Here is a 72,089-nt window from a genome sequence, read left to right as displayed (position 1 = left end):
AGGTTTTCACTGTCTATTTGAGAAAAGCATATGGGAAAGTATTTCAAATATCCTTTGCATTTAGATAAATTATATTTAGTGGGACCATTTAAAGAGCATTTAAGTTATCTGTATTTTATGGATAAAGGGAAAGACTTTATATTAAATATGGCATTTGTATTAACCACTATGAGTAACAGTCACCAAGCTCTTCTGCTACAGAATGTTTTGAAGATAATTTTTCTATGTCTAGTATGTCTGGGAATGTTAACGAAAATTGAAGAAATGATTAAAAAAGAATGGAGCACCAATTAAGGATGATTTATCAGCATGTTTCAGCTCTAAACCCTATCCTAATTCAAGTGTTGCCATGTTTCTTAATCTTACTACAAGCCTTTCCAAGAGGTTTCCAGGAAATTTATGAGTGGGTTTTGAGCCCATGAAAAATACTGAGTTAAAACCATGGATTTAAAATCATTGTAATAGTGTGTGTGTGTGTGTGTGTATGTCTATGTGTGTACATCAGTACCAAATATTCCCATACTATGGAAAATTAAGTAAATTATAACTGATAAGATATAACCCACAGTACTTCCTTTTCATCACCCATGCAGGCCTGACTACAGAGTCTTTCTTGACTCACAAGTAAAGGATTTTGCATATATTGTTTATTATTTCAATCTAAGTCTGAAAACCACAACAAAGTAAAATTGATAACAATTATAAATATTAGATAATTGACATCTTAGCACAGCAGAGCTATTAGGGTTCACTAGATAACAGGCATGAAAGCACTTTGGAACATTCAAGACACTGTACAAATGTGAGGAATTAGTATTGAGTAAAAAAAAAAAACTCAAAGATAATTTCTCCACAGCTCAATTTATACATCTTATTTTCAAACTGTAAATTTATAACAAAGTAGAAACTTCCCTACTAAATACACATAATAGAAGAACTAATAACTAAATGTGGCTCTAGGAGCTATATATTTTGTGTATATTTTAAGAAGCATCATTTTAGTGTCGACTGAAAAAATGCACAATGTGAGAGTTGTGAGTTAAGTTTTATTTGGGGCAAAATGAGGTTTATAGCCCGGGAGACAGCATTTCAGATAGCTCTGAGAAACTGCTCCAAAGAGGCAGGAGGGAAGGTCAGTATATATGTGATTTTGGTGAAGGGGAATACAGGCAATCAAGCACATATTTTTGCAGAAGGTTGCTGCTAGTCTCGTGAAGGTTACAAGGAGCAGTTGTCACCGTGAAGGATTTTAGTGCTTTTCTAGATATGAGGAGATACAAGAATTGGGCCCATAAAATTGTTTCCTGAAAACATCTAACTATCTGAAGTTCTGTTCTGCCAGTTTTTCCCAGAGCACAGAGTGCCGCATTCCTGGTCTCCACCCTGAACTCCTTTCAGGGTGTGTTGAAGGTCAGCGGTCATAGCAGCTTGTGATTTAATCCTCGTAGCGGCAGATGGCAAGCGCCAATTTTTAGCTGGCATTAGTTTTTAGGACTCTTGATCATACCTCCATCCCTTAATAAAGGTATTATTTCTCTATAGGAAATAAGATAGAATTTTTTTATTTTTTTTGCGGTACGCGGGCCTCTCACCGCTGTGGCCTCTCCCGCTGCGGAGCACAGGCCCCGGATGCGCAGGCCCAGCGGCCATGGCCCACGGGCCCAGCCGCTCCACGGCACGTGGGATTCTCCCAGACCGGGGCACGAACCCGCATCCCCTGCATCGGCAGGCAGACTCTCAACCACTGCACCACCAGGGAAGCCAAAGATAGAATTTTATATGTGAATATTTAGGTCAATTGTTGAGTTTTAAAGACCTTGTACCATTAAGAAATTATTGTTAACTTTATTTAGGTAGGATAATCACATTGAGATTATATTTTTAAAACAGTTCTTATCTGTTGGAATTACATAATAAAATATCTATAGATGAAATAATATGGTGTCTGGAATTTGCCTCAAAATATCTGGGAAGGGAGATGAGAGTGGAGGGCATAGATAAAATGAGATTGGCCATATGTTGATAAAAGTTGAATCTCTGCTGATGGGCACATGGAGTCTGTTAACTAGTGAAAGAGTTTTTATATGTTTGAAGCTTTCCATAATAACAGTTTAAGAAAACCCACCTTATACCAATATTTCAAACACTGTAGAACGTTTCTAAGGGCTTAATAAAAGGATATGGGAAGGATTCATTGCCAAAATATCCACTTTTACTGACCTTACTGACCGACTTTAGTCCATTCTAGTCCCTATTCTCACATTGCTGCCAGAATTATATTTCTAAAAATTAAATTTATGCATGGAATCTCCTTGCTCAGAAGACCCTTGAGACCCCGTTGCCTCAAGGATACAGTTAGTCATTCTTTCTTTTGTAACTCCACCACACTTTGGTCTTCATTCTCTTATACAAACTTCCTATGTGGTATGATCTTTTTCTGCTCTCATGTTTTTATCTCCTGCAAGACTCTAAGATCCAGAGGGACAGAGAATGTATCTTTTTATCTTTCTATCTTCAGGACTTGGCACATTGTCTGGCATATGATAGATGCTCAAGAAATTTTTGGTTAATGAAATGGATGTGAAATACAAACAGATTATATCAAAGTAAATGTTTAGAACAATGGAACTTGGATAGGTAAGTAATAATGACTAGATAGTACTTAGTTGTTTGTTGTGTTTTTGTCTCTAACCCTTCTAAATAATGCATGAAAGTTATTTATAATCACAATTAAGGGTGAAACAATACTATATAAAAGATATTTATCTTTTACTTGAAAAAAGCACAGGGTAATAAAATGTGTATAATTTATTTGCTACTTTTATATATATATACATCTAAAAAATACTATTAGGAATAGACTATCCTCAACAGATAGTAATACTATCTGGTAATTCTCTCAGTACAAGATTGTATTGCTTTAGTGTACAACCATAATCAAAAAATCATAATCAACTTGGGTGCTTTCCCACAAGCAAAAAAAAAAAGAAGTAGATAAACTGGATTTCATTAAAATTAAAAACTTTTGTTCATTAAAGGATACAATCAAGAGAGTAAAAAGACCACTCACAGCATGGGAGAAACAATTTGCAAATCATATTTTGGACAAGGGTCTAACACGTAGAAAATATAAATAGGGCTTCCCTGGTGGTGCAGTGGTTGAGAGTCCGCCTGCTGATGCAGCGGACACAGGTTTGTGTCCTGGTCCGGGAAGATCTCACATGCCACGGAGTGGCTAGGCCCGTGAACCATGGCCACTGAGCCTGCACGTCTGGAGCCTGTGCTCCGCAACGGGAGAGGCCTGCGTACTGCAAAAAAAAAAAATTTTTTTAAATAAAATAAAATATAAATAACTTCTACAACTCAACAACAAAAAGGCAAACAACACAATTTAAAAAATGAGCATAGGACCTGAATAGACTTTTCTCCAAAGAAGATATACGAATGGCCAGCAAATACATGAAAAGATGTTCAACATCATTAGTCATTAGGGAAATGCAAGTCAAAACTACAAGGAAATATCACCTCACACCCTGTAGCATGGCTATAAGAAAAACAACAACAATGATAACGAGGGCTGATGAGGATGTGGAGCAATTAGAACATGCATATGTTGCCAATAGGAATGTAAAATGTAAAATGGTGCGACCACTGCGTGCAATAATTTGGCGGTTCATTAATAAGTTAACACAGAGTTACCACATGACCCAGTAATTCCATTTCTAGGGGTATACCAAAAGAATTGTAAAAAGTGTTCAAACAAAAACTGTACACAAATGTTCATAGAGACACTGCTCACAATAAAGGAGGAAACACCCAAATGTCTATTAACTAATGACTGGATAAAAAAAAATGTGGTATATCATACAAAGGAGCATTATTCAGCCATGAAAAGGAATGAAGCACTGATACATTCTACAACATGGGTGAAACTTGAAAGCATGCTAAGTGAAAGAAGCCAGACACAAAAGCTCACATATTGTATGATTCCATTTATAGGAAATATCTAGAACAGTCAAATCCATAAAAACAGAAAGCAGATCAGTGGTTGTTGTCAGAAACTGGGGGAATGTGCTTAGTGGGTGTGGGGTTTCCTTTTGGGGTGATAAAAATGTTTTAGAAATAGATAGTGATGCTGGCTGCGTGACATAGTGAATGTACTAAATGTTACTGAATTTACACATTTAAATGGTAACAATGGTAAAGTTTATGTTATGTGTACTTTACCAAAATAAAAAATGATGTTTTCCAAGTCCGCTTCCAGATATTATATTTTGGGGCACCCAGTATGGGGCCTAGGTGTATGTAGTTTTCATACATACCCAGGCAATCTGGTGCAGGTGGCCTTGGGAACATACTTTCAGAAACACTGATATACTGTTTCTCCAGTTATTTAATTATCTCCATGATAAAAAGCCTCATACTACATAATTTAGCATGGAAAATGCCTGAGACATCACACACTACTCTTCCAAAGTTCTTACTTCTTAAGATGGAAAACAGTTAACAACTTTAAATGATATTTCTCCAGGGCCTGGTTACATCAGCATGTGGACAGTCTCCACACTCAAAATGTCCCATGACATCTGGAATCACAGTCCTGTTACATGATCAAGGCTCATCTCTCCTATGCCCCTGATATCCTTTTCCTCTCTCTCATGTTTCAATATTTCTTTCTACTGTTTCCTTCCTCACAGCCTAAAACCATGCAGAGGCTTCTGCATCTTAATCAGGGGCGTTCCTTGATCTCTGCTCAAATCCATACAGAGCCAAGATCCTTGAAAAACCACTGGGAGTCTTCTCTCTCCACTTCCCTCTGTCTTCCACCTCCCAAACCGTATCCTGATTTAATCCTCAGAGCAACCCTAGGAGACTTGTACTATCTTTATTCCATTCTACTATGAAGAAAATGAGTCCTAGAATGATTAAGTAACTATTCAAGTTCATATAACCAGCAAATGTTAAAGAAAAAAAAATCAAATGCAGTCTCTAGATCCCAAGCTCTTAAACAGATGAGGGTTATAATAAGCTCTACCAGCATATAAGCTCCATGAGAACAGGAGCTTTGTGCCCTAAAAACAAACAAACAAACAAACAAAAAAACAATGAATACTATTCTTTCCCTTGAATCTATAACAGTACCTTAATCGGTGTTCAGTGAATACTTATGGACTCAAAACAGCATATAAATGATAGGTAAAGCTTTGAGAGTGGAGGATATTTAAGGAAGAAAATCCAAGTTCAATAGGTCTTGATCCATTTAGAGATGTAACACTTTGCAAATGGTTAAACTCAAGTAAAGTTATCCTGATTTGGAAGTCTGCCACCATTTTTGTCCCAGGGAATTTTGTTGGGTAGCAACTGGAAACTTGCCCATGAACATTCAAAAACCTCTGGTCTGAGACACTTGCATCTACATTAGCAACAGAGATGGGAAAAGTTCAGAAGAAAGGATTCTAAATTGTGACTTAGCTCTTTTTATTAAAGACGTAATCTGAAATAGGAAGGAAGATAAGAGAGGGTAGCTTCTACATGCTATTTATCTTAACATATCAGTCTAAGAAAGTATATAAACACATTTGAATGTTGTGCTTTTACAAACTACCTCTTTCATTCTTGTTTCAAAGTAAATGCCTAGTATTTTAAAATTTCCTTTGATAAGGCTTTTAAAAACCACAGCTAGTAAGATGTATTTTTCACTTTTGAATTAATTAGTTTCCTTTAAATATTATTTTATTGACAGTAAAACAATGATTTGATTTATTTACCTATGGAATTTATCCATAATTAATTAATTACCTATTCTAAACAACTAAAATTAAATATTCTAAATATTTGCACCCTGTGGTATAGGAGACAGAATGGAGGTATGAGCATCAGGATGAAATAAAAAACATAGGAAAGGAGCTTAGTTCATTGGACTGTAAAATCTATCTAATTTGCAAAACTGATTTGGCTTGCATTGTCTTATTTAAGATGGTCTAATTTTCACTGAGCCAGGCATTGTGCCAGATGACATAGATAAAAACACAAAGCAGAGTGTTCCCTACCATGATGGTCTTGCAGCTTCATGAGGTAATGTTTCACTATAGCTAAAAGATCTCAAAACCCCTAGAACAAAACCCAATTTCAGATGTGTAAGGATCATCCAAAATACAGCCTAAAATGCAAAATCTCTACTTCCCAACCTTCTTTCACTACATGCAAATATTTTCCTCCCATGTCACCTGACAACTGGAACATGGATTTCAAGAATAGGACAGGAAGGGTATCCCACACTGACAGAGCTGCAAGCCCTCCTCATCTTTGCTTCATTTTTCAGACACTTAGCTACTCTTCTCTCTATTCTCTATTACCCTTAACCTTAATACTTCCACTTAAAGCACCACAGTTGAACCCAGACTTTGAAGAGAATTCCAACTAAGGAACAAAACCATGTTCTAACTATTGTCAGCGATATCTTGAAACACTCAGAGTGGGCAGTGATTGGAAGGCTCCAGAGCACTGTCTCAGGACGCCAGCACACAAAGTGTGTTTTCTGTTGCAGTGTTCCAAGGAAATATTTTTCTTGCTAGTCACTGGAACAGCTGGTTGGGGATTTCCCTATTTTGTTAGACTGAATTAACCTGGCAAGGAAAATAGATGAATCTTTTAAACCCTTTTCCCCTCCTTCCCCCCACAAGTCAGCTGTACCTCAGAAAAGGTAAAAAGTAAATAAGAAGTCAGACTGTGGTTATTCATCTACAAATGACTCAGATGGCTGGGTCTCCCTTTCTGAGTTTCCCACCACCATGTAAGGAGGTTAAACAGGAAAAAAAAAAAAATCCATGTTCCCAGCTACATACTCAAATGCTTCTGCTCTCCAAAGACAATGAAATTCCATTCCAGAACTTAACTCCCCAAAAGGAGGCCAGATTGGTTATACAGATGGTATGTGCCCTACCTTCAATTTGTTCCTCCACCCCTGCTTCACCCTGCTCGAAGTTCTTAACGATGGCCATATTTCTCCAATGCTAACTACTCATTCATTTTTTTCATTCAACAAGTAGTTTAGTTGTTAATATCCACTATATGCCAGGCATAGTGATGAGAATTATAATATTGAGAAAAATCAGACAGGGGCTTATAGTCTGTTGGAGAAGAATGACATTGGTTAATGTGTAACACAAATGAGAACATAAGCTCTGTTGGTCAAGGAAAAATACAGTGTTATGACAACTTACGTAAAAGGACCAGATATGGACTGAGATGGCTGTAGCTTAAGGAGACAGAGCTGAAGGATAAGTCAACCATGTGGAAGCATGCAGGAGAAGGGTGAGATCTAGGCAGAGGAAACAGCATGTGCTAAGGCCCTGTGACATGAGGGAGACTGGCATGTTAGAGAAACTGAAAGAAGATCAGAGAGGGTAGAATTCAGAGGATAAGGGGGAGAGTAATGCAAAATGGAGCTAGATCTACCAAAACAGAGGCCTATTAGAACTAATAGGTGAGTTCAGCCAGGTTTCAGGATATAAGATCAATGCATAAAATTCAATTGAATTTCTAGCAATGAACAATCTGAAAATGAAATTAAGAAAATTTCATTTACAATAACATCAGAAAGAATAAGATACTTAAGATTAAATTTAACAAAAGAAGTGTAAGACTTGTACATTGAAAACTAGGAAACATTGTTGAAAAATTAAAGAAAACCCAAGTAAATGGAAAGGCATCCCACGTTCATGAATTGAAAGATTTAATATCAAGATGGAAATATTCTCCAAACTGATCCACAGATTCAACACAATCCCTACCAATATCCTAGATGATTTGTTTGCAGAAATTGACAAGCTGATCCTAAGATTCATATGGAAAATCAAGGAACTCAGAATAACCAAAATAATGGAAAAGGAAAACAAGTTGAGAGACACATACTTTCGAATTTCAAAACTTACTACAAAGCTACAGTAATCAAGACAGTGTGGTACTGATATGAAGACAGACATATAGATCAATGAAACAGAGTTGGGAATCCAGAAATAAATCCTTTTACCTTTATGGTTAATTGATTTTTGACAAGGGTACCAAGACAATTAATATGAAAGGATAGTCTTTTCAATAAATTGTGCCATAGCAACTGGATATCCATATGAAAAAGAATGAAGTTGGACCTCTACCTCACACCATATACAAAAATTAACTCAAAACATATCATCAACCTAAACAAAGAGCTAAAACTGTAAAACTATGAGAAGAAAACATGGGAGTAAACCTTTTTAACCTTAGATTAGGCAATGGTTTCTCAGATATGACACCAAATTCACAAGTGACAAAAGAAAAAACAGATAAATTGGACTTCATCAAAATTACAAACTTTTGTGTTCCAAAGTACAAAGGAAAGTAAAAAGGCAACTCACAGAATGGGAGAAAATATTCTCAAATCATGTATCAGATGAGGGACTTATATCTAAATATGCTCTTAGAACTCAACAATAAAAAATAGCAACAATCTAATTTAAAAATAGGCACAGTCTACACTAAAAAAAAAAAAAGAAGAAAAAGAATCTAGACACAGATTTTACACCCTTAACAAAAATTAACTCAAAATGGATCATAGGGCTTCTCTGGTGGCGCAGAGGTTGAGAATCTGCCTGCTAATGCAGGGGACTCAGGTTCGAGCCCTGGTCTGGGAAGATCCCACATGCCATGGAGCAACTAGGCCCGTGAGCCACAACTACTGAGCCTGCGCGTCTGGAGCCTGTGCTCCACAACAAGAGAGGCCGCAATAGTGAGAGGCCTGCGCACCGCGATGAAGAGTGGCCTCCGCTTGCCACAACTAGAGAAAGCCCTCGCACAGAAACGAAGACCCAACACAGCAAAAATAAATAAATTAATTAATAAACTCCTACCCCCAACATCTTAAAAAATATATATATATAAGGATCATAGACCTAAATGTAAATGCAAAGGTATAAAACTCCTGGAAAATAACATAGGAGAAATTCCTAGGTACAGCAATGACTTTTTAGACATAACAACAAAGGTATACTCCATGAAAGAAATAATTGATAAGCTGAACTTCATTAAAATTAAAAACTTCTGCTTTGCAAAAGGCAGTGTCTAGAAAATGAGAAGACAAACCACAGATTGGGAGAAAATATTTGCAAATGATGTACTTGATAAAGGTCTGTTCTCTAAAATATATGAAGAACTCTTAAAACTCACACTCACACAATACATATTCTTTATATTCTTAAAAAAATATTTGATTAAATATGGGAAACCTTAAAAAAGAAAGGCTGTTTAGAATAAAATGAGGGTGTATTCAAGAACAGGAGTGCTAAGTCTACAACTTTGGCTTTCATCTTTTTTTTTTCCCTTTTTAAAATTGAGATACATGCAGGTAAATGCATGGATCTTAAGCATACAGTTCAATGACAGATTCACACATCTGTATAACCCAGATTACACAGGTATTATTTTTCTTCCTGAGGTGATGAAAATGTTCTAAAATTGACTGTGGTAATGGTCACACCTATCTGAAAATATACTAAAAAACCACTCTACAGGATGAATTTTATGTATATAAATTATATCTCAATTTTTTAAGTGGGGTTAGAAAGGTGGGGAGATACCAGACCTTTTCAGGTCGTGTAAGTGCAGAGGTACTGAGTTTCCCTGCCTCAACCAAAAGATGACTGAGCAGGCTCAAAATGTCCTTGCAGCAACCTGAGCCTTGAAAGAGAGAACTGTCCAGAATATCTAAATGGTGCAGTTCACATATGGTGGGGAAAGTCTGGGTTTCCATTGCCTGTGGATGGACCATCCACTGCTCTTCTCTTCCCAGAAGTAGGATCTTCACTTCCTTGTGAGGCTCACCCTGGGTCAGTGGGATTGCATCCGGCAGCACGGCTGCTCCCAGGGCCGGGTTCTCCACCGGAGAGTACCTGGCACACGCTTCTTGTCTTATCTGGGCTCTTGTTCCTCTGCCCGGCTCATCGATTTTTTGTAAAACAAGCAGGAAACTATAACCTTTTGGGTCACACACGTGACCCTGCTACTCAGCTGAAGGGCAGATCTTTGTCCAGCTGCTCCCTGCCCGGCTTCCTGTGGTGGCAGATATTGATTTTTCTCATGACAAAGCAAGTATTCACCCGTTCTGGAAGGCTGAGAACTTTTAATCCCCTGTTTCCGGGGAAATACTGTGATACTGACAACCCCTTTAAGTAAAATGTTATAGAAGGAAAAACTAAATAAAGTGACTGCTGTCTGGGCAGAGGAGAGAGAGAGAGAGAAAGATGGTGATCTTTACATAGATCTGACAGGTATCCAAAATAGAAAAAGTAGAAAGAAGGTTTTAAAAAGCAAGCATCTCAGATGGTCCTCCAGGGAAGGAATTCCCTGTAGCCAGGCTCTAGGTACTTTTCCAATAAAAATCCAACCACCACAAGAAACAACTCATTGTCCAATCATCTGGCACTGTTGTGACCGACCTTGAAGTACTGGTGACTAAATCACACACTGCCGTGGGTAGAATCTTCCCTTTCTTTAGCAGCGATATTGAATGTGTAATGGCTGCTTATGTGGAGGAAGTTGGTTTAAGCAAGTGGCTCGGGGAAAAAAGAAAGTTAGTAGCCTTCGGAATGAACGGATCTGCAGCCGTTTGAACTGTGTGAACAAGTCTGTGCAGGCAGACAGGAATGGGGTGAGGTCTCTGTGTGCCCTCACCATCCACTGACTTGCCTCTTTGGTTGTGCAAGGAGCTGGCAGATTTGCCTCACCTCAGCACAGCAGCAGTCAACCCAAGGCTGCAAATTTAGCTCTCTCCCCGCCCTCCCGGGAGCGGCAATCTGCTGGTCCTCATAATGTTCTCCTCCTATTGGTCTCGCTGCAACTGACAGAGATAAAGGGATCAGCACTGAAGAAAGACATCTGCAATGAACACTGAAAAGGAAGGGAGTTGACCAGTGTACAGTGACACAAGGTGTGGCCTCAGCCAGGACCCAGAGACGCTCTCTGCACGTGGTGTAGAGGAGATGAATGGCATCCTAGCAAAGAGCAGGAAACCTGGGCCCGAGGACCTTGCAATGTCCTCATTTTGAGACCATGACATTTTACTGATAGAGTTCAAGAGTATGCTCTTTTTTTTTTAAAGATGGCTTAGCAGGTATGACAAACTGGGTACAAATACCTGAAGATGATTACTTCAAAGTTTCCAATTTGGTGAATGGGTTGAAGATCATCAGCATTTGGTGACACTGAGTAGCAGGTCAGGCAGCACGCAGACAGAGGCAGGCATGAGCTCCCTGCATTTGGCTCCCATAAAATACCAGTGTCTTACTCAGACTCTGAGCTAATAGCCTCAGGAAAAATAATTTATGCCATTCAGGACAACTCATACAGATGAAATGTGGAACCTGTTTTAGCCAGCTTTTTTTTCTTTTTAAGGCAACTTTTCTGTAAATCAAACTACCTTGAGAAATAAATCCTGTAAACACTGTTAAGTAATTGCCAAAGGCTCTTAAGCAGAGCAGTTCCCCATACCACCAACCTGCCCTTTCCCAGAACAACTTCACACTCTTCTTGAAGCACAACGAAAACCTAAGTGGGTCTTGCCTTTGGTCATGTGGCATTGTGATTCCTCTGAATGGCACTCTCTTCATCACTGGGTTACACCGAGGAAAAATCAAGAGAGCTGCAAAAGGTGTGCAACCCAACCATTGGCAAACATGGAAGAGGCAACACAGTCAGTGTTTGTAGGACGTACCACTTTCTAAGCTGTTCTAGGGGAACATTCTTCAGTGACTTCAAAGGGCTAAATGTTTACAACATTTATTACTGGCCTACTGGCTCTACTAAGAGCTGGCCAGTGTGACAAAAGATTTACAAAACGAGGTTGAGTGGCCTTTAGGATAACCTAAGGCTGAGCTCTGTCTTCTTATTGCTGTCACTGTTAGAAAGTTAACAGTGGTTTTCAGTACTGAAACCAATGGATGACAGGTTCTATACAAATATGGCATAATGATGTTGATCCTTCTATCTGAAAGACTCAGAAGTAAAAAGTTCCTAGAGACAAGTAATTTGCTTAAAGATTAAAGTTTAACATTGAAGAAAGCAACACAATCTAGAACTTTAGTGGTGGTGTCTGTCATTTGTTTCTAAAATCAGCCAACAAATATTTACTGAATACATACTAAGTTTCTGGAATGATTTATAGAAGCATATGAAGCAGTTAGTCTCTGCTATTAGGGGCTTAAAGTCATGTTGGAGGATTTCACATAAACAAACACAATCCAACAATCCACACAATCCAACAATCCAAAATATCATGTAATCTCCAAATGAATGGCACTGTAGGAAATAATAATACAGGAAGTAATACAGGAGTTGCAAGAGGGAAGATCGCAAAGACCTTCATGGAGAGTTCCATGTAAGAGAAAGAAAGAATGGACATTGTACCTGCTAAAGGGGCAGGATTCATCTGAGCAGAGATGAAGGGAGAAGTTATTCCAGGCAGGAGTGGAGTGATGGCCAGGCATAAAAGGCAGGAAAGTAAAAAGTGGGTCCAGGCAACAGTGAGCCAGCGGACTAGCCATGGCAAAGGGGTTGAGGATGCAAATGGTGGCTCTTATGCCTGGAAAAGTAGGTTGGGTCAGACTGAGGACATCAAGGGGTACATAATATACATATATCTTATTGCTGGTGATGTTAACCTTGATCCCTTTGTTAGGGTGGTGTCTTCCTGGTCTCTACATTGTAAAGTTACAAAAATTAATAGGTATTTTGTGGTAGATACAACACAATTTTAAGTTTAATCTGTATTATTAATATTTTCCCATTATTAACTCTACCTAATCAACAAAACAAGAAGTCAAATCCTGATTTGTAGCATTTGCCAGTTTCTGTGGTGTAAATACCCCCACCATGGCTGGTAATGAGCTTCCAATGTGACACCACTGAAAGGGGAGCTGGGAAGGGACACACAGTGCACATCATTAATGTAGTACGCCCATCATCCAGATGCAATAGATGTACATAAGCTCCACAGCATAGATAATAGGGACACGTAGCACAATAAGTAGGGAGTGATGAGTATGTATGACCTTTGTTTAGAAGAAAAAATTTTTGTGAGTTTATAGAATTTAATTTTTAGTAGTGGCTGTGTTTAACAACTGCCTCATAAAATTCCTGAAAGTGTCACAGTTGGCTTTCATGACCTAGTAGGAGCGACTCCAGACACCACTGCAGGCACTGTTACCTGTACCTAGGTGGCCCTCCCAGGGCATCTTGTCGCAAAGTTGAAAGTGAGCAGCAAAATCTCTCTTAGATCCTTGTGGTCTGGCATTTGTTCCAACCACAGGAAATGTGTGCTTTAGCTAGAAAGAAGAGTAAAAATGGTTGTGTTGGTTCTTCATTCTAAGATATGGCTGCCAGGTACCTTTGCCAGATGAGGTGTTTAAGATGTATGTCTCTCAGTGTAGAAGGATCTGTGGTGAGATGTTGGGACTAGGAAACAAAACCCCAGTTTTATACCTACTTCTTGCTTGGGGAGAAATTTCAGTTCTTTTTTTTTAACTGTTTTTTTACTGTGGTAAAATATACATAATACAATATTTATCATTTTAACCATTTGTAAGTGTACAATTCTGTGACATTGAATACATCTGCAATGTTTTCAAGTCCCATCTATGTTGTAGCATATAAAAAAAGTTATTTATTACTTTTTATAACTGAATATGATTCCACCACATTTTGTTTATCCAGTCAACTGTTGATGGACACTTGGGTTTTTCCCCACCTTTTGGCTGTTGTGAATATGTGAATAGATAGTGCTTCTATGGATGCTGGTGTACAGAAATCTATTCAAGTTCATGCTCTCAATTCTTTTGGATAATATACCTAAGAGTAGAATTGCTGGATCTTATGGTAATTCTGTTTAACTTTTTGAGGAACAGTGAGAAATTTCAGCTCTTTATCCTCATCCATAAGGGTGAGATGATTGCTAGTAGGTATATAATAAATACACAGACATGAGCAATGTTGATAAAATGCCTGGCCTAGTATCTGGACAAAGTAGTAGGTACCCTTTTATATTTGTCTATCAATCGATCGAGCGATATAGATATAGATATATAACACAGACATATGTATGTATATGTGCATTTGTATTTTTTAAGTTAGCAGACACTTCTGGAATGCTTACTAAATGGCAGTACTTTACATGCATTAATACATATTAATTCATTTAATTGTCATAACAATCCTGAATGGTAGGTAGGTGTTACTGTTATTATTGTTGTTACTATTATCCTTGTTTTTTGTTTTTGTTTTTGTTTTTTTTTGCGATACGCGGGCCTCTCACTGCTGTGACCTCTCCCATTGAGGAGCACAGGCTCCAGACCTGCAGGCTCAGCGGCCATGGCTCACGGGCCCAGCCACTCCGCGGCATGTGGGATCTTCCCGGACTGGGGCATGAACCCGTGTCCCCTGCATCGGCAGGCGGACTCTCAACCACTGCGCCACCAGGGAAGCCCCCTTGTTGTTTTATAGACGTGTAGACTAAAACATAGGGAAGTTATGTAACTTGCCCAAGGCCAAAAAGCTATTAGGAAGTATAGTAGCCAGGATTACCCCCAAGTTGTCTACCACCATAATTAATACGTGTTTTCAGACACTATAGAGTGTTACTTTTCTTCCTCATTTAGAGAAGAGGCACGAAAAAGAAACGCAAAACACCATGTTTCTACGTCTATGGCTCTACTGCCAGCACATCCCACAAAGCAGACTATTGAAAGACTGGCTTGTGATGGTTACAGTGACTTTCTGAACAGGAGGTGTGGGGACTATGGAACGAGAGAGCCCTTACGATGAAGCTGACAGAGGAGGAAGCAGCACCCTTTGCTGGGAAAGCTCTGTTGAGCCCTTCCTGGCAACTGGGGACTGGTGGCCGTGGAGGGTTGACTCAATGAAGCTTCCTGGGTGCTCCTCCACTGACCGACCAGTTTTGCTGGCAGGTCTCTCTGCCCTGACATGATTCAATTCCATTCTACTATGATATAAAGGAACCATAGGATATCAGATCAGATGACTTCCTTTATGTTTTCAAAATGAGGAACAGCAGATATCAGAACTGGTGGTTTTCAAACTTTCTGAGGGGGAGCAAGAAGACTTTTTTTTGTTCTTTTGGTGGTGCTGTGCCTTTGGGGACTTTTTCAGTGGCTCCTGAAAAATCTCCTAAAATGCAGGGGTTTCATGGGACAGATGGAAAATTACAGTTCCATTTTAAATGCCTCATCATATAGCTGAGGACCTGAAAAACAGAAAGATAGAGTGATTTTCCCAAAACCACACAGCAAGTACAACCAGGCTGCATATCTGCCAGTTCCTAGCACTCCTAGTGCTTTGTGCTTCACATCCTGGTGTTATCGACTTTGGTGCTCACTGACCGGAGGGGAGAGACAACATGGTGTCTGTGAGCCAGGGAGTCCCTCACATCTCTCAGCTGGTGACCCACTGGCCAAAGTGGGAATTCGCCCGCCAGTCCCAGGGCACAAGCAGGAGGAACTGGCAATTCCTGGTCAGCAATTGCCAGCCTTGATGAAAGCTCCCTGCTCTGTTTGCAGAACAGATGCTGAGACAGAGGGATCATATCTTATTGTAATGGAAGCTGTTTTAATGTATGCCTCGCCCATCTGTCTTCCATCAAGGTACAACAGCCTTCCCTCTTCATCTGGCTGGAAGGTACAGTTATTTTTACTCTCAGGCGCATAAAACATATAGAGCCACTTGAATGGGCCTCTTTGGAATGCACAGAGAGTAGCTGCTCAGCACAAAGCAATTCAAATATTCTGTAAAGTTTTCATAATTCATGAAACCTGTTATTTGTGGAGGTTTTTCTTGAGACCCCATCAATAATCCCAGATTGCTTCTATGAGGAGCAGAGAAAGAAGACAGTGCTACTTTCCTTATGGGTCTGCCTATCTGATCTATTTGTCTCATCCAACCAAATATGTACACAGGGCTCTCTCTTGATTGCTAACTCACCTAGCGGTAACCTGTTTCTTGCCCTGGATTCTGGGTGTTTTGGAACAAGCTGTTTAACTATCCTGGGTCTCGGTTTATCAACTCATGTAAAGGACAAGTCTGGGTGTTGTCATGAGGACGACGTTCAGTTAATGTTTATAAACCATGGTGATGTTCTCAGATGAAAGATGTTCAGTGAACATAAAAATACTCAGCTATGGTGATTAATGCATGGTCTTTGCCAATGAGATTATTTAAATGATGGAACAGTGGCTACTATTTTAATCTGTAGACTCTCACTAAAGTTTCAAAGCACTTTCCCAACAATAAATCATGGCAAGTGTTATTTAATCCTCACTTTAGAGACCAAGAAGTTGAAGCACCATAATGCATGTGCTTTCCTCATGGGCAGGGGTTAAATTTAACCGTGAAAAATTATCAGTGTTGCTTCTCTTCCAGGACACTGTGCACCAGACTCGGGAGTTTTGTAAAATATCCTGAGCTGATGCATTCTCCCTGGAGGAGGATGGAAGAGCCCACAGGAAATCCACTTAGCAAGCATGTATTGAGTCCTGGAGAGAGAAAGATGAGGGACTTAATGTACATTCTCAAAGCCCTTACGATACAGAGAGAGGTGGAGGAGTAAGCACGTATGATCAGACATTTAGAGCCACACGTGCAAACGGAGAAGAGAGGGTCCCATGGACAGTAAAGGGAGTGTAGGAACAATATTGAAAGTGATGTTTTGTTTGTTTGCAAATGTGCTTTGTTCATGAGTCTTCATTTAGGTTCCCTCAGAAGCAGATGCTGGGGCAAGGATTTGAGGTTTATCCGCGGTTTATTTGGAAGGAAGGTGAAGAAAGCATCACTGGATGACGGGAAAGCGAGACAGGTACGGGAAGGCAGCTATCATTGCTGGCAACCAGGATGGCTTCTGGGGAAACACACACCTCAGAGCCATCCCCAGAAGGGGCAAGGTTGCTGGAGTGTTTATACCCCAACTCCTATCAGCTACTGAAGGGGGACTGCTCCTGGGGGTCAGGAATTCTTGCCTGGAGTGTGTAGCAAAGTGGGCTGCAGACACAAGAGAAAGTCTCTGAATAAAGAAGCGGTGGCTATTGGGAGTCCTGTGCACTTAGGGATAAGGGTGAGGGGTACCAGCGGGGCATAGTGACTGCTCCACCTTTTAAAGAAAACCACCACTGGAATGCAAAGTACTGTATTCTCTAGCACATGGCCTTGACTTTCTGGTTTAGAGATAATCATTTAACTGTCCATTTCAGTTGGTAGAGCACAGTTGCTAGATCAGGGACAGCCCTGGGGGAGGACTGGTTAAGAAGGAAAAACCGAGTTATGACTTACTGCTTATACTTGGACAAAACACCCAGCTCTCTCCTCCTGTCCTTCACATCTCAGAATAGGCATCTCCTCCTCAGCCTTCTTCCTGACCCTCCTGGGTCCCCCGGGCAGAGCTCACTCCTTTCATGGTGGTTATAACATCTACTTGCACTTTTGTATTTACTCATCCTTCTCCTTCAAAAGACTCAAGTTCCTGAAGGCAGAGTCTGAGCCTAACAGAGAATCTTTCGAGTGATGCATGTGACCTTTTAAAGGAACAAAAATAATAAATCTTTTCTATTTTACAACTTTCCCTTTAGAACAAGGGTATGGGAGAGTGTGCCCTGCTCCAGAAGAAATGTAAGATGAAACGAAACTCATAGGTCAGTCATCGTGATACAATGAGCACAAAAGGAGACAAAGGAAGGGAGATCTACCGGAATGATATGTACTAGGGGTTAAAAATCAAGCAGTGATTTTTAAAAAAAAATATTTATTTATTTATTTTTATTTTTGGCTGAGTGGGGTCTTCATTTCTGTGCGAGGGCTTTCTCTAGTTGCGGCAAGCAGGGGCCACTCTTCATCGCAGTGCACGGGCCTCTCACTATTCTGGCCTCTCTTGTTGCGGAGCACAGGCTCCAGACGCACAGGCTCAGTAGTTGTGGCTCACGGGCCTAGTTGCTCCGTGGCATGTGGGATCTTCCCAGACTAGGGATTGAACCCATGTTCCCTGCATTGGCAGGCAGATTCTCAACCACTGCGCCACCAGGGAAGCCCAAGCAGTGATTTTTTAATACTGAGCTGCATGAGCTCTTTGTGTATTTTGGAGATTAATCCCTTGTTGGTTGCTTCATTTGCAAATATTTTCTCCCATTCTGAGGGTTGTCTTTTCATCTTGTTTATGGTTTCCTTTGCTGTGCAAAAGCTTTTAAGTTTCATTAGGACCCATTTGTTTATTTTTGTGTTTATTTTCATTACTCTAGGAGGTGGGTCAAAAAAGATCTTGCTGCAATTTATGTCAAAGAGTGTTATGCCTATGTTTTCCTCTAAGAGCTTTATAGTGTCTGGCCTTACATTTAGGTCTTTAATCCATTTTGAGTATATTTTTGTGGATAGTGTTAGGGAGTGTTCTAATTTCATTCTTTTACATGTAGCTGTCCAGTTTTCCCTGCACCACTTATTGAAGAGGCTGTCTTTTCCCCACTGTATGTTCTTGCTTCCTTTGTCATAGATTAGGTGACCATAGGTGCATGGGTTTATCTCTCGGCTTTCTATCCTGGTCCATTGATCTATATTTCTGTTTTTGTGCCAGTACCATACTGTCTTGATTACTGTAGCTTTGTAGTATAGTCTGAAGTCAGGGAGCCTGATTCCTCCAGGTCCGTTTTTCTTTCTCAAGATTGCTTTGGCTATTCAGGGTCTTTTCTGTTTCCATACAAATTGTAAAAATTTTTTGTTTTAATTCTGTGAAAAATGCCATTGGTAATTTGATAGGGATTGCGCTGAAAAAACAAACAACCTAATGAAAAAATGGGTGGAAGACCTAAATAGACATTTCTCCAAAGAAGACATACAGATAGCCAAAAAACACATGAAAAGATTCTCAACATCACTGATTATTAGAGAAATGCAAGTCAAAACTACAGTGAGGTATCACCTCACACTGGTCATAATGGCCATCATCAAAAAATCTATAAAAAGTAAATGCTGGAGAGGATGTGGAAAAAAGTGAACCCTCCTACACTGTTGGTGGGAATGTAAATTGGTACAGCCACTACAGAGAACAGTATGAAGGTTCCTCAGAAAACTAAAGGTAGAACTACCATATGACCTACCAATCCCACTCCTGGGTATATACCAGGAGAAAACCATAATTCAAAAAGATACATGTACCCCAATGTTCAATGAAGCACTATTACAATAGCCAGGACATGGAAGCAACCTAAGTGTCCATCGACAGAGGAACAGATAAAGAAGATGTGGTACATATATACAGCAGAAACTAACACAACATTGTAAAGCAACTATACTCCATAAAAATTTTTTTTTAAAATAAAATAAAATAGGGCTTCCCTGGTGGCGCAGTGGTGGAGAGTCCGCCTGCCGATGCAGGGGACACGGGTTCGTGCCCCTGTCCGGGAAGATCCCGCATGCCGCGGAGCGGCTGGGCCCGTGAGCCACGGCCGCTGAGCCTGCGCATCCGGAGCCTGTGCTCCGCAACGGGAGAGGCCACAACAGTGAGAGGCCCGCGTACCGCAAAAAAATAAATAAATAAAATAAAATAAAAATCAAGCAGTGAAAAGTGTAACATCATGTGAAGAAAGACAGGTTCTTAAAATCAAGCCTAAGGCTCATTTCCTCTTCCATTTGTATTTTTAAAAATCTGTATTTATCTGTCATCTATCTAGCTATGTATTTATTGATCTATCCATCCTAGATTGTGTGTTCTTTAATAGAGGGATATAAAAGAAGAAAAAGTAAAAATCTTCCTGTACCGTAACCCCTGCTATAATTAAAAATAAAAGTAATCCATATAGAAGACCATCAAATCCAATGATAGAGAACAATATAGGGTGTAGAGGACCTCTCCAGGACCACAGCAGACCTTCTCCCCCAAGAAACACTTATCAAAGTTCTGTATAATTCCTTCCAGAAAATAAGCATGATATAATGATAAAATGATAATAGGTAACATTTATTGGGTGACTACTATGTGTCTGGAACTATTCTAAGACCTTGCTATATATTAAATTTTAAGTCTATAACATAGTTATATTTTCATCCACAATTTATATAAGAAAAAACTGAGGCACAGAGAAGTAAACTCACTTACCCAAAGTGACATGCTTAGTCAGAGGCGGAGGCAAGATTTGAACTCAAGAAGTCTGAATTCAGAATCCAGGCTCTTAACCACTACACTGTGTTGGCAAACCACATGTGCTAATTTGTATATTTTAGTACATAAAATGCTAATTTGTGTGCATGAGTGTGTATACGAAAACGGGCAACTCTAAAACGGCAAGAAGCATGCATGGTCTAAGCAGCTGAGCTCCTTCCCCAACTCCGCATCTTTCTGGAGGCTTTACCCCTGACCTTGCCAGCACAAAATAATCTGCAAAGCACATTTACATCATCTTTGTAATAACCATCTGCTTCCCACCATATGCATTTTATTGTGCACAATTCCGTCAACAGCATTGTCACGTAACACACTTCCAGACTACGAACATTGAATACAGGCAACTTTAGTAAGTCTGCTTTTACACTTAGGTGGAGCCTAAATTGCAGGTGTGCATGTGTTCAGCAGTTCACTTCGTGACCAGGACTTGAGGATCTAAATGCAGGAGTCATCAGGTGCTAGGGGAGTTCCAAGGCAAACAATTTGGGAAGGACCTTGAAGTTGTCACCATCCTATTTTACATCACAAAGGCCAGATGGCCAATGAAAATAAGCTGGCTGGGCAGCCACACAATAAACATTTAGTGAAGACCAACCATATCAAGAGCATTGTGTTAGGCGCCAAAGACATCAAGTATGTGGGTTCTATATTGAGAGCTGACTGCCTAGTTCACAAGCCATGGCCATAGCCAGTGGTTTTCCAGGTCTGAGTGCCCCAGGTTCTGTGCAGGTGCTTTCCAGGGCCATGGAATGCTGAAGGGATGGCTCATCTGGTCCTCCATTCTTACCCTACCCCACCAGAGGTTCCTCTCCTGCCCGTTTCGTGTGCTGGGCATCAGCATAACATGTTATATTTACAAAAGCTTTCAGTACTCAAAATAACCTGAAAGTCATTTCCCTAAGGTGTTATGTTCGCTTAAAGTAAAAAAAAAATTTTTTTAATTCACTTTTGGTCAATTCTGCTTTTATATTCAGGTAGTCATATAGCTTGAATGAACATATCATTTTATATATAAATGCTTATTTTATTTTTTTCTGATTATGTATTTATATACCCCTACTGTTCAAAATGTTTAAAATACAGAGAGGTTTCAAAACTGTAGTCCTAATTCCCTGAGAAAATTCCTTGTTTACATTGTGTTGTATTTCTGTGTGTTTTTTATCCTATGCAGATCACATCTTTAGCTTACATTTTTATAAAATGAGAAGCATACAAGAATTTGCATGCCATCTTTGCACAGGTGTCATGCTAATGTCCCCTTATTGTTCCAATCTGAGTACACGTGCTGCTGAAATAGTGTACATTAATTTTATATTATGTATTGCATTTTCAATTTCTATTATATTTTAACTTTGCCCACAGCAGGATTTATTTTTGGTCTGAGTCCTCCAGGCCAAATCTAATTTGTTCTAGTTGCTGGGGAAATTTCTGGCATAGGAAGTATTTTCAGTCCAGAGGGACATGCAACACTCTCTTTCCAAATCCCTAAAGGGGTACACTTGTACAAATTTGTCAAATCCATGATTTTATGATGATGCTAAGATGCAGATACTTGTGACTGAATTTTAAATTCACGCTCCATTTCCTAGAGCCCTTTCTAAAAAAGTAGAAGGGAAAAACAGGCATTCTCATTATGGTGCTACTACTCCTGAAACATGGTACTGAAGGATTTTATAACAGCAATATGATGGACAGACACCTAAACAACAAAGCTAACTGAAACATGTAAAGCCTGTCTGCAAAGGCTAAGTTTAAATTGCCCATCATTTGTTATATTACTCTTGTCCCTGTTTTCTAGATTTATGTCTTCACATAGAAATAGCCACACATAAAATATGCAACTAAAATGATACTGTTTGCATGTCATTCATAAACTAAAATTTTCTAGGTTAAGACCAGATTATTTTCTGGCATTTAGAAATAAGACATTTTATATAAGAACCCATTTTTGATTTGATGAATGGTCTTGGATAAATCAGTATGAGGTATATTTAAGCCACTTTCAAAATTCTGCTAAAGAACAAATCTAAGAAACAACTAAACTAAGAATGTCATCTTTTCACTTTATATTTCCACAGATGAGTCATTTAAATGACCTTTAATCCTGGTACATTTAAAATGATTACTACAATCAAAGGTATTCATTCTATACACCACATTTTCAACTGCATATTAAGTGAGTTCTCAACACTGCTCAGAAAAAGGTCTACATAAATAAGTAAGTTTAAACCAGCTGTGACCAAAAATATGATTTGTTCAGAGATAAACATTTATGGTACACAAGCATCACTTCCACTCTTTACAAATTTGTCTTGGTGAGTTAAAGAAAAGTAGGGAAACAGAATTTTAAGGATGAAATAAGACCTGATCATTTCAGAATATGTATTAAGCTCCCCACATGCCATTTCTAATGCCAAGATTCCAGTGAGAAAGGTGGGTAGGCTGCGGGTCTCTATCTTGTACTGGCTCGTGTCTGAGCAGAATCTCAGTGTCTTCTATAGAATAGATGTGAGACTTGAACCCAAGATGTACTCCAGGGAAAAGGAATAGATGGGGCCAAGACTGAAATCTGTGTCTACAAAGTACACAGAGCAATTCCCTGAAATTGGCGACCCTGGGAGACTAATCTGTCATATCACAGCATCTCTTTATTGGAAATTTATTATTTCAAAACACTTGGCCCCTGCAAGTCCCTTTTATTTCTTCTTCTTCTTCTTCTTTTGGTTGAGGTTAAGACCTACTTCTTAGCTAGGGTTTTTGCACTTAAGTTTCTTAACCTGCCCACCTCTATCAACAAACCAATGCTTCTCTGCCATGAATTTAAATAAAAATGATGCCAGTCCCTGTTTTTAAGGCTATACATTCTCTACTGGAAGACAGAAGATATAAATATGTAAATGTTTCCTAAAGATTCAAGTACCTTGTGTTTCATATTCCCTGAGACACATCACAGTATGATTGTTGGAAGAATATGATGGTAATATTTCTTTCACATTATGTACTCCAATCTTATTTTAGCTCTTTACATTCTACCTTACCAAAAATACTTACTACTGGACCTTCAAGATGATGGAGGAGTAAGACGTGAAGATCACCTTCCTCCCCACTATACATCAAAAATACATCTACATGTGGAACAACTTCTACAGAACCTCTACTGAACACTGGCAGAAGACCTCAGAACAAGAAAACAAGGCAAGAAAATCCCCATGAACCTGGGTAGGGCAAAAAAAAAAAAAAAAACGAAAAAAAAAAAAACCAGACAAAGGAATAGGGATGGGACCAGCGCCTCTGAGAGGGAGCTGTGAAGGAGGAAAAGTTTCCACCCACTAGGAAGCCCCCTCACTGGCAGGGACGGTGGGGAGCTTCAGAGCCACAGAGGAGAGCACAGCAACAGGGGTGCAGAGGGCAAAGCAGAGAGATTCCCGCACAGAGGATCGGGGCTAACCAGCACTCACGAGCCTGAGATGCTAGTCTGCTCACTCGCTGAGGCAGGTGGGGGCTGGGAGCTGAGGCTCGGGCTTCGGAGGTCGGATCCCAGGGAGAGGACTGGGGTTGGCTGCATGAACACAGCCTGAAGGGGGCTAGTGCACCACAGCCAGCTGGGACAGAGTCCGGGAAAAAGTCTGAACCTGCCAAAGAGGCAAGAGACCACTGTTTCAGGGTGTGCAAGGAGAGGGGATTCAGAGCACTGCCTAAACAAGCTCCAGAGACGGGGCGCGAGCCATGGCTATTATCTTGGACCCCAGAGGTGGGCATGGACCACTACCGCTGCTGCCACTGTCACCAAGGGTCCTGTGTGCAAACACAGGTCACTCCCCACACCCTCCCAGGAGCCTGTGCAGCCCGCCACTGCCAGGGTCCTGTGATTCAGGGCCAACTTCCCCAGGAGAATACACAGCATGCCTCAGGCTGTTGCAACTTCACACTGGCCTATGCCACTGCAGGCTCGCCCCACACATCCCAACTGTGACTGCCGTATCCCTCCCGCTCCCCAGACTGAGTGAGCAAGTGAGCCCTAATCAGCTGCTGCTTTAACCCCTTCCTGTCTGGGCGGGAAACAGACACCTGAGGGTGGTCTGCATGCAGAGGCGGGGCCAAAACCAAAGGTGAGCCCCGGGAGCTGTGCGAACAAAGAAGAGAAAGGGAAATCTCTCTGTGCAGCCTTAGGAGTAGCGGATTAAATCCCGCAAGCAGCTTGGTGAACCCTGAATCTGTGAAATATCTCAATAGACAACGAATGTTCCCAAAATTGAGGCAGTGGACTTCAGGGGCAACTGTGGACTTCAGGTTTGCTTTCTGTGTTTGACTTGGTTTTGGTTTTATGGTTATCTTAATTTAGTTTTTAGTGATTGTTTTCAGTTGTGGGTTTCTTTATTGGTTTGGTCGCTCTCTTCCTTTTATTTTTTCTTCTCTTTTTGTAAGTGTCTGTGTGTATGTTTCTTTGTGTGATTTTCTCTACATAGTTTTGCTTTTACCATTTGTTTTGGGATAGATCATATCTTGGGTCACAAATCAAGCCTCGGTAAATTTAAGAAAACTGAAGTATCTTTTCTGACCACAATGCTATGAGACTAGAGGAAAAAAAAAACTGCAAACACATGGAGGCTAAACAGTATGCTACTAAATAACCAAGAGATCACTGAAGAAATCAAAGAGGAAATCAAAAAATACCTAGAAACAAATGACAATGAAAACACGATGACCCAAAACCTATGGGATGCAGCAAAAGCAGTTCTAAGAAGGAAGTTTATAGCAATACAGTCCTACTTTAAAAAACAAGAAAAGTCTCAAATAAACAACCTAAACTTACACCTAAAGCAATTAGAGAAAGAAGAACAAAAAAACCCCAAAGTTAGCAGAAGGAAAGAAAACATAAAGATCAGATGAGAAATAAATGAAAAAGAAATGAAGGAAACAATAGCAAAGATCAATAAAACTAAAAGCTGGTTTTCTGAGAAGATAAACAAAAGTGATAAACCATTAGCCAGACTCATCAGGGAAAAAAGGGAGAAGACTCAAATCAACAGAATTAGAAATGAAAAAGGAGAAATAACAACTGACACTGCAGAAATACAAAGGATCATGAGAGACTACTACAAGAAACTATATGCCAACAAAATGGACAACCAGGAAGAAATGGACAAATTCTTAGAAAAGTACAACCTTCTGAGACTGAACCAGGAAGAAATAGAAAATATGAACAGACCAATCACAAGCACTGAAACTGAAACTGTGATTAAAAATTTTCCAACAAACAAAAGCCCAGAACCAGATGGCTTCACAGGTGAATTCTATCAAACACTTAGAGAAGAGCTAACACCTATCCTTCTCAAACTCTTCCAAACTATAGCAGAGGGAGGAACACTCCCAAACTCATTCTACGAGGCCACCATCACCCTGATACCAAAACCAGACAAAGATGTCACAAAGAAAGAAAACTACAGGCCAATATCACTGATGAACATAGATGCAAAAATCCTCAACAAAATACTAGCAAACAGAATTCAACAGCACATTAAAACGATCATATACCGTGATCAAGTGGGATTTATCCCAGGAATGCAAGGATTCTTCAATATACACAAATCAATCAATGTGATACACCATATTAACAAACTGAAGGATAAAAACCACATGATAATCTCAGTAGATGCAGAAAAAGCTTTTGACAAAATTCAACACCAATTTATGATAAATACTCTCCAGAAAGTGGGCATAGAGGGAACCTACTTCAACATAATAAAGGTTATATGTGGCAAACCCACAGCAAACATAATTCTCAATGGTGGAAAACTGAAACCATTTCCTCTAAGATCAGGCACAAGACAAGGGTGCCCACTCTCACCACTATTATTCAACATGGTTTTGGAAGTTTTAGCCACGACAATCAAAGAAGAAAAAGAAATAAAAGGAATCCAAATCCGAAAGGAAGAAGTAAACCTCTCACTGTCTGCAGATGACATGATACTATACATAGAGAATCCTAAAGATGCTACCAGAAAACAACTAGAGCTAATCAATGAATTTGGTAAAGTAGCAGGATACAAAATTAATGCACAGAAATCTCTTGCATTTCTATAGACTAACAATGAAAAAATCTGAAAGAGAAATTAAGGAAACACTTCCATTTACCACTGCAACAAAAAGAATAAAATACCTAGGAATAAACCTACCTAAGGGGAAAAAGACCTGTATGCAGAAAACTATAAGACACTGATGAAAGAAATCAAAGACAATACAAACAGATGGAGAGATATACCATGTTCTTGGATTGGAAGAATCAATATTGTGAAAATGACTCTACTACCCAAAGCAATCTACAGATTCAATGCAATCCCTATCAAATTACCAATGGCATTTTTTACAGAACTAAAACAAAAAGTCTTAAAATTTGTATGAAAACACAAAAGACCCCTAAGTGCCAAAGCAATCTTGAGAAAGAAAAATGGAGCTGGAGGAATCAGACTCCCTAACTTCAGAGTATACTACAAAGCTACAGTAATCAAGACAGTATGGTACTGGCACAAAAACAGAAATATAGATCAATGGAACAGGATAGAAAGCCAAGAGATAAACCCACACACCTATGGTCACCTAATCTATGACAAAGGAAGCAAGAACATACAGTGGGGAAAAGACAGCCTCTTCAATAAGTGGTGCAGGGAAAACTGGACAGCTACATGTGAAAGAATGCAATTAGAACACTTCCTAAAACTATCCACAAAAATATACTCAAAATGGATTAAAGACCTAAATGTAAGGCCAGACACTATAAAGCTCTTAGAGGAAAACATAGGCATAACACTCTTTGACATAAATTGCAGCAAGATCTTTTTTGACCCACCTCCTAGAGTAATGGAAATAAAAACAAAATAAACAAATGGGTCCTAATGAAACTTAAAAGCTTTTGCACAGCAAAGGAAACCATAAACAAGATGAAAAGACAACCCTCAGAATGGGAGAAAATATTTGCTAATGAAGCAACTGACAAAGGATTAATCTCCAAAATTTATAAGCAGCTCATGCCGCTCAATAGCAAAAAAACAAACAACCCAATCCAAAAATGGGCAGAAGACCTAAACAGACATTTCTCCAAAGAAGATATACAGATTGCCAACAAACACATGAATGGATGCTCAACATCACTAATCATTAGAGAAATGCAAATCAAAACTACAATGAGGTATCACCTCACACCAGTCAGAATGGCCAGCATCAAAAAATCTACAAACAGTAAATGCTGGAGAGGATGTGGAAAAAAGGGAACCCTCCTACACTGTTGGTGGGAATGTAAATTGGTACAGCCATTATGGAGAACAGTATGGAGGTTCCTTAAAAAAGTAAAAATAGAACCACCATATGACCCAGCAATCCCACTACTGGGCATATACCCTGAGAAAACCATAATTCAAAAAGAGTCATGAACCAAAATGTTCATTGCAGCTCTATTTACAATAGCCAGGACATGGAAGCAACCTAAGTGTCCATCAACTGATGAATGGATAAAGAAGATGTGGCACAGGGACTTCCCTGGTGGTGCAGTGGTTAAGATTCCGCCTACCAATGCAGGGGACACGGGTTCGAGCCCTGGTCCAGGAAGATGCCACATGCTGCAGAGCAGCTAAACCTCTGCACCACAACTACTGAGCCTGTGGTCTAGAGCCCGCGAGCCACAACTACTGAAGCCCGCGTGCCTAGAGCCTGTGCCCCACAACAAAGAGAAGCCACCACAATGAGAAGCCCGCACACCGCCATGAAGAGTAGCCCCCCGCTTGCCGCAACTAGAGAAAGCCCATGCACAGCAATGAAGGCCCAACGCAGCCAAGAAATAAGTAAATAAATAAATTTATTAAAAAAATAAAAAAGAAGATGTGGCACATATATACAATGGAATATTACTCAGCAACGAAACTGAGTTATTTGTAGGGAGGTGGATGGACATAGAGTCTGTCATACAGAGTGAAGTAAGTCAGAAAGAGAAAAAAAATAACCTACGCTAACGCATATATATGCAATCTAAAAAAAAAGAAAAAAAGGTTCTGATGAACCTAGGGGCAGGACAGGAATAAAGACGCAGTCGTAGAGAATGGACTTGAGGACATGGGGGGCGGGGGGAGGGGAAGCTGTGACAAAGTGAGAGAGTGGCATGGACTTATATATACTACCAAATGTAAAATAGATAGCTAGTGGGAAGCAGCCTCATAGCACAGGGAGATCAGCTTGGTGCTTTGCGACCACCTAGAGGGGTGGGATAGGGATGGTGGGAGGGAGATGCAAGAGGGAGGAGATATGGGGATATATGTATACATATAGCTGATTCACTTTGTTATACAGCAGAAACTAACACAACATTGTAAAGCAGTTATATTCCAATACAGATATTTAAAAAATACTACAAATTATATGTAATACAAATACGTTGAATGTTAGTTCTACTTTAGTACATTTATGTATGTCCTTCCATTATGTCAGTTTTAAAAAAAAACCTTATGGAACCCTAACTTACGTATAACAAAATGCATGTACATTACTATACAGTTTCACCAAATGTAAATTTGTGTAACCACCTCCACAGTCAAGATACAGAACATTTCCATCACCTCAAAAAGTTCCTCAAACCCCTCTGCAATACCATCCTCCTCACCCCCAGCCCCAGACGACCATTGACCTGCTTTCCATTACTGTAGATTATATATGTATTTTTTGGCATCATGAAATGCATATTCTTTTGCATCTATCATTTTTTGATCAGCATAATGTTTTTGCGATTTATCCATGTTGTTGCATAGGTGAATAATTCACTCCTTTTAAATGCTGAGTTTAAGTCCATTGTATGGCTGTATCACACTTTGTTTATTCATTTACCTCTTGATGGGTATTTGGCTTGTTTCTAGTTCTTGCCTATTAAGGAAAAAGCTGCTGTGAATACCCACGTACAAATATTTGTGTAGACATATATTTTAAATTATATCGAGTATAATACCTAACAGTGGAATTGGTGGGTCATAGAGTACTATGTGATTAACTTTATTAGAAACAGCCTAACTTTTCCAAAGTGGTTGCACCAATTTACCTTCCCATTAGTCATGTATTAGAGCACTGGTTGTTCCACATCTTTTCCAATTTTAGCCATTCCAGTGGGTGTAGAGTGGTATTTCATTGTGGCATATAATTTGTATTTCTCTGATGACTAATGAGGTTGAACATTTTTTCATGTGTTTTTTGGCCATTCACATATCTCTTCAGTGATAAGTTTGCTCAAATCTCTTGCCCATTTTTAAATTAGGTTGTTTGCCCTTTTGTTATTTAGTTATAGAAGTTCTTTATGTATCTGGAGAAAAATTCTTTGACAGATGCACACATTGTGAATATTTTTTCCCATCCTGTGGTTTGCCTTTTCATTTTCTTAATTCTGTCTTTGAAAGAGCAGAAGTGTTTGACAATACCATTCCTTAGGACAGAGCAGGCACATCTGTTTACAAATAAGCTTTGCTAATGAGTGCAGGGATATCTCTTAAATTACTGTGCCAAGGCAAATCATGTTGCCTATTTCACAGTTATTGATAATGTATCTGTGGCCAAGAACCCCAGGGTTTACCAAGCCCAGACTCACCAGCAGTATATCTCCCCAGATTTTGTGCTACCAGAAGTTCCTGTCTCAATGACCCCTTCATTCCTTTTTTCTCTCTCCGATACATCTCCAAGGAAAATCTTCTTCACAACACAGGATGAGTTGACAGTGAGTACAAACACCATTTCATTGCAGTGAGAGGGTCACAATGACCTCCTTTTGCACTGGAAAAGTAACTTAAATGTTGGGTTTTGTTCTAGATTTCAGGAAGAGAAATCTCTGATATATTGACTCAGAAAACTCAAGACTCCTGTTGGCTCTCAAAATTGGAACTCAGTGAGTTTGTCCTTTCATCTAAGAAAACTGGTAGCCTGTGTTTTATTTATTTCTTTCAGCAAATATTTGTTAAAATGTACCATATCCCCAGCACTGGTATTAGAAAAGCAAGAAATGTCTAGGGTACCATGTATCAAATATTTTAATTTATTGTTAATGAAACAGTGAGCCTCTTGAGAACAAAAACCTTTTTCACTCTCCTGAGCTTGGTGTTGGCACATAGTACTTACCAAATGTAGTTAATGTATGAATGACTGCATGCATGCATGCATGAACAAAATGTCAAAGAGAGTTGCCTTGCTTGAGTATTCTATATTTTCTATGATGGGAGTGTTTTTTTTTTTTTTTGATGGGAGAGCTATAACCAAATAGCCATAGCCACTCAAGGGAAAACGATACTATGGTAGCAATACGATAATCCAGACCTCCCAGCAACATCCCAGTCAGGAAGCCGATTAATACTCAGAATAAGGCTTGTATCATTTTGATTCCTAATGGCTAAGATTTCCCAAAGTGGGAGATAATGCACCAGACCTCAGACATGATGAGAGTCTTCTTAGATTATATCAGAAGTAAGATCAATAATAAAAAGATTTACTAACACTGTAACAAATAGTATTTAGTACACTTTATAAAAAAGTTTCAAATACATTTTCCCACTGGATCCTTCCAACACCCCTGGGAGATAGCCACAAGTAGTATTAGTACACTTATCCTGACTATATACTGCTACAAATGAGGTTCAGAGAAGGTAAGTGTTTTGCCCAAGATTTCACAGCTACTCAGCAGCAAAATGGAGTAGCTGAACTCTAGTACTCTTTTTTGCTGCCTTTGGAGGATATGCCCCACACTGACGGGGTGCCATGTATGGTAGTCTCTCTTCCCCTTGATTTTAAAATAATATTCCTTTGCTGTGCCATGAAATGAGATAAATTATCCTTACTACAGTGTATCTTTATGGTACACTCTACATGGTATTAAAGAAAACTCAATTGTCAAACAAAGCTTTAACTGAACGCTTCACCTAATTCCATGGGGATGAGCCCCCACGGAAGCCATAACTCTGTGAACCCTCAAATTCCTTTTTCTATGCAAACCCTATTTCATAAGGAGTTAACTAGAACATGCTGAGATGATTGTTTTCTCTTACCCAGATGAAATTTCCTTAATTGTTTTTGTTATACTTGTCCAGGAGGAATTTCTTAGCTTAGGCACATCTACTCAGGAATTTCATTGCTTTGGCTTGATAGCTGTAGACAGGAGCTTGGGAGGAAGGACTGTAGAGCTACTAATCACCCCTGTTCAACCCTCCAAGGAACAAAGTGAGGCAGTACTATGTGTGAGCTACCACATCAGGACTTACTGGAGAACTGCTCACATTTGGAGAATGGTCTTCACTTGCAAACATGGCCACCACTGAAATAACTGCAGCTTGACATTAATCTTGTAGCAGGATTACATTTCAGACCATTGTTCTACAGAAGATGAAGTGTATCTGCCTCTGCCTCAGTGACAATGGGGTAATTGTATGCTTTGCAATTAGGTCCTAAGGAAGGAAAACTCAACTTTGTTCAGAATCAGGGCTGGTTAATTGAACAACATTTGAGATTCTGTTATTCCCACCAGCAGTTGAGAGCTATGACTGAGAAAAATTCAATTCATCCCTCTTTGTCAAACAGCTATACTTCTACATTCTTATTGGCCTCTATAATAGCTTATGAAGGATAAACAGCTCTCTTTATTAATGCTTCATTAAGAATTTTTATATCTATGTGACAAGTGGTGCATTCTTTGCACAGAATAAAGTACCTGGAGCCTTGATTCCAGCTGGTCTGGATTGGAAAACTCATTACTGCTCTTAGCCTGACTGCCAGAAAACTCCTCAGGGGAGAAATATGGCCTTGTATGTATGGAAACACTCAAACCAGATTGGTCAACTTTTATAAATAAACCATTGGAAAATATAATTTAGAGGGAGGAGTACATCAATTGCAGATTGTTTCCTTAATTGTCCTTGTTATTTCCCAGTTTCAAATTTTTCATAACAAAAATAATAATTAAAAGTATGCTACAAAGCTCATCATTCAGTCTTTTAAAACAATATCTTTCTGTAATGACAAAGGGAATTATAAATGACATTACAATTTGGAGGTAAAATTACAAGATCCCTTATAGTTAAGCAATTGATAGTCATCTTGACTATCTAGATTAAAGTCACCATCTCTTGACTCAAAGATTGGCAAAATCAGGTTAGAATAAACAAGGAATTATTTCCAGTGGAGAAGATTAAAACACAATTATGAATACATTCATCTTCCTTTGCCCAGGGACTCTCCATCCCATAATACCATTTGCATAATGGGTTACTTTGTTTGTTCCCTTTTAAATGTTAAATTTGGAATATTTTATTCCAAGCGCCATCATAAAAATAAACATAGCGAGTTCTAAGCCCACAGCTTTTCTTAAGTATCTGAGACTAAAAATCAGTCTATTTTGCCTGTATTTAGGGAAGGACAAGCACTTTCGAATTTGTTTACACACCCAAGATGATCTGGCTCTAAAGCTCTAAAGGGTTGTAAATATAGACAAATGGAAGTTAGTGTTTCACTTCATCTACCCCACTCTCAACAAGACACACACACACGCGCACACACACACACACACACACACACACACACCCTCCCTCTGCTCCTTTCCGAAGGCATCTGGAGGTGCCATTTTGTCTGTGTGTTGGCTTCTGACTGCCCCAGCTCCCCTCCCTGTCTCTGATGTCTTCTACTCTGGAGCAGTATTCCTCAGCGGACATTTATCAGTCCACACCTGCACTCTTCCTTCCCCCTGGTCCCCAGTGCAGATGGACCTGACCTATGTCTAATTGCCTGGATGGCAAAGAGCTAACTTAAAAACCAGTCCCTGCACATGGAGGATCTATTATTCAACTCAAATGGAACATATTTTGCTTTTTAAGAGGGTGCCTTGAGATACATAATAGCTAAGTTTAGCCAGATCTTTGGCAGGAGGAAAAAATTCCATGTTCTCCCATATACCATGTATAGGCAGTTTCTGCTGTCCCCAGTTCAGCCCTGCACAGGGCTAGGAGATGAAGTTAAGAAGCACTACAGCCAACCTGTCCTGATGTTTGGGAGTGGCGATCAGCACAGCAACCTGCCAGATGGTTAGAAAGCACCCCCTTCCAGCCTGCAATCCCTCTGAATTACTATAGTAACTACTTTGCAGCATCTCAGCCTCCTAGAGCGTAAAGCTCTGCTTTTCTAAAGCTTCTCACATTCTATGTGTATTAGCAGTGGCTTTTTTTTTCTTTTTTTTTGGATTCAAACTTTGCTGGCTAGGCTCTAGGTAAAGAGATTTTATGCTTTTTAATGGTAAAAATTCAGCCTCCCTGATGGTTTTCTTCAACACAGCTATTCACGTAGCCAGTGGATGGGTCTCCTTGGAAACAGCAGTGGCTCAGTTACTCTGTCTCCTGATGACAATCTCTCTGTACCATTGGCTGCTTACTCCCAGCAGCTGGTGCCCTGACTAGAGCAGGACACTGAGGACCATGAGTGAAGAGGAGCAAATTTGTGATCAAGGGGCAAGACAGGGGGTGGGAGGTAGGCTGGGGTGACAGTGGAGGTTTTGCCAGATGAAGATACTGTCCAGGGAGAATGGGTAGCTCTGTACAAGGTTCCAACAAAGGGGGGCACCCATTGTTCTAAAACTGGGGGCCCAACAGGTAGGTGGAGCCCAGCCATGAGATATTTGACAGCATATATGTTGAAGTTCAGGCAGTTAGGCAGTGGTGCATCACAAGGTGGAGGATGGGGCTCTACTACTAGACAAAGGGACTAGTAAGGGATACGCAGGTCTGAGTGATGGAATGGGGGCTGAGGACTGTTCCAGAACCAGCACTCAGATACAGGGAAGGCCGAGCCAATATCTGGGTTTGGGGAGCATGGGTGGGGTGAAGTGCCTGGGAATTTGGGAACAAGGGGCAGAGCTTCATTATCAGAACTGGACCATTGAAGGAAGGGGCTGGATGAAGGGGAGTGTGTGGTATGGGTCTAGTTCTATCTTATAGCACACTCTAGGCAAAGAGTCATAACAAGGTTCTAGAATGAGGGTGGAGACACCACCATGGTTGAACCAGAGGGTCGGGAGCTCAGAGTATGTGTGAAAACTCTGCTGTTGGTTGATGGGAGAGAAAACAGGTAAAAAAAAAAAAAAAAAAAAAAAGCAATACCCACAACTACCTTCTTTAGCTATCTTGCATCTTCTATTGCTTCTTCTCTCTTCTTGTCATCATAGTCTTAATAACTGCTCTTATTAATACCTTAAAGATTGTTGAGAGGGATTACTTTTGAAGAACGTGCTGGAGTAGGGGAGAGCTTTGAGAATTATTCCCTTCTCTCTGCCCAGCTACACTGTGTTCGGGAGTCTGTTGCCCAGTATTGGCTGCATCCGGGGTTCAACAAGCAGGGAAAGACACATGAGGGAGGCAATCCAAGAGCCCAGAGATGACAACAGTGACCTTATAGCCCATATGGAGCCCCTTCCATGTGCCAGGTATAACACATCTGGGGACCTTGTGAAAGTGCAGAGTCCCAACCCCCAGATTGAGGGTGCTCTTCAGGTGGTTGTGAGGTAGATGGTCCTGTAGGGACACTTCGGGAAAGTATAGCATAGAGCTTCACTCCCTACCTCCACCACACCACCAACCTTACTGCGCCTGTCTGGGCAGAATTGATATTGGACACTCCTCATTTTGAGAGCATGCAGGTAGAAAGCCTCCCCATCTAACTTCGAGTGGCCGCTTTTCCTACACACACCAACACCCAGTGCTGGGAAGGAGGAGGCCCCCCAGGTGCTCAGTGGCCAGGGCCATGTGGTCAACCCCAGGAGATGCTGAAGCAGCAGGAGAGGAACTCCCTCAGGGCCAGCTACCGTTGCCCCACTGCTGAGCTCTAAGCCTTGCTTTTCTTCCATTCGAATCACATGATCAGAGCTAAGTTGGGTTCCAAAAATGCGGGACAAAAGAGGGAACTTAAAGCCCATCCTTTCTCCCATTTGCTCTCCTTCATGGCTACTAGAACCCACCAATTTGTGCTGTATCCTGAAGACTATAGTTCTTTTTATCCATCTCAAAAAAAAAAAAAAAGGAAACATGAGACCCACCATCAGAAGGAGGTTGTGATTTCCTTGCGTGGGCCAGCTTTAAGGACAAGGAGCTGCTGAGGCAGAAAATTCCCCAGTGGCAGGCTTGATGGATGATATGACATTGTCTCCTGAGGACACAGTGATCTGCTGCAGCATTGCAGCAAACCAAAATAAACCATCACTCTGCACAAGGGCTGACAAGCTTCATGTCTATGCTTTTCATCATAATTCTGGTAGCAGAGCTTCCCAGATTCTAGGTTAACCCCTTTCACTTTGGACCAAAAATCTGGAGCAGGAACACAGGTGGGATCATAAGATAATTTTTCTTTGGATTAGCACCTTTCATCTGAGGATCTCCAAGTGCTTAAAAATATTAATTAAATTGCCACAACACCTTCGTATGCATAATTATTATTCACCCACCATCCCCAGCTCCATGTCAACCCCTTAAAAATGAGAAACTTGAAGGACAGCCTGGCTAGACTTCAATGGCTGAGCTTATCATAGAGGCAAACCCCAACTTCAAGGCCCTTCATTTCTAGTCTCGTACTGAAGAGGACTAAGATGGTGGAGATGATCACACAATACCTATGCATATATACTTCACAGAGTATATATGTATACTCTGTATATATAAAGTATATATATACTTTTATATACTCTCTTCTACTATTAGTAGAAGAAAAGAATAAAATATGTATATTGAATTTATCATTTAATTAAACAAGCTACTGTATTAATCCTAGAAGCTTAGCTTCTTTCTGTTTCAGTTTTTCTATCAATAAAATAGTGATATAATGGGGTTCCCTAATCTCTTACCTTACTCTATCATAAGCATTGATGTCTTGTCAAGTGTAGTGTTCTACAACCTATGAAAGGGATTCATGTTTCCCTGTGAGAGAGCATCCCCTCACAATTTGAAACAGATTATCCCAATACAGGATCTAACACTGAAGAATTTTTATGATCAAAGCTGTTATTCATATTATCAGAATTTCCTTCCTCTTCATGTTAGTTCATGGCCACTGGCTTGTATGATACTTATCTGAGTCAGCCACAATCCCTCTTTTTTGGAAAGCTGGTACTAAAACCACCACCAAGGTTATAAGTAAGAAACTGTAGTTCAGACCAAAAATTGCTGGTGATTCTAAAAATGGATCTCAGCCTCTATTCTGTTCTTATTTAATATGTGTAACCGGAAGTAGCCAACTGGGGGTAGGTCAGAAAGTAGAAGGGCTACTTAGAGGGACTTGAGACAGAGTTGCAGGTGAATAAAGCAGCTAAGTTAACAGTCTTTGCTAAGCAGCCCTCCAGGTTCATTCTGAGCTGTGGGCCAGGCATGAGGTCAAAAGAAAGAGAAGATCCAGACACAACCTCAAGATGAGCCAAACAGAGAGGGGCACATATACGGAAAGGTCAGAGATAATGTTGCTCCCATAAAGGTCTATGGGAAAATGAGGAAACTAAAGAAGGCATCCGAGGTGGGCCCTTCAGGTGTTAGCCATGGGGGTTTACTTCCTGAGGGAAAGGCAGATTTGCAAATTCTGAATGAAGAGACCAATTACCAGGCATATTTGATGGAGCTAGTGAACACATGATATAATACGTTTATGTACTGAGATTTCTTATAAGGTTTACAAAGAAAATAATGTATGCTGCTTGTAGTATGTCAGTGATAAATATTTCTATAGAGATCTCTTTTATGAGGCAAGTGAGAAACATCTACAAATGTCTAGAGCGAAAATCTGTAGAAATAAAATATTCTTGGATTTCTTTTAGAAATCACTAATAACATTCTAGGAAAAAAAAATAGAGAAATAAGTTCTTGGAAAAATATATATATAAATAATGGAAATACTGAGAGTTAAGGAGAAACAGCCACATAAGAAAGGCATGAACACTCATGTAACACCAAGCAATGTATGATGTGCTTTCATGTGGTGTCTTATTTAAGGCTCTGAACAACCAGAAGTGTTAAGAGCACAAAGGAAACAAGTGACCTGTCTCAGATTGGTGAGTAGGTAAACTGGGCCCTGGAGTCAGCAAAACAAGTCCAAGTCCTGGGTCTACTACTCCCTAGCTGTGTGACCTGGGTCAGTCCCCTGCCTCTGAAAGCCTCAGCTTTCTCATGGGGCTGCTGGAAGAATTAAATGGGACCCTGCACAGAACATGCTCAGCACAGAGCCCGGTACATCACAGAATTCACGCAATAAATATGAGCGCACATCACAGGTCACAACAGTCTCCCTACACAGCAAAAAGACTGATGAAAACTAAACAATACTCAACGTCTCTGAACTGATATTTGGAAGAGAGTGAAACACTCTCTTCCAAAATGTCCTCTCTGGGTGCTATGCCTGACTCCAAGGTTGCTCTATTTTCACAAAATAATTTTGGACCATCTCTGTTGGGAATGTCCTCGGGGCTTATTTAAAATATACATACGTATGTGTATTGTTATTGGTAGCAAATCTTGGCCACGAATAACAATTTATTTTTTCATTTTTTAACTTAGAATTTGTTATTTAGAGCCAAATCTGATGAAGAAGAAACATAATCAAGAGGGGACAAAATTAAAGTATTGAAATTGTTTTTTTGTGTGTGCACCTTGCAAACATCCCCAAAGGCAATTCCAGATGAGGACTTGTAAAAGCATCTCAAACAATGTACACAGCGACATTAAGTACACAACTTCCTGAACTCATTACCTGAAGGATGTCCCTCATGTAAGTTTGACTTTTTAAATATTTTTTTAAACATAAAAGTCTCATTCTTTCATAGTCATACTTGAACTGTTGGCCTCTATTCACTTTTGAAATAGGAAACACTGGAAAGGAAAGGAAGCAGGCAAGACCAAAGGTAGAAAGAAAAGGATGGGAAGAGAGAGAAAAGCCAAAAGTGAAAGGGCAAGACAAGGCACAGAAAATCAAACCAGCTTAGAAACATCACAGAGAAGTCAACCTTGTAGACAAGAGACCTTAATTACAGTTTGCTTTTTAAGACATAACTCATACTACTCCTATTTGTTTTGTGGAAGGGGGAGAGAGGGCTTATAATGGGCTGCAATAAACCTCCCAGTCAAGGCTAGATCATTTTTTTCTTCTGCTCTGGGAGAATGTGTTGAGTAAAATACCTTAGCCTTTCGAGAAATCTAACCTTTTCTAGAGACACTTATTTTGCTTTTTCCTTCGTATTTTGGATGATCGTTCCCCACCCGTTCATTTCTTTGCTCTTGTCTCCTCAAGGCTCCTGGACAAGCAGCGGCTTGAGGATGAGAACTTGTGGGAAAGGAAGGAAACACCCAGAGCTCTCTTATGTGAATAACGTGATTAGCAGAAAATATAAAAGAGGCTTCTTCCCCTGTTCATAAAGCAGATTTTCTTTAGAAGCTGGCAGAGCTCCCAGACAATTTGCTCTGGGGACAGAATCTGGCTAAAGTGCTGCCAGTGTCAGCCTCAGGTGCCTCCAGATTGATGGGTTTGGGCAGCCACACGGAAGGAGCACTACAGAGGCAGGAGGAGGGGTAGGACTCAGCACAGCACCAGGGAGGACTCAGCACAGCACCGGGCAGGGCCAGCACAGGTCATGCACAGAGCAGGCTGGGTGCTCTCCCCACACCATCACTGCCCAGCCCTTCTGGCCACTGACACAGCTATGGATGGGCTGAGGGGCTGGAGATGGGAGAAGCTGGCTCCAGGGTCCAAGTTGGAGGAGGCTGAGTGGTCACAATGTAGGGAAGGAGCAGTGAAGGATGAGGTGGCCCCCGTGGGCTGGCCCAGGGCACAGGCCGTTTCAAGCTGCCCAGAGCAGCTCGGAGGGCAGAGCAATCCTGTCTTCCGGCACCAAGCCAATAGTGTCTCCTGACTTCCTGCCTGGCCCAGGGGTCTGAGCAAGCCACCGTGTGGGTTTGGGGAATGATCCAGAGGCAAAGGTTGCTGCCACCCTCCCTGGACCCTGCATTCAGCATTGTCACCACAGCAATGCCCAGCCTACCCCTTTCAGCTTCCCCTGTGTAGTGTTTGCAACAAACACGCACTCTGGAGTACTTCTAATTGAACTGGAAGTCAGCAGGCATTCTATGAATTGTGATATGAGTTGATGGGGAAAGGAGAGGGGGATGGGGACCAAGGTCCTCAGCTTCTGAAGCTACTGCCAGATCCCCTGGTAGGTTTTAGCTCAGCCAGACTAGGATTCCTGATGGGGAAACTTTAAAAAACGATTTTCCCCTATAGTAGTATTTGGAAAAGGTCTATGGCCATGAATTATTCATGGTCACTATCTGATCTCGCCCCCAATAGCTTCCAGATACCCTCACATGGATTCTTAGCTAGCTTGCATATTAACAGAAAAGGTATGGGACACATTTGCCTCTCTGCTGCCTTAAATGTCTACCAGTCAGGCTGCCCTGAGTCTATTCATGAAGCTGGGAACTGGTGGTCGAGGTAAGTGGGCTGGCCTGCTGCTTTCTGCTTTCTCTGCTCTTTCCCCTAATGGAATAGCCTCTGTGTGTGTGTATAACTCATTCCTGATCGTTTCAAAGAACTCAGGAAATACAGAAAAATGTAAAGAATGTCACCAGCGGGGAATAAGCATGGTTGACATGATAGCACACATTCTTCATCCTTTTTATGCTAATATTTTGAAGGGAGATTAAAGGATGCATATATTTTTATAACCAGCGTTTTCACTCTACAACATATCACAAATAGTATCCCTCCACGTTCATATGTATAGAGCCACATTATCATTTTTAATGGCTGTCTAATAACCCAGGATAAAAATGTGCTGCGATCTAAATATTTAATCAATTGCCTGTAGTTAGATGATTTCAGTTGTCACTAGATTCTTGCTGATGGAAACAAGGGTCTTTATGGAAACATCACTGAATCCTTGTCAGGTCATTCTCTTAAGATGAATTCTGCAATGTGGAATTGCTGGGTCAAATCCTCTCACCTTTCTAAAGGCATTGATGCATCCTTTCAAAATGTTCCTATAGCAAGCGAAGGTCTACTAATATTCCATCCTTCCAAGAACAAATGTGATTTATTTATTTACTTATTTATTTCTGCGGTACGCGGGCCTCTCACCGCTGTGGCCTCTCCCGGTGTGGAGCACAGGCTCCGGACGCGCAGGCTCAGCGGCCATGGCTCACGGGCCCAGCCACTCCGCGGCATGTGGGATCCTCCCGGACCGGGGCACGAACCCACGTCCCCTGCATCGGCAGGCGGACAAGAACAAATGAAACCGCCCATTTTCCTCCCTCACCCTGGACAACTCAGCATTATGAGTCTTTTTCATCTTTTCCATTTTGATGGTTGTAAATAATAGATCTCATTTGCTGTTTTAATTTGGTGTTCAGTGTTTCCTCTCCTCCCTCTGTCATCGCTTGGAGCTCTTTCTCCACCAGTATCCCCCTCATTCAATGATAAGCATTAGCAGAGCATTTCCTGTGTGTGGGCACCAACCATGCTGAACATCAGCGCTACTGGAGTGGCACCATCTCAAGTGCTCCGGGGTGGAGGGGCAACCTGGGGGAGCTGCAGAGCTTCATGGAGGAGGGGATAATTATGCTAGATTGGATGGAATGGTGACAGCAGGATGGATAGAAAAAGGTCATTTCATGCAGAGAAAAGAGCACAAGCAAAGTCACTAAGGCCTGTGTTCCAGGGTAGCTGGGAGGTGGGCCAGGCTGAGACGGGCTCTGTGTGCTGTACAGTGGAGTTTAGACTATTCTATAGCAATGACAGAGTGAAAGGAAGGGTTTTAGAGAGGAGAGTAGTGATCAAATTTGTGCTTACAAAGTTAATTTTGACAGTGGTGCGAAGGAGGAAACAAAGTGGGAGAGAGTGACGGAAGCAGGAAAACCAGTAAAAAGGCTGCTGCGGGCTTCCCCGGTGGCGCAGTGGTTGAGAGTCGGCCTGCCGATGAAGGGGACGCGGGTTTGTACCCCGGTCCGGGAAGATCCCACATGCCACGGAGCGGCTGGGCCCGTGAGCCATGGCCGCTGAGCCTGTGCGTCCGGAGCCTGTGCACCGCAACGGGAGAGGCTACAACAGTGAGGGGCCCGCGTACCGCAAAAAAAAAAAAAAAAAAAAGGCTGCTGCGATGGTCTGTGTGAAGACGCTGAGAGCTGGAGAGAAGATGGGGCAGCCAGGGAGGGAGCAGGGGAATGGCTGACATACAATTTCCAGGACAAGTGACTGGGTAGGGGAAATGGGGGAGAAGTTCAGGAAGAATTGGAGCAGAAGACAAGGTATGAGTTTGGGCAAAAAAGAAGAAAAGATGGATTCAGTTTTGAACATGCTACACTTAAAGTGCCCATTGGCCTTTAGATACATGCAGCCAAAGGGAAACTGTAAAAAAAGGCAGTTTCCATCCACACAGCATCCACAGCATCCACACAGCATCCACACAGTGATAGCCAGGAGCCCTTCCCTACCTCCCTCCACCCCCATCCAGGCCTGACATCCATATGACTCCTTTGTCCTTGTCCCCAACTTGTGAGCCCCTTTACCTTCTCTCAGAGGTGCCCAGCTTTTATGAGAAAGAATGGATCAAATGTAGCCAATTCACATAAAATTTGGAAAAATAAGCTATTTCTCTTATGGTGCAAACAATAAGCATTTGTTTAAAAGGTGTTTCTTAACACAAAGAAATGAGTCCTTCATGGTGTGACAAATGGGTGGGAGAGATCTAGGGGACAAGAAGCCTTTCTGAGCTCTGTCAAGTCATGTCACTAAGCCACACCCCATCTAATCCTGCCCTGGGCTGGGGGCTCTGCTCTGTTGCTAAAGATGCAAAATGCAAAGGCACTGTTGGCCTCTGAAGGAAGCATTCATAACTCCAGTTTGCCTTAAGACAGAGCTTTGCAACCAGAGACCTACTCCCAGGAGCCAGGTTTAAGCCCCAGGACCTGAAAAGGAACAGGGGGTGTGGTCTCATGCCATCAGCTGGTGGCTTCCCAGCTATGATTTGAACAGCTCATTTAAAAGGACAGGCAGCAGCTGTCTAAGTAGAAACACAGTAAAAACAAATCTGGGTCATTTTAGCCTACTTTGTTCTCTTCAGCATCTTAATAAATGTTGATCTAGAAAAACAAAAAGTGCTTCTGAGAGCATGCTGGGATGGAAATGAGAGTGAATGTCAGCTCTCAGCTTCATTTTCAGCAGCTGACATTCCGGCTTGTCTCCAGACCCAGAAAACCTTACTCTGACCCAACCAGAAATTGCTCTCTTTTCCTTTAATCCTGTCTACTTTTCTCACTGGCTCCCTTCGAACCCTCTTTCTCCATTGCGTCAAATCAGGGATGCCTACTGCATCTGGTGACACAGCTCTGGCTGGGCCCAGGGAATCAGACAGAAACTGCCAACCACACCCGCTGCTTCAGTGTACATCATTTCACGCACATCAGGAATGAGTCTGCAATGGATGCACCTCACTCACAAAAACCAATGAATGAACAAAGCCTCTATTATTTCAAGAATAAGGACTTAACTAGAAAGGATGTATCTCAAAAACAATATTTTGCTCCACGATAAGTATCACTTCATGGCTTTCCCTGTTACAAATATGCATGTAATTAACTACAAGTCAAAAAATTAAAGGTTTCTTAGATAAACTAGACATCTGAGGTGTAGAGTGATGCACAGAGAACATATCCCCACATGCTCGTGCAGGGAACCAACAATGCAGAACGTGGGAATAAACAGCTCTTATCAAGTGCTGAAACTACACAAGATAAATCATAATTAATGCTCTAGAATATTTCTTGCTGGAAATATCCAGAAGATGTTCATTTAAAATAACATAAACACCTCAAGCGAGGAGGCAAGGCAGGAGGGAACAGGGCGCAGAGAGATTCCAAACTCTTATTCAGTCCATAGCACGATTCTAAGCCCAAATTGTTAGAGTTTCTGGGCAGAGGAAATGATTTCTACTACGAAGGAGGAAGAGGGAAGCTCCGCAGAGCACCAATTTCCTTAATGACAGGCCACCCTGAGAAGCTGGCAAGTTTCCTTTAAATATTTATGGCAAAAATCCCTGCAGTATCAAAGATCAAAATGGCTTCCTAATTTAAGCCAACACTTTTGCGTCTGTTGATAACTGCAATAGAAATTAACCTCGAAACAGCTCACTTCATCGCTCACTCTATGGGCTTCCAAGTTCATGGCACTGAAGGTGCATGATTCACACCCATCTATGTAAATGTAGCATCTCCTATGGCCTCCATGTTGCTTTATCTTCATAAATCTTCTTCCTCTTTTAACTGAAGACACATTAATTACCCAGGCCTTTCTGTGTTCACATAAACAAAAGCTAATCTAAAAACAGTGCTTCCACCTTACTTTATTTCTTTAACATTTCCCCATTTTCCCCCCAAATGTGTAACTACCAAAACCCTTTAAAGTGCAACTCCAGACACATTTGGGCAGATCTTAAGAGACACAGTTGTGAATGTGAGCTGCTGTTCTTCTCACCCTGCAAACTTGGCACCTTCATGTGTCATAAATCTTGATATGGAAGCAGGAGAACCAGAGTGACTATTTTCTGTTGGGACCTGTGTGTTCTCCACGCGGGAGGGCAGGAGTCCTGCCATGGTCTTCTTAGACACAGCATGCTCTCTGGCAAGCGTTCAGGGCCACCAAGCCATAATTTTCACAACACATTGGAAGATTTTCAACTTAACAAGCTTGGTTCGGATATGAGAATCAAGTGAGATAAACTAGGGGAAAAAAAATCCCTCCCCATACATCTGCCCCAAATGGGAAAGCTGACTGCCAAAGAAAAGTCAGGGCTCTAGAAGAACAGTTTCTACAGAAAACCCAAAGGGCCAAACACTGGAAAAAAATATACACAGACTCTGGAATGTTGCCCTGATTTCTTCTGCACCCCAGGCCTTGTTTTTCCCCACTTTCATTGTCTCTCCTGCTGTCCCTGTGTGTACACAGCTGTGGGACAGTGATTACAAGTGACGACAAGCACAGCCCTCAGAGCCAGGCTGCCTGGACCCAGGCCCTTGGACCATTAACTAGTTTCTCTGTGCCTCATTTCTTCATCTGTAAAATGGGATGCTTTGAGGATTAAATGAGATAACACAGTTGATGCCTTTTGCACAATGACTGACACATGACATAACCTGTCCCCTCTGCTCAACCCTTCTTCCTTGTTAGGCTGTGACTAGAGCAAGCATGGATGGATCTTTCCAAACATAAGGCAAAGGCAACTTCAGAACCGAATTCCAGTATCTACCTGTGGGACTTCGGGCAGATTCAGAGCAGTAGTACTATGCTAAAAAGTGCTTTATGTATATATAAATCAACTCACGTAATCCATAAGATACTTATAAGAGATTTACACTAGTTATTCCTCAACTAATCATTCCTCCCAGGACCCAGGCCCTTGTGTAGTTCCCTCCCATATTGACTCTGCGCTTGGTCATGTGCTTACTCTGGCCAATGGCACCAAATAAATGAGATTAGTAGACACTTGATAAGCATTTGCACACTAAAGCTTGTACCTTTAGACTGCTACCAGCGCCATGTCAAAAAGTCTAGCCTCCTTAAGGATGCAAGAGCACAGGGAGAGAGAAGCCCAGCTGATCCCCACCCCTCATTGGTCTTCCAGCCGAAGGTAGCTACCTGAATAAGCCCGGGTAACACCAGTAATTAAAATAGCCAGTCAACTCACAAAATCATGAGAAATAATAAGTTATCGTTAAGTCACCAAGCTTTAGGGTTGTTTGCTACTCTGCAATGAGTAACTAAAACAGAAATTGGTCAGTAGGGTGCTTCCATAACACAAACTTGAAACATGAGGCATTGGCTTTAGGACCAGATGGTTGGCAGAGGCTGAGAGTGCAGTTAGGAAATACTTTTTGGAGGCTAGAAAAACGGCCACCCGTGTTGCTGAAACAATCATCAGAACTGTCATCTCTAGTCATTTGTAAGGTAAAAAACATATCTAATAAATTTGTGGGTATGAGTTAAAGAAATTTCCAGACAGAATGCTGGAAGCATCAATAGGTTTTTTCTTTAGCTTTGCATAATGAGGTACAGGAAGAGAGAAGGATGAGCTGAAGAAGGAACCACTGACTTTGCAAGCAGAATTTAGAGGAAATTAAGGAGGGCCCAGAACTTGCTAGGTTGGCAAATGAAACTATTCCTCATTTCCATCCTCTACAGCAGGCAAAGGATTCTCAAAGTAAGAAATGGTCTCAGGGTAAAGATTAATCGAGGATGTGGCTGTAAGACCCTTTACTAAAACCTCTAAAAGACTTTAGGAAGTGCTGAGTAGACCTTCTCAAGTGGACAAAAGCACTTCTAAGATTCATGGAAGCCTAATCCCAAAATAGTTCTGAGTAATCTGGAGCTGGGTTGCCCAACAGAGTAGCCACTAACCACACATAATTACTGAACACAAATTGATATGTAGTATAACTGTAAAATATACACGGGATTTAAAAGAGTATAAAAAATGTAAAATGTCTTATTAATGATTTTATATTGATTACATATTAATATAATAATATTCTAGATATATTGATCTAAACAAAATATGTTACTAAAATTATTTTCACCTGTTCTTTTAATGATTATTTAAATTGTGGCTCTTAGAACTTTAAAAAGTACATATGTGGTTCACGTTTGTGGCTTGCATTATATTTCTATTAGACAGCACTAGTATAGAGAAAGGCCTATCACAAAAAGAATTGTGGGCATAGATTTTGTCTACATTTTTTACAGAACTAGAACAAAAAATCTTAAAATTTGTATGGAGACACAAAAGACCCCGAATAGCCAAAGCAATCTTGAGAAAGAAAAACGGAGCTGGGGGAATCAGGCTCCCTGACTTCAGACTATACTACAAAGCTACAGTAATCAAGACAATATGGTACTGGCACAAAAACAGAAATATAGATCAATGGAACAGGATAGAAAGCCCAGAGATAAATCCACACACATATGGTCACTTTATTTTTGTTAAGGAGGCAAGAATATACAATGGAGAAAAGACATCCTCTTCAATAAGTGGTGCTGGGAAAACTGGACAGCTACATGTAAAAGAAGGAAATTACAACACTCCCTAACACCATACACAAAAATAAACTCAAAATGGAATAAAGATCTAAATGTAAGGCAAGACTATAAAACTCTTAGAAAAAAACATAGGAAGAACACTCTTTGACATAAATCACAGCAAGATCTATTTTGACACCCCTACCAGACTAATGGAAACAAAAACAAAAATTAAAAATTGGGACCTAATGAAACTTAGAAGCTTTTGCACAGTGAAGGAAACTATAAACAAGATGAAAAGAAAATCCTCAGAATGGGAGAAAATATTTGCAAATGAATCAACACACAAAGGATTAATCTCCAAAATATATAAACAGCTCATGCAGCTCAATATTAAAAGAACAAACAACCCAATCAAAAAATGGGCAGAAAACCTAAATAGACATTTCTCCAAAGAAGACATACAGAGGGCCAAGAGGCACATGAAAAGCTGCTCAACATCACTAATTATTAGAGAAATGCAAATCAAAACTACAATGAGGTGTCACCTCACACCAGTTAGAATGGGTATCATCAGAAAATCTACGAACAACAAATGTTGCAGACAGTGTGGAGAAAAGGGAACCCTCTTGCACTGTTGGTGGGATTGTAAATTGATACAGCCACTATGGAGAACAGTATGGAGGTTCCTTAAAAAAGTAAAAATAGATTACCATATGACCCAGCAATCCCACTACTGGGCATATACCCAGAGAAAACCATAATTCAAAAAGACACCTGAACTCCAATGTTCACTGCAGCACTATTTACAATAGCCAGGTCATGGAAGCAACCTAAATGCCCATCAACAGATGAATGGATAAAGAAGATGTGGTACATACATAAAATGGAATATTACTCAGCCATAAAATAGAATGAAACTGGATCATTTGTAGAGACGTGGATGGACCTAGAGACTGTCATATAGAGTGAAGTAAGTCAGAAAGAGAAACACAAATATCGTATATTAACGCATATATGTGGAATCTAGAAAAATGGTATGGATGAACTGGTTTGCAAGGCAGAAATAGAGACACAGATGTAGAGAACTAACATATGGACCCCAAGGGGGGAAAGTGGGAGGGGGGTTGTTGTTGTTGGTGGGATGAATTGGGAGATTGGGATTGACATATATACACTAATATGTATAAAATCGATGACTAATAAGAACCCACTGTATAAAAAATAAATAGAGAGACCTTCAAGATGGCGGAGGCGTAAGATGTGGAGATCACCTTCCTCCCTACAAATACATCAGAAATACATCTACATGTGGAACAACTCCTACAGAACAGCTACTGAACGCTGGCAGAAGACCTCAGGCTCCCCCAAAGACGCCTTCAGATGACCTACATGCAGAGGTGGGGCCAAATCCAAAGCTGAAACCCAGGAGCTGTGTGAACAAAGAGAGAAAGGGAAATCTCTCCCAGCAGCCTCAGGAGCAGTGGATTAAGTCTCCACAATCAACGTGATGTGATGTACCCTGCATCTCTGGAATACCTGAATAGACGAGTCATCCCAAAATTGAGGCAGTGAACTTTGGGAGCAACTGTAGACTTGGGGTATGCTTTCTGCATCTAATTTCCTTCTGGTTTTATGTTTATCTTAGTTTAGTATTTAGAGTTTATTATCATTGGTAGATTTGTTTATTGATTTGGTTGCTTTCCTCCATTTTTTTATATAGAGATTTTTTTTCCTTTTTCTCTTTTTGAGAGTGTGTATGTGTATGCTTCTTTTTTTGAATTTTATTTTCTTTATTTTTTAATACAGCAGGTTCTTATTAGTTATCATTTTATACATATTAGTGTATACATGTCAATCTCAATCTCCCAATTCATCACACCACCACCAGCCCCCACCCTGGCACTTTCCCCCTTTGGTGTCCATACGTTTGTTCTCTGCATGTGTGTCTCAATTCCTTCCCTGCAAACCGGTGCATCTATACCATTTTTCTAGGTTCCACATATATGCATTAATACACGATATTTGTTTTACTCCTTCTGACTTACTTCACTCTGTATGACAGTCTCTAGATCCATCCATGTCTCTAAAAATGACCCAATTTCGTTCCTTTTATAGCTGAGTAATATTCCATTCTATATATGTACCACATCTTCTTTTTCCATTCATCTGTCAATGGGCATTTAGGTTGCTTCCATGTCCTGGCTATTGTAAATAGTGCTGCAATAAATATTGGGGTGCATGTGTCTTTTTGAATTATGGTTTTCTCTGGGTATATGCCCACTAGTGGGATTGTTAGGTCATATGGTAATTCTATTTTTAGTTCTTTAAGGAACTACTGCTCTCCACAGTGGCTGTATCAATTTACATTCCCACCAACAGTGCAAGAGGGTTCCCTTTTCTCCACACCCTCTCCAGCATTTATTGTTTGTAGATTTTTTTAATGATGGCCGTTCTGACTGGTGCGAGGTGATACCTCATTGTAGTTTTGATTTGCATTTCTCTAATAATTAGTGATGTTGAGCAGCTTTCATGTGCTTCTTGGCCATTTGTATGTCTTCTTTGGAGAAATGTCTATTTAGGTCTTCTGCCCATTTTTGGTGGGCTGTTTGTTTTTTTAATACTGAGCTGCATGAGCTGTTTATATATTTTGGAGATTAATCCTTTGTCTGATGATTCATTTGCAAATATTTTCTCACATTCTGAGGGTTGTCTTTTTATCTTGTTTATGGTTTCCTTCGCTGTGCAAAAGCTTTTAAGTTTCATTAGGTCCCATTTGTTTATTTTTGTTTTTATTTCCATTACTCTAGGAGGTGGATCAAAAAAGATCTTGCTGTGATTTATGTCAAAGAGTGTTCTTCCTATGTTTTCCTCTAAGAGTTTTACAGTGTGCGGTCTTACATTTAGGTCTCTAATCCACTTTGGGTCTATTTTTGTGTATGGTGTTAGGGATTGTTGTAATTTCCTTCTTTTACATGTAGCTGTCCAGTTTCCCCAGCACCACTTATTGAAGAGACTGTCTTTCTCCATTGTACATCCTTGCCTCCATTATCATACATTAGTTGACCATAGGTGCGTGGGTTTATCTCTGGGGTTTCTATCCTGTTCCATTGATCTATATTTCTGTTTTTGTGCCAGTGCCATACTGTCTTCATTACTGTACCTTTGTAGTATACTCTGAAGTCAGGGAATCTGATTCCTCCAGCTCCGTTTTTATCCCTCAAGACTGTTTTGGCTATTTGGGGTCTTTTGTATCTCCATATAAATTTTGAGACTTCTTGTTCTAGTTCTGTAAAAAATGCCATTGGTAATTTGATAGGGATTGCATTGAATCTGTAGATTGCTTTGGTAGTATAGTCATTTTCACAATATTGATTCTTCCAATCCAAAAGCATGGTATATCTCTCCATCTGTTGGTATCATCTTTAATTTCTTTCATCAGTGTCTTATAGGTTTCTGCATACAGGTCTTTTGTCTCCCTAGGTAGTTTTATTCCTAGGTATTTTATTCTTTTTGTTGCAATGGTAAATGGGAGTGTTTCCTTAATTTCTCTTTCCGATTTTTCACTAGTGTATAGGAATGCAAAAGATTTCTGTGCATTAATTTTGTATCTTGCTACTTTATCAAATGCATTGATTAGCTCTAGTAGTTTTCTGGTGGCATCTTTAGGATTCTCTATGTATAGTATCATGTCATCTGAAAACAGTGACAGCTTACTTCTTCTTTACCAATTGGATTCCTTTTATTTCTTTTTCTTCTCTGATTGTCATGGCTAGGACTTCCAAAACTATGTTGAATAGTAGTGGTGAGAGTGGACATCCTTGTCTTGTTCCTGATCTTAGAGGAAATGCTTTCACTTTTTCACCATTGAAAATTATGTTTGCTGTGGGTTTGTCGTATACAGCCTTTATTATGTTGAAATAGGTTCCCTCTATGCCCACTTTCTGGAGAGTTTTTATCATAAATGGGTGTTGAATTATGTCAAAAGCATTTTCTCCATCTATTGAGATGATCATACAGTTTTTATTCTTCAGTTAGTTAATATGGTGTATCACATTGATTGATTTGCGTATATTGAAGAATCCTTGCATCTCTGGGATAAATCCCAGTTGATCATGGTGTATGATCCTTTTAATGTGTTGTTGGATCCTGTTTGCTAGTGTTTTGTTGAGGATTTTTGCATCTATATTCATCAGTGATATTGGTCTGTAATTTTCTTTTTTTGTAGTATCTTTGTCTGGCTTTGGTATCAGGGTGATGGTGGCCTCATAGAATGAGTTTGGGAGTGTTCCTTCCTCTGCAATTTTTTGGAAGAGTTTGAGAAGGATGGGTGTTAGCTCTTCTCTAAACGTTTGATTTAATTCACCTGTAAAGCCATCTGGTCCTGGGCTTTTGTTTGTTGGAAGATTTTTAATCACAGTTTCAGTTTCATTACTTGTGATTGGTCTGTTCATATTTTCTGTTTCTTCCTGGTTCAGTCTTGGAAGGGTATTCCTTTCTAAGAATTTGTCCATTTCTTCCAGGTTGTCCATTTTATTGGCATAGAGTTGCTTATAGTAGTCTCTTAGAATGCTTTGTATTTCTGCAGCATCTGTTGTAACTTCTCCTTTTTCATTTCTAATTTTAATGATTTGAGTCCTTTCCCTCTTTTTCTTGATGAGTCAGGCTAATTGCTTATCAATTTTGTTTATCTTTTCAAAGAACCAGCTTTTAGTTTTATTGATCTTTGCTATTGATTTCTTTGTTTCTTTTTCACTTATTTCTGCTCTGATCTCTATGATTTCTACTAACTTTGGGTTTTGTTTGTTCTTCTTTCTCTAGTTCTTTTAGGTGTAAGGTTAGATCGTTTATTTGAGATGTTTGCTGTTTCTTGAGGTAGGATTGTATTCCTATAAACTTCCCTCTTAGAACTGCTTTTGCTGCATCCCATAGGTTGTGTATCATCATGTTTTCATTGTCATTTGTCTCTAGATACTTTTTGATTTCCTCTTTGATTTCTTCAGTGATCTCTTCGTAATTTAGTAATGAATTGTTTATCCTCCATGTGTTTGTGTTTTTTATGTTTTTTTCCCTGTAACTGATTTCTAATCTCATAGCATTGTGGTCAGAAAAGATGCTTGATATGATTTCTATTTTCTTACATTTACTGAGGCTTCATTTGTGACCCAAGATGTGATCTATCCTGGAGAGTGTTCTGTGCACACTTGAGAAGAAAGTGTAATCTGCTGTTTTTGGACGAAATGTCCTATAAACATCAATTAAGCCCATCTTGTTTATTATGTCATTTAAAACTTGTTTTTCCTTATTAATATTCTGTTTGGATGATCTGTCCATTGGTATAAGTGAGTTGTTAAACTCCCCCACTATTATTTACTGTCGATTTCCTCTTTTATAGCTGTTAACAGTTGTCTTATGTATTGAAGTGCTCCTATGTTGGGTGCATATATATTTACAATTGTTATATCTTCTTCTTGGATTGCTCTCTGGATCATTATGTAGTGTCCTTCCTTGTCTCTTGTAACAGTCTTTATTTTAAAGTCTGTTTTGTCTGATATGAGTATTGCCACTCCAGCTTTCTTTTGATTTCCATTTGCATGGAATATCTTTTTCCATCCCCTCACTTTCAGTCTGTATGTGTCCCTAGGTCTGAAGTGGGTCTGCTGTAGATAGCATATATATGGGTCTTGTTTTTGTATCCATTCACCGAGCCTGTGTCTTTTAGTTGGAGTATTTAATCCATTCACGTTTAAGGTAATCATCAATGTGTATGTTCCTATTACCATTTTCTTAATTGTTATGGGTTTGTTTTTGTAGGTCTTTTTCATCTCTTGTGTTTCCCATTTAGATAAGTTCCTTTAACATTTGTTGTAGAGCTGGTTGGTGGTGCTGAATTCTCTAAGCTTTTGCTTGTCTGTAAAGCTTTTGATTTCTCCATCAAACCTGAATGAGATCCTTGCCAGGTAGAGTAATCTTGGCTACAGGTTTTTCCCTTTCATCACTTTAAATATGTCATGCCACTCCCTTCTGGCTTGTAGAGTTTCTGCTGAGAAATCAGCTGTTAACCTTATGGGAGTTCCCTTGTATGTTATTTGTCATTTTTCATTTGTTGCTTTCAATAATTTTTCTTTGTCTTTAATTTTTGACAGTTTGATTACTATGTGTCTCAGCATGTTTCTCCTTGGGTTTATCCTGTATGGGACTCTCTGTGCTTCCTGGACTTGGGTGGCTATTTCCTTTCCCATGTTAGAGAAGTTTTTGACTATAATCTCTTCAAATATTTTCTTGGGTCCTTTCTCTCTCTCTTCTCCTTCTGGGACCCCTATAATGCAACTGTTGGTGCATTTAATGTTGTCCCAGAGGTCTCTTGGGCTGTCTTCATTTTTTTTCATTCTTTTTTCTTTATTCTGTTCTACAGCAGTGAATTCCACCAATCTGTCTTCCAGGTCACTTATCTGTTCTTCTGCCTCAGTTATTCTGCTATTGATTCCTTCTAGTGTAGTTTTCATTTCAGTTATTGTATTGTTCACCTCTGTTTGTTTGTTCTTTAATTCTTCTAGGTGTTTGTTAAACATCTCTTGCATCTTCTTGATCTTTGCCTCCAATCTTCTTCCAAGGTTCTGGATCATCTTCACTATCATTATTCTGAATTCTTTTTCTGTAAGGTTGCCTATCTCTACTTCATTTAGTTGTTTTTCTGGGGTTTTATCTTGTTCCTTCACCTGACACATAGCCCTCTGCCTTTTCATCTTGTGTATCTTTCTGTGAATGTGGTTTTTGTTCCACAGGCTGCAGGATTGTAGTTCTTTCTGCTTCTGCTGTCTGCCCTCTGGTGGTTGAGGCTATCTAAGAAGCTTGTGCAAGGTTCCTGATGGGAGGGACTGGTGGTGGGTAGAGCTGGTTGTTGCTCTGGTGGCCAGCACTCAGTAAAACTTTAATCCACTTGTCTGCTGATGGGTGGGGCTGGGTTCCCTTCCTGTTGGTTATTTGGCCTGAGGTGACCCAACACTGGAGCCTACAGGGGCTCTTTGGTGGGATTAATGTTGGACTCTCACACCAAGGAGTACTTCTCAGAACTTCTGCTGCCATTGTCCTTGTCCTCATGGTGAGACACAGCCTCATCCCACCTCAGCAGGAGGCCTTGCAACACTAGCAGGTAGGTCTGGTTCAGTCTCCTATGGGGTCACTGCTCCTTCCCCTGGGTCCTGATGCGCATACTACTTTGTGTGTGCCCTTCAAGAGTGGAGTCTCTGTTTCCCCCCGTCCTGTCAAACTCCTGTAATAAAATTCCGCTAGCCTTCAAATTCTGATCTCTAGGTATTCCTCCTCCTGTTGCTCGACCCCCAGGTGGAAGCCTGACGTAGGGCTCAGAACCTTCACTCCACTGGGTGGACTTCTGTGGTATAAGTGTTCTCCAGTTTGTGAGTCACCCACCCAGCAGTTATGGGATTTGATTTTATTGTGATTGCACCCCTCCTACCACCTCATTGAGGCTTCTCCTTTGCCTTTGGATGTGTGGTATCTTTTTTGGTGAGTTCCAGTGTCTTCCTATTGATGATTGTTCAGCAGTTAGTTGTGATTCCGGTGCTCTCGCAAGAGGGAGTACCTTCAGAAATCGTATCCCACCAGGACACACTGGAAAACCTCTGTGTATGCTTCTTTGTGTAATTTTGTGTGTATAGCTTTGCTTTTACCATTTGTCCTAGGGTTCTGTCTTTCCTTTTTTTTTTTTTTTAGTGTAGTTTTTAGCACTTGTTATCATAGGTGGATTTGTTTTTTGGTTTGGCTGCTCTCTTCTTTCTTTCTTTCTTTTTTTATATTACTTCTATTTTTTTATTTTAATAACTTTATTTTATTTTATTTTATTTTATTTCTCTCTCTCTCTCTCTCTCTTTTTCTGTCCCTCCCCCTGCCCCCCCCTTTCTTTCTTTCTTTTTTTCTCCCATTTCTGCTAAGCCGTGTGGCTGACAGTGTCTTGGTGCTCCGGCTGGGTGTCAGGTCTATGCCTCTGAAGTGGGAGAGCTGAGTTCAGGACATTCGTCCACCAGAAACCTCCTGGTTCTATGTACTATCAAATGGCAAAAGCTGTCCCAGAGATCTCCATCTCAATGCTAAGACCCAGTTCCACTCAATGATGAGCACGCTACAATGCTGGATACTCTATGCCAAACAACTAGCAAGACAGGAACACAACACCACCCATTAGCAGAGAGGCTTCCTAAAATCATAATAAGGTCACAGACATCCTCAAAACACACCACCAGATGCAGTCCTTCCCACCAGAAAGACAAGATCCAGCCTCATCCACCAGAAAACAGGCACCAGTCCCCTCCACCAGGAAGCCTACACAACCCACTGAACCAACCTTAGCCACTGGGAGCAGACACCAAAAACAAAGGGAACTACAAACCTGCAGCCTGAGAAAAAGAGACCCCAAACACAGTAAGTTAAGCAAGATAAGAAGACAGAGAAACACACAGCAGACGAAGAAGCAAGGTAAAAAGCCACCAGACCAAACAAATGAAGAGGAAATATGCAGTCTACCTGAAAAAGAATTCAGAGTAATGATAGCAAAGATGATCCAAAATCTCAGAAATTGAATGGAGAAAATAAAAGAAACGTTTAACAAGGACCTAGAAGAACTAAAGAGCAACCAAACAATGATGAACCACACAATAAATGAAATTAAAAATTCTGTAGAAGGAATCAATAGCAGAATAACTGAGGAAGAAGAACGGATAAGTGACGTGGAAGATAAAATAGTGGAAATAACCATTGCAGAGCAGAATAAAGAAAAACAATGAAAAGAATTGAGGACAGTCTCGGAAACTTTTGGGACAACATTAAACACACTAAATTCAAATTATATGGGTCCCAGAAGAAGAAGAGAAAAAGAAAGGGAATGAGAAAATATTTGAAGAGATTATAGTTGGAAACTTCCCTAATATGCGAAAGGAAATAGTCAATCAAGTCCAGGAAGCACAGAGAGTCCCATAGAGGAAAAACCCAAGGAAAAACATGCCAAGACACATATTAATCAAACTATCAAAAGTTAAACACAAAGAAAAAATATTAAAAGCAGCAAGGGAAAAACAACAGATAACATACAAGGGAATCCCCATAAGGTTAACAGCTGATCTTTCAGCAGAAACTCTGCAAGCCAGAAGGGACCTGCAGGACATATTTCATACGATGAAAGGGAAAAAACTACAATCAAGATTATTCTACCCAGCAATGATCTAATTCAGATTCGACAGAGAAATTAAAACCTTTACAGATAAGCAAAAGCCAAGAGAATTCAGCACCACCAAACTAGCTTTACAACAAATGTTAAAGGAATTTCTCTAGGCAGGAAACACAAGTTAAGGAAAAGACCTACAATAACAAACCCAAAACAATTAAGAAAATGGTAATAGGAACATACATATTGATAACTACCTTAAATGTAAATGGATTAAATGCTCCAACCAAAAGACACAGAGTGGGGCTTCCCTGGTGGCACAGTGGTTGAGAGTCCGCCTGCCGATGCAGGGGACACGGGTTTGTGCCCCGGTCCGGGAAGATCCTACATGCCACGGAGCAGCTAGGCCCGTGAGCCATGGCTGCTGAGCCTGCACATCCGGAGCCTGTTTTCCACAGTGGGAGAGGCCACAACAGTGAGAGGCCCGCATCCCGAAAAAAAAAAAAAAAAAAAAAGACATAGAGTGGCTGAATGGATACAAAACAAGACCCATATATATGCTGTCTACGAGAGAACCACTGCAGACCTAGGGACACATACAGACTGAAAGTGAGGTGATGGAAAAAGATATTCCATGCAAATGGAAATCAAAATAAAGCTGGAGTATCAATTCTCATATCAGACAAAACACACTTTAAAGTAAAGACTATTACAAGAGATAAAGAGGGACATTACATAACGATCAAGTGCTCAATCCAAGAAGAAGATATAACACTTGTACATATTCATGCACCCAACATAGGAGAACCTCAGTACATGAGGCAAATGCTAACAGCCATAAAAGGGGAAATCAACAGTAACACAATCATTGTAGGGGACTTTAACACCCCACTTTCACCAATGGACACATCATCTAAAATGAAAATAAATAAGGAAACACAAGCTTTAAATGACATATTAGAGAAGATGAGCTTAATTGATATTTATAGGACATTCCATCCAAAAACAACAGAATACATTTTCTTTTCAAGTGCTAATGGAACATCCTCCAGGATAGATCATATCTTGGGTCACAAATCAAGGCTTGGTAAATTTAAGAAAATTGAAATTGTATCAAGTATCTTTTCCAACCACAGTGCTATGAGACTAGATATCAATTACAGGAAAAAATCTGTAAAACATACAAACACATGGAGGCTAAACAATACACTACTAAATACCCAAGAGATCACTGAAGAAATCAAGGAGGAAATCAAAAAATACCTAGAAACAAATGACAGTGAAAACATGATGACCCACAACCTATGGGATGCAGCAAAAGCACTTCTAAAAGCGAAGTTTATAGCAATACAATCCTACTTGAAGAAACAAGAAACATGTCAAATAAACAACCTAACCTTACACCAAAAGCAACTAGAGAAAGAAGAACAAAAACAACCCAAAGTTAGCAGAAGGAAAGAAATCATAAAGATCAGATCAGAAATAAATGAAAAAGAAATGAAGGAAAAGATCGCAAAGATCAATAAAATTAAAAGCTGGTTCTTTGAGAAGATAAAATTGATAAACCATTAGCCAGACTCATCAAGAAGAAAAGGGAGAAGACTCAAATCAATAGAATTAGAAATGAAAAAGTAGAAGTAACAATTGACACTGAAGAAATACAAGGGATCATGAGAGACTACTACTGGAAGAAATGGACAAAGTCTTAGAAAAGCACAACATTCCGAGACTGAACCAGGAAGAAGTAGAAAATATAAACAGAACAATTGCAGCACTGAAATTGAGACTGTGATTAAAAATCTTCCAAAAAACAAAAGCCCAGGACCAGATGGCTTCACAGTCGAATTCTATCAAGCATTTAGAGAAGAGCTAACATCTGTTCTTCTGAAACTCTTCCAAAATACAGCAGAGGGATGAACACTCCCAAACTCATTCTACGAGGCCACCATCACCCTGATACCAAAACCAGACAAACATGTCACAAAGAAAGAAAACTACAGGCCATTATCTCTGATGAACACAGATGCAAAAATCCTCAACAAAATACTAGCAAACAGAATCCAACAGCACATTAAAAGGATCATACACCATGACCAAGTGGGGTTTATCCCAGGAATGCAAGGATTCTTCAATATATGCAAACCAATCAATGTGATACACCATATTAACAAATTGAAAGAGAAAAACCATATTATCATCTCAATAGATGGAGAAAAAGCTTTTGACAAAATTCAACCAACATTTATGATAAAAACCCTCCAGAAAGTAGGCATAGAGGGAACTTACCTCAGCATAATAAAAGCCATATGTGAGAAACTCAGAGCCAACATCATTCTCAATGGTGAAAAACTGAAACCATTTCCTCTAAGATGAGGAACAAGACAGGTTTGTCCACTCTCACCACTATTATTCAACATAGTTCTGGAAGTTTTAGCCACAGCAATCAGAGAAGAAAAAGAAATAAAAGGAATCCAATTGGAAAAGAAGAAGTAAAACTGTCACTGTTTGCAGATGACATGATACTATACATAGAGAATCCTAAAGATGCTACCAGAAACCTACTAGAGCTAATCAATGAATCTGGTAAAGTAGCAGGATACAAAATTAATGCACAGAAATCTCTTGCATTCCTATACACTAATGATGAAAAATCTGAAAGAGAAATTAAGGAAACACACCCATTTACCATATCTAAAAAAGAATAAAATACCTAGGAATAAACCTACCTAAGGAGACAAAAGACCTGTATGCAGAAAACTATAAGACATTGTTGAAAGAAATTAATCATGATACAAATAGATGGAGAGACATACCATGTTCTTGGATTGGAAGAATCAACATTGTGAAAATGACTACACTACCCAAAGCAATCTACAGATTCAGTGCAATCCCTATCAAACTACCCATGGCATTTCCCACAGAACTAGAATAAAAAATTGCACAATCTCTATGGAAACACCAAAGACCCCAAATAGCCAAAGCAATCTTGAGAATGAAAAATGGAGCTGGAGGAATCAGGCTCCCTGACTTCAGAGTATACTACAAAACTACAGTGGTAAAGACAGTATGGTACTGGCACAAAAACAGAAATATAGACCAATGGAACAGGACAGAAAGCCCAGAGATAAACCCACACACATATGGTCACCTTATTTTTGATAAAGGAGGCAAGAATATACAATGGAGAGAAGACAGCCTCTTCAATAAGTGGTGCTAGGAAAACTGGACAGCTACATGTAAAAGAATGAAATTAGAACACTCCCTAACACCGTACACAAAAATAAACTCAAAATGGATTAAATACCTAAATGAAAGGCCAGACACTATTAAACTCTTAGGGGAAAACCTAGGCAGAACATTCTATGACATAAATCACAGCAGGATCCTTTTTGACCCACCTCCTAGAGAAATGGAAATAAAAACAAAAATAAACAAATGGGACCTAATGAAACTTAAAAGCTTTTGCACAGCAAAGGAAACCATAAACAAGACGGAAAGACAACCCTCAGAATGGGAGAAAGTTTTTGCAAATGAAAATTTACAAGCAGCTCATGCAGCTCAATATCAAAAAAACAAACAGCCCAATCCAAAAATGGTCAGAAGACCTAAATAGACATTTCTCCAAAGAAGATATACAGATTGCCAAGAAACACATGAAAGGATGCTCAACATCACTAATCATTAGAGAAGTGAAAATCAAAACTACAATGGGGTATCACCTCGCACCAGTCAGAATGGCCATCATTCAAAAAATCTACAAACAATAAATGCTGGAGAGGGTGTGGAGAAAAGGGAACCCTCTTGCACTGTTGGTGGGAATGTAAATTGATACAGCTACTATGTAGAACAGTATGGAGGTTTCCTTAAAAAACTAAAAATAAAACAACCGTATGACCCAGCAATCCCCCTACTGGGCATATACCCTGAGAAAACCATAATTCAAAAAGAGTCATGTACCACAATGTTCACAGCAGCTCTATTTACAATAGCCAGGACATGGAAGCAACCTAAATGTCCATCGACAGATGAATGGTTAAAGAAAATGTGGCACGTATATACAATGGAATATTACTCAGCCATAAAAGAAACAAAATTGAGTTACTTTGTAGTGAGGTGGATGAACCTAGAGTCTGTCATACAGAGTGAAGTAAGTCAGAAAGAGAAAAACAAATATCATATGCTAACACATATATATGGTACCTAAAAAAAAAAATGGTTCTGAAGAACCTAGGGGCAGGATAGGAATAAAGACACAGACATAGAGAATGGACTTGAGGACACCGGGAGGGGGAAGGGTAAGCTGGGACAAAGTGAGAGAGTGGCATGGACATATATACACTACCAAATGTAAAATAGATAGCTAGTGGGAAGCAGCTGCACAGCACAGGGAGATCAGCTCGGTGTTTTGTGACCACCTAGAAGGTTGGGATAGGCAGGGTGGGAGGGAGACACAAGAGGGAAGAGATATGGGGATATATGTATTTGCATAGCTGATTCACTTTGTTATAAAGTAGAAACTAACACACCATTGTAAAGCAATTATACTCCAATTAAGATGTTAATAAATAAATAAATAAATAAAATTAAAGATTTTGTCTTATGAAATGAACAATAATGAGATGCACAGAAAATCCACAAATTTTAAAAGGAATTCTATCATATTGGAGTAAGCATCTAAAATGATAGGAGACCTCTAGACCCCCAAATTTCTACAGTCAGTATGCAGGTTGAGAAAGTTACTTTGCTGCAAACATAGGCCATTTATATTAAAACAGAAAAGACATCTCAGAAGATGGAGCCAAGAATCCAGACGGTTGAATCTAGAGCAGACCTAGACCCTAATCAAGGAAACTTGCCTGCTTGAGTAGGAAAACCCAATAATATAGATAGATAGATCTGAAAGATTTCAGATTCAGATAGAAATAGATAGGTAGATTTCTATCTGAAAGATAGATTTCAGATAGAAACAGATTTCTATCTGAAAGTTAGATTTCAGATAAAAATAGATTTCTATCTGAAAGAAAGATAGATTTCAGATAGAAATAGATTTCTATCTGAAAGATAGAAAGATAGATTTCAGAATTGCTTTGAACCAATTACTGCTTTTGCCTCCTATTATTCTATTTTTGAATGGGAATGTCTATTGGAGTTACCACGTCCCTGTTTCAAAATTTTATGTTGGGTGTATGGTTTAGTTTACAAGCAGAATTTAGAGGAAATAAACAGGACTTGTTAGGTTGGAAGGCAAACCTTAATCTCTAACTGACGAGGAACTATACATGAGAAATCCTATCTATATCTGTACCAGATTCAGATCACAAGATCAGGGACTTTGAGCCCAATGTGGTCACTGGATGAGACCTCAGGGGTCTTGGGAGGGCAGTGTATATTTCTCCTATGCGATGAATTGAAATAATTGTGGCCAGAGGGTGAACTTGATGAATTAAAAATGACCACATGGGGCTTCCCTGGTGGCGGAGTGGTTGAGAGTCTGCCTGACGATGCAGGGGACACGGGTTCGTGACCCGGTCCGGGAAGATCCCACATGCTGCGGAGCGGCTGGGCCCATGAGCCATGGCCGCTGGGTCTGCACGTCTGGAGCCTGTGCTCCGCAACGGGAGAGGCCACAACAGTGAGAGGCCCGCGTACCGCAAAAAAAAAAAAAGACCACACATTATTTACAAATCTGGCCTTTTTACTGCAGAAGTGGTATTGTGCAACATCCAAGTCCAGACCTTGAGAGGCCTTACAGTTTCTATTTTTGTCCTCCTGGTACTCTGAGGACACCACACTGTGATAAAGCTCACAATGAAAGGCCATTCCAGCTGTTTCATCCAGTGCTACCTGAGGCCCCAGACGTGAGAGTGTCACCATCTTAAATCTGCAGCTGACTGTAATCACATGAATAGGTCCAGGAAAACCCAGAGTAAGAACAACTCAGACAAAGAACTGTGAGAAATAATAAACCACTATTACTAATAAACTATTGTGAGGTGGTTTGTTCTACAGCAACATATAATTAGTATCTATCCATGGTCTAACAGGGAATAGAGGTGAAGAGATGGGACAGGTTTTCTGGCAGAGGTGTGACTTGGATTCTACTGTGGTTGGGATGCTGTTACTACCATGTTTTTCATCATGTGGACCTCTCCAAAGTGCTACTCACAACATGGCAGCTGGCTTCCCCCAGAGTAAGTGAACTGGGAGAGGGAGAAAGTTGTCAAAACGGAAGCCACAGGGCTTCCCTGGTGGCACAGCGGTTAAGCATCCACCTGCCAATTCAGGGGACATGGGTTCAAGCCCTGGTCCAGGAAGATCCCACATGCCATGGAGGAATGAAGCCCATGTGCCACAACTACTGAGCCCACGCGCTGCAACTACTGAAGCCTGCGTGCGCTCTGCAACAAGAGAAGCCACCGCAATGAGAAGCCCGTGCACCACAATGAAGAGTAGCCCCTGCTCACCACAACTAGAGAAAGTCCGCATGCAGCAACGAAGACCCAACGCAGCTAAAAAAAATAAAAAATAAAAAATAAAATGGAAGCCACAACTTCTTTTATAACTTAATATCAGAAGTGACATATCATTACTTCTCCTATATGCTACTGGGCACACTGACCAAACCTGATGGAATGTGGGAAGGGACCACCAGGGTGCTAATATCAGGAGACAGGGATCATTAGGGGCCATCCTTCAGGCCGGCTACAACATAAACCAGGAAATGAATAAATGTATTTCACATCCTAGTCTTCATTTCAAGAATCTCAAAGAGGCTAATTTTCGCATATCCTCTATTTCTTCTCTGACCTACTCATTTATCATGGGTTTTATCCATTTCTCTTTACTCTCCAACTTATCCCTTACCTGTTTATCCCCCTCTCCCACTTCATCAGGCCATGGAACATGGCATCTCAGGTCTTCATGACTGACAAGGCAACTGCAGCAGTCATCTGGCTCAGCAGGGTCCTCCGTTAGAAGCCTCAGTGATGGGAAGATAGACCCTCAAAGATCAGAACTCCCCAAATTTTTGCAGGGGTGAACGATAAATGAATTCAGCTCAATAAAAAGCAGCCCAGCCTGGGATTGTAAGGAAACAAGTCCCTGTGTTTGTTGCTGGTGACATGTGAGGTTTCCGAGGAAAGCAATCTGTTATAACAAATCCAGCTATTTGTTATAAATATTTGTCATACTTTTTGATTCACTGATGTCTTCTTTGGAGAAAATACCCTCCAAAAACAACAACATCAACAAATAGAAAAAGTGAAGTTGTATTCTTTGAACCATCTCAAATGTTCAATAACAAGGAATTGGTCTGAGTAACAGGACAGAAAACTATATCAGCATAAGTGACAAGCATGTCATTTCACTGACACTGACCTGTGTCTATGAAATAAAACTATGTGAGAAACTCACAGTAGGGCATATGTAAGTAAACACACACTGCTAAGATCAAGGTTTGGAAAATCAGAAGTGATACAAATAGATTATTGTTGATTAGGCTCTTGGGGGTTAAATTTTTTTCATGAAAAGACCATTTCCTCGAAAGTCATCTGTCTTTGAGATGACTAGGAAACTATTAAGCCTTAATAGGAGCTGATTTCCAGTAACCCAAACAACACCCTCTGAGTCTTGGTTTCCTTGTTCACCAAATAGGTGTCACATACCTAAATCCCAGGACTGTAAAGATTAAATGAGATGAACTGTCTGCGTCCATTCTGCCCACTGGGAAGGGGGTTATAATCCAGGTGGAGGAAGTGTGGAATGAGGGAAGCAACCTGGGCTTTGCATTCTTCCCCCACCACACTTAGTAGCTTAACTCTTTCTTACCCTCAGCTTCTTCAACTGTAAATGGTCCTTTCTACCTTGAGAGGTTCTGTTGGGGTTAAACGTTGCATCATATGTACAAAGGCTAGTAGAGTACTCAGCACATATTAGGTGCTCAATTAATATTAGTCCCCTTCTTTTTTTTTAACTTAAATCTCCAACTCTTTCATTCTCTTCAAATAAAATGAAAAATAAGGGAAACCCTTTGAAATTGGAAACAAGCAAGTTAAGGCCAAATTTCAAAAAAGTGATATTTCACTAGTTCATGGCCAAGTCACACAATAAAAATAGTTTGTAAGAAGTCAAAAGGGATAGGGTCTTGACACACTACTCAAGTTAACCAAAGGGCCATCCAATGGTCTTGGTGCAGGAGCTTATCTGAGCCCTTTCCTGACATCCCTAGTCTTGGGAGACAAGATCCATATCACAGAACAGTTTGCCTATAGGTTGAAAACATAAAGGGGTTCAAGATGTGAGAGTACCACCAGAAGTAAGCCTAGGGCATGATTTGTGAACTGTGGAGCCCAAGAGTAAACAGCCTGGAGACCACAAACTCCTCCTCAGAGGAGTTTCTAACAGCACTAAGAGTGGCACTTGATGAAACAGAAACCACTCCTAAAGGAGAACTCCATCTTCTAGGGAGGTTCTGGGGAATAAATTAGCTGAAAGTCAAGGAAAGGGAAAGAACAGGTTATGGATACTCCCAGACTCCTCTTAAGACTGGAGTCTGTCTGCAAAATCACCAGCAGAGTGGAAGTAAAACATATGCTCCTTTAGAATTAAAGTCAGCCCCAAATAGCAAAGAAAGAACAGGATGCATGGCCCTTGTTTGTAAACAAAGACCAAGATAAATGTCGGCTGCCAGACCTCAAAGGGAGGTATGACGGGCCACTTGCAGGGGGAAGCCACAGGTGGCAGAGTGAGCCCTTTGGTCTCCCTGGTGGTCTCTGGCAGATCTTTTCAGAGGCATCCCCAGAGAGCAGAGACGCTAAGGGGGCCAGAAGGGCACCGACCCCAGCACCCTCCCCACAGGTCTGTGCGGTCTTCTTTTGGCCAACGTTCAAGCATTTACAAACTTGATCATCACTCTCATCACAGCTGTGGTTGAATGCTTTGGAGTCAGGCACTTAGATGTGAATCTCCCAACAACAGGTAAATGGCTAAGCCTCAATGTCCTTGTCTGTATAATGGGATTACCAGTAGTCCCCCACCTCGTAGGTGGTTGTAAAGAGTAAATGAGATCATGTATGCAAAGCTTTCAGCACAGTGTCTGGCACATAGCCAGTACTCACAAGTAGGTGCTATTATTATTTTTATTCTGTTGTTGTTGATGATGATTTTGCCCTCTGCTTTGTCATGTCACCCAGGGTAGCATTTCTCACCAGAACTGGGAGACATGCAGAGCTGAGGGACCATCAATGACCAACTCAGACATTTTCCAGAGCGGGGAAGGGTAGTATTGACGGCAACCACGAGAAGCAGCAGCTGTAGGGAAGAAGTGAAGAGGAAGGGTGTGGGCTGGTCATGAGGCAACGTGCGCATCTATCAGCCTTGCCCCTGGGTCTGCTACAGGCCAGCTGAGGAGCCAGCTTCTCAGGACAGCAGAGGGCTGGTCTGCAAGGAGGTTCAATCATGTTTGCTGAGGGCTCAGGGGCCATTTACAAGTGATGTAAAATGAAGAAGAAGGTGCCCTGGGAGACACCTGGAGACGACTCCTCCATAGGGGCAGGGGTTCTGCCCACCTCCCTCCCCCACCCTCACTCCCACAGGGTTTGGGGAAGAAAGCAGGGCAGAGAAGGCACCACCTGTGCCTCAGGGCCAAGCATTCCGTCAAGGACCAGCGTCTCACTCTCACCCTGGGAACTCGAGACTCACAACAGGACCCAAATCATACAGCAGAGCTCTGCTATTGCTCAGCCTCAGAGCACTGGATTTTAAGGAAGGTACTGTTTATTTTCAGCAGGGTGTCATTTCCGACTGGAACACAAGATATACTTTTCTAGCAGGTTGGTACACAAGTAGTTCCGATAACCAGGCCACCTTAGGAGCCCCATTACGGTAATTGCACTAAATCTCTGGGGCTGTCTTTTCGTTGGTAACACAAATAAGAGGTTACTGAATAGGAAATTCAACACGATATATATATAGTCCAGGGCCGAGGACAGTGTCCAGAACACAGAGGTGCTGATTAATGTTTGCAGAATCAGTGTTTACTGAAGTTCATTTAAAAATAGCCCAGCAGTGATCTGTAACCCAGTGTATCAGGAGAGTGTCTCCTCTCTCTCACAAACACACACACACACAAACACACACACACACAATGGCAAACAATAGGAAACCTCAATATGTGGACATTTAAAAAAATGATGTAGTAACACAATTCACAAATATTTTCTCTGAGAATTGAGTCTCTGGTTGCTGACTCTCAAACTTTGTTGCCTTTTAAAAGGTAGACCTAACAATTCTCATAGAACTCCATTTTGTTCTTTTCCATACTCCATTTATTACTTCCTTCTATCATGTGCGCATCATATTTTACCTTTACAACACTAGGGATCTGGTTATGACAAACTCTGTAACAGCCCATCATACTTGCTCTATGGTGTCTTATCTAGTTTTACTAAGTTATATCCCTTATACAGAAGTGCATGACCCCAGAATACATAAAAGTCCTTTTTGCAACCCACAGAGTGAGCATGTAACTGATACGAATGTAACTCACACTTACTTAACATGTATGTCTCCTAATAACTTCTTTTTTAAAAACATTTATGGTGGTCTCTTACAAGAAGTCAGTTGATGGGCTCTTGAAAAACTCAGAATAAAACAATATATCAAAGGGGGCCTGTCTTCTGGTCAGTTCATCATCTGTGTTTTTGTGAGTGTTCTTAACAAAGGTGATTGTGTGTCTGGAGTATGGGACACATACATATGTAAACATGCACACTACAAGTGAAAATCCAGAGAACGCAGACACTGCCTAATTCATCAAGACATGAATTTCTTCCTGGTACTGGCTGCAACAGCTATTACATTGGACCACCCAAGAAAGCCCCTTCCGCAAAAACAAATCATGGGACAGGTTCTCCGACAGTAGAACCAATCCTCTCATTAGTCTGGGATGGTTGATGGACAGAAATCATATTATTTAAATCCTTTGTTGATTCTGTGCCCAATATACTGACATTTAACATTAAAGTTGCCTTCAAATCATATGTTACAAAAAACAAAAGGTAAGAAAAACCATTCTTTTCCTACCTGATGCTGTAGCCACCAGGAGCCAGGCTGCTGCTCTCTGAATGGGACAGACTTCAGGATTTAATCTTCAGCAACCTCCCCTGGAACCAGAACCATCGGAAGAAAACTTTCAGTTGCTATGAGCAAGCAGACTGTTTACTTCCAGCCAATTCTTTCTCATTCCCATGGCTTGCTGAGTGCCAGAGTAGGGTGCTTAAGAAAGGATGTCTGGGGAGAAAGGGGTAGAGTTTGGGAGAAAGAGAAGAGACAGTTCCCAAGGAAAGGATTCGCTCACCCAGTACCCTTCTTTCAAGCAAAGGAAAGCCCTCTTTTTCAGCTTTCATTTCTCATGGAAGATCTGCCACTGCATTACTCACAGGTAATTACTACATTGCCCCTTTACAAACAGCAGACATACTTTTTGGGCGAGCCTCCAGATTTCTGATTCATGCCTGTACCTGTCCACAGGGATAGCACTGTGGCTGGGAAAATTGGGAGGGCAACAAGCCCGCCCAAAGGGAGGACACAGTCTAGACTATTAATCAAGTTCTTGGGATAAAATGTGACCAAAAAGATCAGAGGCTGGTGTGAGCCCCTCCATCCATAGGGCATCCACCTCACTCATGGAATCATCTGGTTAGGGCTCAAACTTTTTCCAAGTAGACCAGCCCCTACACTTCATCAAGCTTCAACTTGTTTCCCCAAAGAAAGAAGGAGCAAGGATTACTATCACAAAAGGAATGTGGTTTTCTTACTTAATCTGAGCAGTCGATGTAGGAGAGTCAAAGACGATCGATGTACAATTACAGCTCCTTTAAGTTTAATATCTGAAATACAAGGTTTAAGAAGACATTTCAGTGATAAGCAAGTGTTACAGAGGCTTCAGGTTTGATTCATTTCTAGTTTCCAAGAACAGAAGGTAACACAGTAAAGAGGACAAGGAAAAGAGGTAGAAATTGGAAAATCTTGGGTCTGCTATTTACTAGTGTGACTTAGCCTGGTTTCCAAATAAATAAAATGAGAAGACTGGGCAGCAAGATCTGCACAATAATAGAACATCATCTCTCACTTTTACATCTATCCACCTTGTTCTTTTATCGACACTTCAGTTCTCCTCTGGCGAATCACCCCTTCCTCTCATCTTATTTGCATGGGGTTGGTAACACCCACAGCCTTCTTCAGAAACATACATATGGCCAAGTCCAGACAATCGGAGTCACTGATAGATTCAGAGATAGGTTCGTGCCAACAGGAGTCATTTCTGGGACTTGCTGGGAAGAGGAGTTGTCTTGCTGTGGCCACTAATCTGATGAAACAAAGCCTTGTGCTTCTGGTGGCCATCCTAGGGAAAGAGGGAATGCATGAAGGTAAAGTCACTGCAGAGGAAAGCAGAGCTTAGAGATGGCAAGAGACCAATTCCTAAGGATGTCATTTGAAGACTTTGATTCAGCCATGACTGAAACCATTTTTCTCTGAATTCCTTAAAAAATTTTCCTTTAGTTCCTTAAGCCTGTTTCTGATGCTTGCCACTGAAAAACTGCCAGCTAATATGAATCCCTTGTAAGTGCCCTCTACCATCTAACACTACTGCTTTTTAACATTTATAGCCACAATGATCTGGGTGGCATGGGGAGGCATAAAGCTGATAAATCGGTTTCCTTTTGAAGCACTCTTGGAAATTTTTGTTTTTTAAAGACTAAGCCTGCATAGCAGAGAGATGTAGAAGTAAGGCAAATTCTGCTGAAAGATTTTTAAATTCTTTATTCTTCTCTCTGAATACAGCTCTTTGTAAAAAATCAAATTCAAAAAATGCACAAAGGTGAAATGCACCAAGTGAAAATCTCACATAATTTTACCTTCCAGAAATAACCATGGATAATGTTTTAGTGGTTTGCTATTCAAAATGTGATCCACAGACCAGCAGCCTTGGCCTGGATCTGGTTACAAATGCAGAATCTCAGGCCTCAATCCAGTCTTGGATTTTAACAAGGCCCCCAAGCAATCTGTGTGCACATCAAAGTCTAAAAAGCCTTGGCCTGATGTATAAACATTTTTTTCTTCTAGTTGCCAGCATTTTTTGGTACATTTAATTTGTTGGCTTTTTATTTTACTAATTTTGTAAAGAAAAGACATATATGAATACAATGAATCAGAAACAGTGAAATCAAAATCCTTTACAAACATAAGTAATTCATTTACTGGGACCATATGCAAATTATAAAAGTGTTACAAACCCATACAGACCCTAGGACACATATAGTAGCAAACTATCCCAGGACAGGACACACTATAGCTGTGGTTCTCCACCAGCTGGAGGTCACACTGTCAGCCCCACATCCAGAGTTTCCAGTTCAGTAGGATGGCAGGGTGCCGGGGGTGGAGGGGATAAGGCCTAGGAATCTGCATTTCTAACAAGTTCCTGGGTAATGCTGATGTTGCAGGTCCCAGACCAACATTTCACCAGTGTTTCAAAAACAAATCTGGTTTTATACTATACGTATATACATATACTATTCTGAACCTTTCTTTTTTCACTTAATACTGTATCTGACATCTTTCCATGTCAACCACGTAGCATTACATCATTCCTTGGGCTGCAAGGTCAGAGATTTTCAGCCCATATGTTGAACATATGTCGAGTATATGTTGAACACCACAGAAGGGAATCACTGGCATCTTCAACGTAAGGACTAGCATCCCCACAACTGGAATCATCACTTGCAGTATTAAATAAGCATCATATGTTTGAGGCTACAGATAAGCAAAGGTCTGGACAGACCAGGAAAGTGATCAGCATCGTGCAAGTGCCACCGAAGACACAACGAGAATGTAATTTTAAAACTTCCACATTAAAAGCCAAGAGTCAAGCCAAGGTCTTTGTGTGAGGACTCGGGGAGAAGGGTTATGTCCTCAACTGGCATGGAATGCTCTCAAATTTCTCAGCTCAAACTTTTTTTTTTTTAACATCTTTATTGGAGTATAATTGCTTGACAATGGTGTGTTAGTTTCTGCTGTATAACAAAGTGAATCAGCTATACATATACATATATCCCCATATCTCCTCTCTCTTGCATCTCCCTCCCACCCTCCCTATCCCACCCCTCTAGGTGGTCACAAAGCACCAAGCTGATCTCCCTGTGCTATGTGGCTGCTTCCCACTAGCTATTTTCCATTTGGTAGTATATATATGTCCATGCCACTCTCTCACTTCGTCCCAGTTTACTGTTCCCCCTCCCTGTGTCCTCAAGTCCATTCTCTATGTCTGCATCTTTATTCCTGTCCTTCCCCTAGGTTCTTCAGACCTTTTTTTTTTTTTAGATTCCATATATATGTGTTACAGTATTTGTTTTTCTCTTTCTGACTTACTTCACTCTGTATGACAGACTCTAGGTCTATCCACCTCACTACAAATAACTCAATTTCGTTTCTTTTTATGGCTGAGTAATATTCCATTGTATATATGTGCCACATCTTCTTTATCCATTCATCTGTCGATGGACACTTAGGTTGCTTCCATGTCCTGGCTATTGTAAATAGAGCTGCTATGGAGAACAGTATGGAGGTTCCTTACAAAACTAAAAATAGAACTACCATACAACCCAGCAATCCCACTACTGGGCATATACCCTCAGCTCAAACTTTTGAGGAGTAAGGTATGACTTTCATACTGCCTTGGCAAATCTAAGTCTCATGTCCAGTCAACTCTGAAAATAAACTTCTCATATAAGAGAGCTGTGATGCATAGGAAAGGCATCCTCCATCTTCTCAAGCTGGTGGTTGGTGAGGGGCCCTCTAAGAGCTGCAGTCTCAGGCTTCTTAAAAGCCTACCATCCACAGATGCTGTGAGCTTGGTTAAACACTTGGCAAGATTATGAAGACATCACGTGAGCTGTAATCACACTGTGTTCTTCTGGGGAACTTTCAGGGCATAATCTAAGTCCTCTGTTCATTTCTCTTTGAGGACAGAAGTATCACAGGACAAACACAGGCCCAAGAAGCTTCTCACAGAGGAAGCTGCTAATGCAGCCCTTCATCGCTCAGAGGGTAGCTACCTCTGAGTAACATCAACCCAAATCCTACCTCGTTGGCTACATTTCTAAAGAGTTTCACGACTACTTTGCCAAGCGGCAGACATTGCATTTGGGCAGGAAGGGGAAGACTATGTCAATGTGAGAACTCGGTACCCATTATCCATCCCACTTGCCTCCTATTACGCAGAGGTTGGAAAGCTAAAAGCTATGTTTCCCAGGCTCCTTGGAGCCAGGGTTTGGTTTGCAAATCAATGCTGCCAATAGATGCACGTGCGGGAGATCTGGAAGATGGACGTGAGGGTGGGACTGTTTTCCTGCTGCTTCTACTGCTGCTATTGGCAGACAAGAGCTATTCTTCAGCAGTGTCCCAGGGTCCAGGGATCAGGCTCCGGCTGCGTGACTGCTGAGGGGCTGTTCTGGTGGTGGCAGTGGAGCTTTCCCAGTTGTTTCACTGCAGCTAAGGTGACGTGTTCAGTTCAATCAGTGAACTCCTGGTCACGCCCTGCTCCTCCTGACTGTAGCAGCAGGAGGCACAGGGAGCTTTCCCTGGCAGGTCAGACAGTCATTTGTCCTGGGAGTCATCCTGGAGTCCCAGCCTCGCACCCCCTCTTCCAGCCTTCCCAACAATTTTGAGATCTTCACAAAGGCGCCTTGTCTATGGATAGTTGCTAATTGCTGATTCTGTGAGAAGGACTGAAGTGGGAAACCACCTAGTGTGCCATCTTGCTGACGTCACTCTCCATAAATTTCTCAGATAACACAGGTGCCAGGACTCCTCAAACTTCAATCACAGTCCTGATGAAGTCAGATTTCACTCACCAAAAATTCTGAATGTACCAAATTCCTGGGTTAAATTTCTTTCTGCTTAAGAAAGGAGATTGTGTTTCCCATGACTGAACCCTGACACAGATCCTAATTTAAACACAAGTCCTGAGTTTCTCTAGATAGTTCCTAAAACTTTTCAGACCCTCATTAAAGTGGGGCTAATGCTATTGTTTTTATTTACCTTTTATGCTAGGCTATCATTTTGGCATTAGGTGTTAAAAATAAAGATATAAATTTTAAATGGAAACGTTTGCTTTTAACAAAGATTTACTGAATGTCTTCTATGTTCAAGGCACCATGCTAGACACCCCAGTGCTAAGACAACATGGCATAATGGAAATAGCATACACTCTTCATGAGGAGTTGAATTTTGGCTTTGCCCTATCCATGTGGCCTTGGGCAAATTACTTAATCTCGCCAAGTCTCAGTTTTATCATCAGGATGAGTAGAGATACTAAGAATTATCTCTAGGATTGTTCTAAAAGTTACACAAAACATGGAAGTGTCCAAAACCATACATAGTACATAAAAGGTGCTCATTAAATCTTAATTCCCTTCCTTTTTCCTAAAACATGTAAAAATGAAATGATTAAAAATTAAATTTTGAGTAATCTTCAACAGTATTTGCTTGTCATTTTCAATCAAATTTTGTCACCTCCCTGACTAAAATCCT

This window comes from Mesoplodon bidens, assembly GCF_964165515.1.
Source record: "Mesoplodon bidens genome assembly, chromosome: 3".
NCBI lineage: Eukaryota > Metazoa > Chordata > Mammalia > Artiodactyla > Ziphiidae > Mesoplodon > Mesoplodon bidens.
This window is presented reverse-complemented; position numbering follows the sequence as displayed.